Here is a 72,089-nt window from a genome sequence, read left to right on the forward strand (position 1 = left end):
TCTGTGTACACATGTAGGGACGGTACAGTACAATGTGAATCATGGTGCTGTGTGTCTGTGTACACATGTAGGGACGGTACAGGTCAATGTGAATCACGGTGCTGTGGGTCTGTGTACACATGTAGGGAGACCCCGTACTGTACAATGTGAATCACGGTGCTGTGGGTCTGGGTACACATGTAGGGACGGTACAGGTCAATGTGAATCACGGTGCTGTGTGTCTGTGTACACATGTCGGGACGGTACAGTACAATGTGAATCACGGTGCTGTGGGTCTGTGTGCACATGTATGGACGGTACAGTGCAATGTGAATCACGGTGCTGTGGGTCTGTATACACATGTAGGGACGGTACAGTACAATGTGAATCACGGCGCTGTGGGTCTGTGTACACATGTAGGGACGGTACAGTACATTGTGAATAACGGTGCTGCGGGTCTGTGTACACATGTAGGGACGGTACAGTACAATATGAACCACGGTGCTGTGGGTCTGTGTACACATGTAGGGACGATACAGTACAATGCGAATCACGGTGCTGTGGGTCTGTGGACACATGTAGGGACGGTACAGTACAATGTGAATCACGGTGCTGTGGGTCTGTGGACACATGCAGGGACGGTACAGTACAATGTGAATCACGGTGCTGTGGGTCTGTGGACACATGCAGGGACAGTACAGTACAATGTGAATCACGGCGCTGTGGGTCTGTGTACACATGTAGGGACGGTACAGTACAATGTGAATCACGGTGCTGTGGGTCAGTGTACACATGTAGGGACAGTACAGTACAATGTGAATCACGATGCTGTGGGTCTGGTACACATGTAGGGACAGTACAGTACAATGTGAATCGTGGTGCTGTGGGTCTGGGTACACATGTAGGGGCGGTACAGTACAATGTGAATCACGGTGCTGTGCGTCTGTGTACACATGTAGGGACGGTACAGGTCAATGTGAATCACGGTGCTGTGGGTCTGTGTACACATGTAGGGACGGTACAGTTCAATGTGATTAACGGTGCTGTGGGTCTGTGTACACATTTAGGGACGGTAGAGTACAATGTGAATCACGGTGCTGTGGGTCTGTGTACACGTGTAGGGATGGTACAGATCAATTTGAATCACGGTGCTGTGGGTCTGGGTACACATGTAGCGACGGTATAGTACAATGTGAATCACGGTGCTGTGTGTCTGTGTACACATGTAGGGACGTTACAGTACAATGTGAATCACGGTGCTGTGGGTCTGTGTACACATGTTGGGACGGTATAGTACAATGTGAATCACGGTTCTGTGGGTCTGGGTAAACATGTAGGGACGGTACAGGTCAATGTGAATCACGGTGCTGTGGGTCTGTGTACACATGTAGCGACGGTACAGTACAATGTGAATCACGGTGCTGTGGGTCTGGGTACACATCTAGGGACGGTACAGTACAATGTGAATCACGGTGCTGTTGGTCTGTGTACACATGTTGGGACGGTACAGGTCAATGTGAATCACGGTGCTGTGGGTCTGTGTACTCATGTAGGGACGGTACAGTACAATGTGAATCACGAATCTGTGGGTCTGTGTACACATGTAGGGACGGTACAGTACAATGTGAATCACAGTGCTGTGGGTCTGTGTACACATGTAGGGATGGTACAGTACAATGTGAATCACGGTGCTGTGGGTCTGGGTACACATGTAGGGACGTTACAGTACAATGTGAATCACGGCGCTGTGGGTCTGGGTACACATGTAGGGACGGTACAGTACAATGTGAATCACGGTGCTATGGGTCTGGGTACACATGTAGGGACGGTATAGTACAATGTGAATCACGGTGCTATGGGTCTGGGTACACATGTAGGGACGGTACAGTACAATGTGAATCACGGTGCTGTGGGTCTGTGTACACATGTAGGGACAGTACTGTACAATGTGAATCACGGTGCTGTCGGTCTGTGTACACTTGCAGGGACAGTACAGTACAATGTGAATCACGGTGCTGTGGATCTGTATACACACGTAGGGACAGTACAGTACAATGTGAATCACGGTGCTGTCGGTCTGGGTACACATGTAGAGACTGTACAGGTCAATGTGAATCACGGTGCTGTGGGTCTGTGTACACATGGAGGGGCAGTACAGTCCAATGTGAATCACGGTGCTGTGTGTCTGTGTACACATGTGGGTCAGTGTACACATGTAGGGACGGTACAGTACAATGTGAATCACGGTGCTCTGGGTCTGTGTACACATGGAGGGACAGTACAGGTCAATGTGAATCACGGCGCTATGGGTGTGGGTACACAGGTAGGGACAGTACAGTACAATGTGAATCATGGTGCTGTGTGTCTGTGTACACATGCAGGGACGGTACAGTACAGTGTGAAGCACGGTGCTGTGGGTCTGGGTACACATGTAGGGATGGTACAGTACAATGTGAATCACGGTGCTGTGGGTCTTTGTACACATGTAGGGACGGTACAGTACAATGTGTGTCACGGTGCTGTGGGTCTGTGTACACATGTAGGGACGGTACAGATCAATTTGAATCACGGTGCAATTGGTCTGTGTACACATGTAGGGGCAGTACAGTACAATGTAAATCACGGTGCTGTGGGTCTGTGTACGCATGTAGGGACGGTATAGTACAATGTAAATCACGGTGCTGTGGGTCTGTGTACACATGTAGGGACCGTATAGTACAATGTGAATCACGGTGCTGTGGGTCTGGGTACACATGTAGGGACGGTATAGTACAATGTGAATCACGGTGCAGTGGGTCTGGGTACTCATGTAGGGGCGGCACAGGTCAATGTGAATCACGGTGCTGTGGGTCTGTGTACACATGTAGGGACGGTATAGTACAATGTGAATCACGGTGCTGTTGGTCTGTTTACACATGTAGGGACGGTACAGTACAATTTGAATCACAGTGCTGTGGGTCTGTGTACACATGTAGGGACGGTACAGTACATTGTGAATCACGGTGCTGTGGGTCTGTGTACACATGTAGGGACGGTATAGTACAATGTGAATCACGGTGCTGTGGGTCTGTGTACACATGTAGGGACGGTACAGTACAATGTGAATCACGGTGCTGTTGGTCTGTTTACACATGTAGGGACGGTACAGTACAGTTTGAATCACAGTGCTGTGGGTCTGTGTACACATGTAGGGACGGTACAGTACATTGTGAATCACGGTGCTGTGGGTCTGTGTACACATGAAGGGACAGTACAGTACAATGTGAATCACGGTGCTGTCGGTCTGGGTACACATGTAGAGACGGTACAGTACAATGTGAATCACGAATCTGTGGGTCTGTGTACACATGTAGGGACGGTACAGTACAATGTGAATCACAGTGCTGTGGGTCTGTGTACACATGGAGGGACGGTACAGTACAATGTGAATCAAGTGCTGTGTGTCTGGGTACACATGTAGGGACGTTACAGTACAATGTTTATCTCGGCGCTGTGGGTCTGGGTACTCATGTAGGGACGGTACAGTACAATGTGAATCACGGTGCTATGGGTCTGTGTACACATGTAGGGACGGTACAGTACAATGTGAATCAAGTGCTGTGTGTCTGGGTACACATGTAGGGACGTTACAGTACAATGTTTATCTCGGCGCTGTGGGTCTGGGTACACATGTAGGGACGGTACAGTACAATGTGAATCACGGTGCTATGGGTCTGTGTACACATGTAGGGACGGTACAGTACAATGCGAATCACGGTGCTGTGGGTCTGTGTACACATGTAGGGACGGTACAGTACATTGTGAATCACGGTGCTGTGGGTCTGGGTACACATGTACGGCCGGTACAGTACAATGTGAAGCACGGTGCTGTGTGTCTGTGTACACATTTGGGTCAGTATACACATGTAGGGACGGTACAGTACAATGCGAATCACGGTTCTGTGGGTCTGTGTACACGTGTAGGGACGGTACAGTACAATGTGAATCACGGTGCTGTGGGTCTGGGTACACATGTAGGGACCGTACAGTACAATGTGAATCACGTTGCTGTCGGTCTGGGTACAAATGTAGGGACGGTACAGGTGAATGTGAATCACGGTGCTGTGGGTCTGTGTACACATGTAGGGACGGTACAGTTCAATGTGATTAACGGTGCTGTGGGTCTGTGTACACATTTAGGGACGGTAGAGTACAATGTGAATAACGGTGCTGTGGGTGTGTGTACACATGTAGGGATAGTACAGTACAATGTTAATCACGGTGCTGTGAGTCTGTGTACACATGTATGGACGGTTCAGTTCAATGTGAATCACGTTGCTGTGGGTCTGGGTACACATGTAAGGACGGTGCAGTACAATGTGAATCACGGTGCTGTGGGTCTGTGTACACATGTATGAGCGGTACAGTACAATGTAAATCACGGTGCTGTGGGACTGGGTGCACATGTAGGGACGGTACAGTTCAATGTGAATCACGGCGCTGTCGGTCTGGGTACACATGTAGGGACGGTACAGTACAATGTGAATCACGGTGCTGTGAGTCTGTGTACACATGTAGGGGCGGTACAGTACAATGTGAATAACGGTGCTGTGGGTCTGTGTACACATGAAGCGACGGTACAGTACAATGTGAATCACGGTTCTGTGGGTCTGTGTACACATGTAGGGACGTTACAGTACAATGTGAATCACGGTGTTGTGGGTCTGTGTACACATGTTGGGACGGTATAGTACAATGTGAATCACGGTTCTGTGGGTCTGGGTACACATGTAGGGACGGTACAGGTCAATGTGAATCACGGTGCTGTGGGTCTGTGTACACATGTAGCGACGGTACAGTACAATGTGAATCACGGTGCTGTGGGTCTGGGTACACATCTAGGGACGGTACAGTACAATGTGAATCACGGTGCTGTTGGTCTGTGTGCACATGTAGGGACAGTACAGTACAATGTGAATCACGGCGCTGTGGGTCTGGGTACACATGTAGAGACTGTACAGTACAATGTGAATCACGAATCTGTGGGTCTGTGTCCACATGTAGGGACGGTACAGTCCAATGTGAATCACAGTGCTGTGGGTCTGTGTACACATGTAGGGACGGTACAGTACAATGTGAATCACGGTGCTGTGGGTCTGGGTACACATGTAGGGACGGTACAGTACAATGTGAATCACGGTGCTGTCGGTCTGGGTACACATGTTGGGACGGTACAGTGCAATGTGAATCACGGTGCTATGGATCTGGGTACACATGTAGGGACGGTACAGTACAATGTGAATCACGGTGCTATGGGTCTGGGTACACATGTAGGGACGGTACAGTACAATGTGAATCACGGTACTGTGGGTCTGTGTAAACATGTAGGGACAGTACAGTACAATGTGAATCACGGTGGTGTCAGTCTGTGTACACTTGCAGGGACAGTACAGTACAATGTGAATCACGGTGCTGTGGGTCTGTGTACACATGTACGGACGGTACAGTACAATGTGAATCACGTTGCTGTGGGTCTGTGTACACATGTAGGGACAGTACAGTACAATGTGAATCACGGTGCTGTCGGCCTGTGTACACATGTAGAGACGGTACAGGTCAATGTGAATCACGGTGCTGTGGGTCTGTGTACACATGTAGGGGCAGTACAGTACAATGTGAATCACGGTGCTGTGTGTCTGTGTACACATGTGGGTCAGTGTACACATGTAGGGACGGTACAGTACAATCGGAATCACGGTGCTCTGGGTCTGGGTACACATGTAGGGACAGCACAGGACAATGTGAATCACGGCGCTATGGGTGTGGGTACACATGTAGGGACAGTACAGTACAATGTGAATCATGGTGCTGTGTGTCTGTGTACACATGCAGGGACAGTACTGTACAATGTGAATCACGGTGCTGTGGGTCTTTGTACACATGTAGGGACGGTACAGTACAATGTGTGTCACGGTGCTGTGGGTCTGTGTACACATGTAGGGACGGTACAGTACATTGTGAATAACGGTGCTGTGGGTCTGTGTACACATGTAGGGACGGTACAGTACAATATGAACCACGGTGCTGTGGGTCTGTGTACACATGTAGGGACGGTACAGTACAATGCGAATCACGGTGCTGTGGGTCTGTGGACACATGTAGGGACGGTACAGTACAATGTGAATCACGGTGCTTTGGGTCTGTGTACACATGCAGGGACGTTACAGTATAATGTGAATCACGGTGCTGTGTGTCTGTGTACACATGTGGGTCAGTGTACAGATGTAGGGACGGTACAGTCCAATGCGAATCACGGTGCTGTGGGTCTGTGTACACGTGTAGGGACGGTACAGGACAATGTGAATCACGGTGCTGTGGGTCTGGGTACACATGTAGGGACAGTACAGTACAATGTGAATCACGGTGCTGTGCGTCTGTGTACACATGTAGGGACGGTACAGGTCAATGTGAATCACGGTGCTGTGGGTCTGTGTACACATGTAGGGACGGTACAGTTCAATGTGATTCACGGTGCTGTGGGTCTGTGTACACGTGTAGGGATGGTACAGATCAATTTGAATCACGGTGCAATTGGTCTGTGTACACATGTAGGGACAGTACAGTACAATGTGAATCACGGTGCTGTGGGTCTGTGTCCGCATGTAGGGATGGTAAAGTACAATGTAAATCACGGTGCTGTGGGTCTGTGTACACATGTAGGGACCGTATAGTACAATGTGAATCACGGTGCTGTGGGTCTGTTTACACATGTAGGGACGGTATAGTACAATGTGAATCACGGTGCTGTGGGTCTGTGTACACATGTAGAGACGGTACAGTACAATGTGAATCACGGTGCTGTGGGTCTGTGTACACATGTAGGGACGGTATAGTACAATGTGAATCACGGTGCTGTGGGTCTGGGTACACATGTAGGGGCGGCACAGGTCAATGTGAATCACGGTGCTGTAAGTCTGTGTTCACATGTAGGGAAGGTATAGTACAATGTGAATCACGGTGCTGTGGGTCTGTGTACACATGTAGGGACGGTACAGTACAATGTGAATCACGGTGCTGTTGGTCTGTGTACACATGTAGGGACGGTAGTGTACAATTTGAATCACAGTGCTGTGGGTCTGTGTACACATGTAGGGACGGTACAGTAAAATGTGAATCACGGTGCTGTGGGTCTGTGTACACATGTAGGGACGGTACAGTACATTGTGAATCACGGTGCTGTGGGTCTGTGTACACATGAAGGGACAGTACAGTACAATGTGAATCACGGTGCTGTCGGTCTGGGTACACATGTAGAGACGGTACAGTACATTGTGAATCACGGTGCTGTGCGTCTGGGTACACATGTAGGGACGTTACAGTACAATGTTAATCTCGGCGCTGTGGGTCTGGGTACACATGTAGGGACGGTACAGTACAAAGTGAATCACGGTGCTTTGGGTCTGTGTACACATGTAGGGACGGTACAGTACAATGTGAAGCACGGTGCTGTGTGTCTGTGTACACATGTGGGTCAGTATACTCATGTAGGGACGGTACAGTACAATGCGAATCACGGTGCTGTGGGTCTGTGTACACGTGTAGGGACGGTACAGTACAATGTGAATCACGGTGCTGTGGGTCTGTGTACACATGTAGGGACGGTACAGTACAATGTGAATCACGGTGCTGTCGGTCTGGGTACACATGTAGGGACGGTACAGGTTAATGTGAATCACGGTGCTGTGTGTCTGGGTACACATGTAGGGATTGTACAGTACAATGTAATTAACGGTGCTGTGGGTCTGGGTACACATTTAGGGACGGTAGAGTACAATGTGAATCACGGCGCTGTGGGTCTGGGTACACATGTAGGGACGGTACAGTACAATGTGAATCACGGTGCTATGGGTCTGGGTACACATGTAGGGACGGTATAGTACAATGTGAATCACGGTGCTATGGGTCTGGGTACACATGTCGGGACGGTACAGTACAATGTGAATCACGGTGCTGTGGGTCTGTGTACACATGTAGGGACAGTACAGTACAATGTGAATCAGGGTGCTGTCGGTCTGTGTACACATGTAGAGACGTTACAGGTCAATGGGAATCACGGTGCTGTGGGTCTGTGTACACATGTAGGGGCAGTACAGTCCAATGTGAATCACGGTGCTGTGTGTCTGTGTTCACATGTGGGTCAGTGTACACATGTAGGGACGGTACAGTACAATGTGAATCACGGTGCTCTGGGTCTGTGTACACATGTAGGGACAGTACAGGTCAATGTGAATCACGGCGCTATGGGTGTGGGTACACAGGTAGGGACAGTACAGTATAATGTGAATCATGGTGCTGTGTGTCTGTGTACACATGCAGGGACGGTACAGTACAATGTGAAGCACGGTGCTGTGGGTCTGGGTACACATGTAGGGACAGTACTGTACAATGTGAATCACGGTGCTGTGGGTCTTTGTACACATGTAGGGACGGTACAGTACAATGTGTGTCACGGTGCTGTGGGTCTGTGTACACATGTAGGGACGGTACAGTACATTGTGAATAACGGTGCTGTGGGTCTGTGTACACATGTAGGGACGGTACAGTACAATATGAACCACGGTGCTGTGGGTCTGTGTACACATGTAGGGACGGTACAGTACAATGCGAATCACGGTGCTGTGGGTCTGTGGACACATGTAGGGACGGTACAGTACAATGTGAATCACGGTGCTTTGGGTCTGTGTACACATGCAGGGACGTTACAGTATAATGTGAATCACGGTGCTGTGTGTCTGTGTACACATGTGGGTCAGTGTACAGATGTAGGGACGGTACAGTCCAATGCGAATCACGGTGCTGTGGGTCTGTGTACACGTGTAGGGACGGTACAGGACAATGTGAATCACGGTGCTGTGGGTCTGGGTACACATGTAGGGACAGTACAGTACAATGTGAATCACGGTGCTGTGCGTCTGTGTACACATGTAGGGACGGTACAGGTCAATGTGAATCACGGTGCTGTGGGTCTGTGTACACATGTAGGGACGGTACAGTTCAATGTGATTCACGGTGCTGTGGGTCTGTGTACACGTGTAGGGATGGTACAGATCAATTTGAATCACGGTGCAATTGGTCTGTGTACACATGTAGGGACAGTACAGTACAATGTGAATCACGGTGCTGTGGGTCTGTGTCCGCATGTAGGGATGGTAAAGTACAATGTAAATCACGGTGCTGTGGGTCTGTGTACACATGTAGGGACCGTATAGTACAATGTGAATCACGGTGCTGTGGGTCTGTTTACACATGTAGGGACGGTATAGTACAATGTGAATCACGGTGCTGTGGGTCTGTGTACACATGTAGAGACGGTACAGTACAATGTGAATCACGGTGCTGTGGGTCTGTGTACACATGTAGGGACGGTATAGTACAATGTGAATCACGGTGCTGTGGGTCTGGGTACACATGTAGGGGCGGCACAGGTCAATGTGAATCACGGTGCTGTAAGTCTGTGTTCACATGTAGGGAAGGTATAGTACAATGTGAATCACGGTGCTGTGGGTCTGTGTACACATGTAGGGACGGTACAGTACAATGTGAATCACGGTGCTGTTGGTCTGTGTACACATGTAGGGACGGTAGTGTACAATTTGAATCACAGTGCTGTGGGTCTGTGTACACATGTAGGGACGTTACAGTAAAATGTGAATCACGGTGCTGTGGGTCTGTGTACACATGTAGGGACGGTACAGTACATTGTGAATCACGGTGCTGTGGGTCTGTGTACACATGAAGGGACAGTACAGTACAATGTGAATCACGGTGCTGTCGGTCTGGGTACACATGTAGAGACGGTACAGTACATTGTGAATCACGGTGCTGTGCGTCTGGGTACACATGTAGGGACGTTACAGTACAATGTTAATCTCGGCGCTGTGGGTCTGGGTACACATGTAGGGACGGTACAGTACAAAGTGAATCACGGTGCTTTGGGTCTGTGTACACATGTAGGGACGGTACAGTACAATGTGAAGCACGGTGCTGTGTGTCTGTGTACACATGTGGGTCAGTATACTCATGTAGGGACGGTACAGTACAATGCGAATCACGGTGCTGTGGGTCTGTGTACACGTGTAGGGACGGTACAGTACAATGTGAATCACGGTGCTGTGGGTCTGTGTACACATGTAGGGACGGTACAGTACAATGTGAATCACGGTGCTGTCGGTCTGGGTACACATGTAGGGACGGTACAGGTTAATGTGAATCACGGTGCTGTGTGTCTGTGTACACATGTAGGGATTGTACAGTACAATGTAATTAACGGTGCTGTGGGTCTGGGTACACATTTAGGGACGGTAGAGTACAATGTGAATCACGGCGCTGTGGGTCTGGGTACACATGTAGGGACGGTACAGTACAATGTGAATCACGGTGCTATGGGTCTGGGTACACATGTAGGGACGGTATAGTACAATGTGAATCACGGTGCTATGGGTCTGGGTACACATGTCGGGACGGTACAGTACAATGTGAATCACGGTGCTGTGGGTCTGTGTACACATGTAGGGACAGTACAGTACAATGTGAATCAGGGTGCTGTCGGTCTGTGTACACATGTAGAGACGTTACAGGTCAATGGGAATCACGGTGCTGTGGGTCTGTGTACACATGTAGGGGCAGTACAGTCCAATGTGAATCACGGTGCTGTGTGTCTGTGTTCACATGTGGGTCAGTGTACACATGTAGGGACGGTACAGTACAATGTGAATCACGGTGCTCTGGGTCTGTGTACACATGTAGGGACAGTACAGGTCAATGTGAATCACGGCGCTATGGGTGTGGGTACACAGGTAGGGACAGTACAGTATAATGTGAATCATGGTGCTGTGTGTCTGTGTACACATGCAGGGACGGTACAGTACAATGTGAAGCACGGTGCTGTGGGTCTGGGTACACATGTAGGGATGGTACAGTACAAAGTGAATCACGGTGCTGTGGGTCTTTGTACACATGTAGGGACGGTACAGTACAATGTGTGTCACGGTGCTGTGGGTTTGTGTACACATGTAGGGACGGTACAGATCAATTTGAATCACGGTGCAATTGGTCTGTGTACACATGTAGGGGCAGTACAGTACAATGTGAATCACGGTGCTGTGGGTCTGTGTACGCATGTAGGGACGGTAAAGTACAATGTAAATCACGGTGCTGTGGGTCTGTGTACACATGTAGGGACGGTAAAGTACAATGTGAATCACGGTGCTGTAAGTCTGTGTTCACATGTAGGGACGGTACAGTACAATGTGAATCACGGTGCTGTGAGTCTCTGTGCACATGTAGGGACGATACAGGACAATGTGATTCACGGTGCTGTGGGTCTGTGTACACATGAAGCGACGGTACAGTACAATGTGAATCACGGTTCTGTGGGTCTGTGTACACATGTAGGGACGTTACAGTACAATGTGAATCACGGTGCTGTGGGTCTGTGTACACATGTAGGGACGGTACAGTACAATGTGAATCACGGTGCTGTGGGTCTGGGTACACATGTAGGGACGGTACAGTACAATGTGAATCACGGTGCTGACGGTCTGGGTACACATGTTGGGACGGTACAGTGCAATGTGAATCACGGTGCTATGGATCTGGGTACACATGTAGGGACGGTACAGTACAATGTGAATCACGGTGCTATGGGTCTGGGTACACATGTAGGGACGGTACAGTACAATGTGAATCACGGTGCTGTGGGTCTGTGTACACATGTAGGGACAGTACAGTACAATGTGAATCACGGTGCTGTCAGTCTGTGTACACTTGCAGGGACAGTACAGTACAATGTGAATCACGGTGCTGTGGGTCTGTGTACACATGTAGGGACAGTACAGTACAATGTGAATCACGGTGCTGTCGGTCTGTGTACACATGTAGAGACGGTACAGGTCAATGTGAATCACGGTGCTGTGGGTCTGTATACACATGTAGGGACAGTACAGTCCAATGTGAATCACGGTGCTGTGTGTCTGTGTACACATGTGGGTCAGTGTACACATGTAGGGACGGTACAGTACAATCTAAATCACGGTGCTCCGGGTCTGGGTACACATGTAGGGACAGTACAGGTCAATGTGAATCACGGCGCTATGGGTGTGGGTACACATGTAGGGACAGTACAGTACAATGTGAATCATGGTGCTGTGTGTCTGTGTACACATGCAGGGACGGTACTGTACAATGTGAAGCACGGTGCTGTGGGTCTGGGTACACATGTAGGGATGGTACAGTACAATGTGAATCACGGTGCTGTGGGTCTTTGTACACATGTAGGGACTGTACAGTACAATGTGTGTCACGGTGCTGTGGGTCTGTGTACACATGTAGGGACGGTACAGTACAATGTGAATCACGGTGCTGTGTGTCTGTGTACACATGTGGGTCAGTGTACAGATGTAGGGACGGTACAGTCCAATGCGAATCACGGTGCTGTGGGTCTGTGTACACGTGTAGGGACGGTACAGTACAATGTGAATCACGGTGCTGTGGGTCTGGGTACACATGTAGGGACAGTACAGTTCAATGTGAATCACGGTGCTGTGCGTCTGTGTACACATGTAGGGACGGTACAGGTCAATGTGAATCACGGTGCTGTGGGTCTGTGTACACATGTAGGGACGGTACAGTTCAATGTGATTCACGGTGCTGTGGGTCTGTGTACACGTGTAGGGATGGTACAGATCAATTTGAATCACGGTGCAATTGGTCTGTGTACACATGTAGGGGCAGTACAGTACAATGTGAATCACGGTGCTGTGGGTCTGTGTCCGCATGTAGGGACGGTAAAGTACAATGTAAATCACGGTGCTGTGGGTCTGGGTACACATGTAGGGACCGTATAGTAAAATGTGAATCATGGTGCTGTGGGTCTGTTTACACATGTAGGGACGGTATAGTACAATGTGAATCACGGTGCTGTGGGTCTGTGTACACATGTAGAGACGGTACAGTACAATGTGAATCACGGTGCTGTGGGTCTGTGTACACATGTAGGGACGGTATAGTACAATGTGAATCACGGTGCTGTGGGTCTGGGTACACATGTAGGGGCGGCACAGGTCAATGTGAATCACGGTGCTGTAAGTCTGTGTTCACATGTAGGGAAGGTATAGTACAATGTGAATCACGGTGCTGTGGGTCTGTGTCCACATGTAGGGACGGTACAGTACAATGTGAATCACGGTGCTGTTGGTCTGTGTACACATGTAGGGACGGTACAGAACAATTTGAATCACAGTGCTGTGGGTCTGTGTACACATGTAGGGACGGTACAGTACAATGTGAATCACGGTGCTGTGGGTCAGTGTACACATGTAGAGACGGTACAGTACATTGTGAATCACGGTGCTGTGTGTCTGGGTACACATGTAGGGACGTTACAGTACAATGTTAATCTCGGCGCTGTGGGTCTGCGTACACATGTAGGGACGGTACAGTACAATGTGAATCACGGTGCTATGGGTCTGTGTACACATGTAGGGACGGTACAGTACAATGTGAATTACGGTGCTGTGTGTCTGTGTACACATGTGGGTCAGTGTACAGATGTAGGGACGGTACAGTCCAATGCGAATCACGGTGCTGTGGGTCTGTGTACACGTGTAGGGACGGTACAGTACAATGTGAATCATGGTGCTGTGGGTCTGGGTACACATGTAGGGACAGTACAGTACAATGTGAATCACGGTGCTGTGCGTCTGTGTACACATGTAGGGACGGTACAGGTCAATGTGAATCACGGTGCTGTGGGTCTGTGTACACATGTAGGGACGGTACAGTTCAATGTGATTCACGTTGCTGTGGGTCTGTGTACACGTGTAGGGATGGTACAGATCAATTTGAATCACGGTGCAATTGGTCTGTGTACACATGTAGGGGCAGTACAGTACAATATGAATCACGGTGCTGTGGGTCTGTGTCCGCATGTAGGGACGGTAAAGTACAATGTAAATCACGGTGCTGTGGGTCTGTGTACACATGTAGGGACCGTATAGTACAATGTGAATCACGGTGCTGTGGGTCTGTTTACACATGTAGGGACGGTATAGTACAATGTGAATCACGGTGCTGTGGGTCTGTGTACACATGTAGAGACGGTACAGTACAATGTGAATCACGGTGCTGTGGGTCTGTGTACACATGTAGGGACGGTATAGTACAATGTGAATCACGGTGCTGTGGGTCTGGGTACACATGTAGGGGCGGCACAGGTCAATGTGAATCACGGTGCTGTAAGTCTGTGTTCACATGTAGGGAAGGTATAGTACAATGTGAATCACGGTGCTGGGGGTCTGTGTACACATGTAGGGACGGTACAGTACAATGTGAATCACGGTGCTGTTGGTCTGTGTACACATGTAGGGACGGTACAGTACAATTTGAATCACAGTGCTGTGGGTCTGTGCACACATGTAGGGACGGTACAGTACAATGTGAATCACGGTGCTGTGGGTCTGTGTACACATGTAGGGACGGTACAGTACATTGTGAATCACGGTGCTGTGGGTCTGTGGACACATGAAGGGACAGTACAGTACAATGTGAATCACGGTGCTGTCGGTCTGGGTACACATGTAGAGACGGGACAGTACATTGTGAATCACGGTGCTGTGTGTCTGGGTACACATGTAGGGACGTTACAGTACAATGTTAATCTCGGCGCTGTGGGCCTGGGTACACATGTAGGGACGGTACAGTACAATGCGAATCACGGTGCTGTGGGTCTGTGGACACATGTGGGTCAGTATACTCATGTAGGGACGGTACAGTACAATGCGAATCACGGTGCTGTGGGTCTGTGTACACGTGTAGGGACGGTACAGTACAATGTGAATCACGGTGCTGTGGGTCTGTGTACACATGTAGGGACGGTACAGTACAATGTGAATCACGGTGCTGTCGGTCTGGGTACACATGTAGGGACGGTACAGGTTAATGTGAATCACGGTGCTGTGTGTCTGTGTATACATGTAGGGATGGTACAGTACAATGTAATTAACGGTGCTGTGTGTCTGGGTACACATTTAGGGACGGTAGAGTACAATGTGAATCACGGCGCTGTGGGTCTGGGTACACATGTAGGGACGGTACAGTACAATGTGAATCACGGTGCTATGGGTCTGGGTACACATGTAGGGACGGTACAGTACAATGTGAATCACGGTGCTGTGGGTCTGTGTACACATGTAGGGACAGTACAGTACAATGTGAATCAGGGTGCTGTCGGTCTGTGTACACATGTAGAGACGTTACAGGTCAATGTGAATCACGGTGCTGTGGGTCTGTGTACACATGTAGGGGCAGTACAGTCCAATGTGAATCACGGTGCTGTGTGTCTGTGTACACATGTGGGTCAGTGTACACATGTAGGGACGGTACAGTACAATGTGAATCACGGTGCTCTGGGTCTGTGTACACATGTAGGGACAGTACAGGTCAATGTGAATCACGGCGCTATGGGTGTGGGTACACAGGTAGGGACAGTACAGTACAAAGTGAATCATGGTGCTGTGTGTCTGTGTACACATGCAGGGTCGGTACAGTACAATGTGAAGCACGGTGCTGTGGGTCTGGATACACATGTAGGGATGGTACAGTACAATGTGAATCACGGTGCTGTGGGTCTTTGTACACATGTAGGGACGGTACAGTACAATGTGAATCACGGTGCTGTGGGTCTGTGTACACATGTAGGGACGGTACAGATCAATTTGAATCACGGTGCAATTGGTCTGTGTACACATGTAGGGGCAGTACAGTACAATGTGAATCACGGTGCTGTGTGTCTGTGTACGCATGTAGGGACGGTAAAGTACAATGTAAATCACGGTGCTGTGGGTCTGTGTACACATGTAGGGACCGTATAGTACAATGTGAATCACGGTGCTGTGGGTCTGTGTACACATGTAGGGACGGTACAGTACAATGTGAATCACGGTGCTGTGGGTCTGTGTACACATGTAGGGACGGTACAGTACAATGTGAATCACGGTGCTGTGGGTCTGTGTACACATGTAGGGACGGTACAGTACATTGTGAATCACGGTGCTGTGGGTCTGTGTACACATGAAGGGACAGTACAGTACAATGTGAATCAAGGTGCTGTCGGTCAGTGTACACATGTAGAGACGGTACAGTACATTGTGAATCACGGTGCTGTGTGTCTGGGTACACATGTAGGGACGTTACAGTACAATGTTAATCTCGGCGCTGTGTGTCTGCGTACACATGTAGGGACGGTACAGTACAATGTGAATCACGGTGCTATGGGTCTGTGTACACATGTAGGGACGGTACAGTACAATGTGAATTACGGTGCTGTGTGTCTGTGTACACATGTGGGTCAGTGTACAGATGTAGGGACGGTACAGTCCAATGCGAATCACGGTGCTGTGGGTCTGTGTACACGTGTAGGGACGGTACAGTACAATGTGAATCACGGTGCTGTGGGTCTGGGTACACATGTAGGGACAGTACAGTACAATGTGAATCACGGTGCTGTGCGTCTGTGTACACATGTAGGGACGGTACAGGTCAATGTGAATCACGGTGCTGTGGGTCTGTGTACACATGTAGGGACGGTACAGTTCAATGTGATTCACGGTGCTGTGGGTCTGTGTACACGTGTAGGGATGGTACAGATCAATTTGAATCACGGTGCAATTGGTCTGTGTACACATGTAGGGGCAGTACAGTACAATGTGAATCACGGTGCTGTGGGTCTGTGTCCGCATGTAGGGACGGTAAAGTACAATGTAAATCACGGTGCTGTGGGTCTGTGTACACATGTAGGGACCGTATAGTACAATGTGAATCACGGTGCTGTGGGTCTGTTTACACATGTAGGGACGGTATAGTACAATGTGAATCACGGTGCTGTGGGTCTGTGTACACATGTAGAGACGGTACAGTACAATGTGAATCACGGTGCTGTGGGTCTGTGTACACATGTAGGGACGGTATAGTACAATGTGAATCACGGTGCTGTGGGTCTGGGTACACATGTAGGGGCGGCACAGGTCAATGTGAATCACGGTGCTGTAAGTCTGTGTTCACATGTAGGGAAGGTATAGTACAATGTGAATCACGGTGCTGGGGGTCTGTGTACACATGTAGGGACGGTACAGTACAATGTGAATCACGGTGCTGTTGGTCTGTGTACACATGTAGGGACGGTACAGTACAATGTGAATCACGGTGCTGTGGGTCTGTGTACACATGTAGGGACGGTACAGTACATTGTGAATCACGGTGCTGTGTGTCTGGGTACACATGTAGGGACGTTACAGTACAATGTTAATCTCGGCGCTGTGGGCCTGGGTACACATGTAGGGACGGTACAGAACAATGCGAATCACGGTGCTGTGGGTCTGTGGACACATGTATGGACGGTACAGTACAATGTGAAGCACGGTGCTGTGGGTCTGTGTACACATGTAGGGACGGTACAGTACAATGCGAATCACGGTGCTGTGGGTCTGTGTACACGTGTAGGGACGGTACAGTACAATGTGAATCACGGTGCTGTGGGTCTGTGTACACATGTAGGGACGGTACAGTACAATGTGAATCACGGTGCTGTCGGTCTGGGTACACATGTAGGGACGGTACAGGTTAATGTGAATCACGGTGCTGTGTGTCTGTGTACACATGTAGGGATGGTACAGTACAATGTAATTAACGGTGCTGTGTGTCTGGGTACACATTTAGGGACGGTAGAGTACAATGTGAATCACGGCGCTGTGGGTCTGGGTACACATGTAGGGACGGTACAGTACAATGTGAATCACGGTGCTGTGGGTCTGGGTACACATGTAGGGACAGTACAGTACAATGTGAATCACGGTGCTGTGCGTCTGTGTACACATGTAGGGACGGTACAGGTCAATGTGAATCACGGTGCTGTGGGTCTGTGTACACATGTAGGGACGGTACAGTTCAATGTGATTCACGGTGCTGTGGGTCTGTGTACACGTGTAGGGATGGTACAGATCAATTTGAATCACGGTGCAATTGGTCTGTGTACACATGTAGGGGCAGTACAGTACAATGTGAATCACGGTGCTGTGGGTCTGTGTCCGCATGTAGGGACGGTAAAGTACAATGTAAATCACGGTGCTGTGGGTCTGTGTACACATGTAGGGACCGTATAGTACAATGTGAATCACGGTGCTGTGGGTCTGTTTACACATGTAGGGACGGTATAGTACAATGTGAATCACGGTGCTGTGGGTCTGTGTACACATGTAGAGACGGTACAGTACAATGTGAATCACGGTGCTGTGGGTCTGTGTACACATGTAGGGACGGTATAGTACAATGTGAATCACGGTGCTGTGGGTCTGGGTACACATGTAGGGACGGTACAGTACAATGTGAATCACGGTGCTGTTGGTCTGTGTACACATGTAGGGACGGTACAGTACAATTTGAATCACAGTGCTGTGGGTCTGTGTACACATGTAGGGACGGTACAGTACAATGTGAATCACGGTGCTGTGGGTCTGTGTACACATGTAGGGACGGTACAGTACATTGTGAATCACGGTGCTGTCGGTCTGGGTACACATGTAGAGACGGTACAGTACATTGTGAATCACGGTGCTGTGTGTCTGGGTACACATGTAGGGACGTTACAGTACAATGTTAATCTCGGCGCTGTGGGCCTGGGTACACATGTAGGGACGGTACAGTACAATGCGAATCACAGTGCTGTGGGTCTGTGGACACATGTGGGTCAGTATACTCATGTAGGGACGGTACAGTACAATGCGAATCACGGTGCTGTGGGTCTGTGTACACGTGTAGGGACGGTACAGTACAATGTGAATCACGGTGCTGTGGGTCTGTGTACACATGTAGGGACGGTACAGTACAATGTGAATCACGGTGCTGTCGGTCTGGGTACACATGTAGGGACGGTACAGGTTAATGTGAATCACGGTGCTGTGTGTCTGTGTACACATGTAGGGATGGTACAGTACAATGTAATTAACGGTGCTGTGGGTCTGGGTACACATTTAGGGACGGTAGAGTACAATGTGAATCACGGCGCTGTGGGTCTGGGTACACATGTAGGGACGGTACAGTACAATGTGAATCACGGTGCTATGGGTCTGGGTACACATGTAGGGACGGTACAGTACAATGTGAATCACGGTGCTGTGGGTCTGTGTACACATGTAGGGACAGTACAGTACAATGTGAATCAGGGTGCTGTCGGTCTGTGTACACATGTAGAGCCGTTACAGGTCAATGTGAATCACGGTGCTGTGGGTCTGTGTACACATGTAGGGGCAGTACAGTCCAATGTGAATCACGGTGCTGTGTGTCTGTGTACACATGTGGGTCAGTGTACACATGTAGGGACGGTACAGTACAATGTGAATCACGGTGCTCTGGGTCTGTGTACACATGTAGGGACAGTACAGGTCAATGTGAATCACGGCGCTATGGGTGTGGGTACACAGGTAGGGACAGTACAGTACAAAGTGAATCATGGTGCTGTGTGTCTGTGTACACATGCAGGGTCGGTACAGTACAATGTGAAGCACGGTGCTGTGGGTCTGGGTACACATGTAGGGATGGTACAGTACAATGTGAATCACGGTGCTGTGGGTCTTTGTACACATGTAGGGACGGTACAGTACAATGTGAATCACGGTGCTGTGGGTCTGTGTACACATGTAGGGACGGTACAGATCAATTTGAATCACGGTGCAATTGGTCTGTGTACACATGTAGGGGCAGTACAGTACAATGTGAATCACGGTGCTGTGTGTCTGTGTACGCATGTAGGGACGGTAAAGTACAATGTAAATCACGGTGCTGTGGGTCTGTGTACACATGTAGGGACCGTATAGTACAATGTGAATCACGGTGCTGTGGGTCTGTGTACACATGTAGGGACGGTACAGTACAATGTGAATCACGGTGCTGTTGGTCGGTGTACACATTTAGGGACGGTACAGTACAATTTGAATCACAGTGCTGTGGGTCTGTGTACACATTATGGACGGTACAGTACAATGTGAATCACGGTGCTGTGGGTCTGTGTACACATGAAGGGACAGTACAGTACAATGTGAATCACGGTGCTGTCGGTCTGGGTACACATGTAGAGACGGTACAGTACAATGTGAATCACGAATCTGTGGGTCTGTGTACACATGGAGGGACGGTACAGTACAATGTGAATCACAGTGCTGTGGGTCTGTGTACACATGGAGGGACGGTACAGTACAATGTGAATCAAGTGCTGTGTGTCTGGGTACACATGTAGGGACTTTACAGTACAATGTTTATCTCGTCGCTGTGGGTCTGGGTACACATGTAGGGACGGTACAGTACAATGTGAATCACGGTGCTATGGGTCTGTGTACACATGTAGGGACGGTACAGTACAATGTGTATCACGGTGCTGTGGGTCTGTGTACACATGTATGGACGGTACAGTACAATGTGAGTCACGGTGCTGTGGGTCTGTGTACACATGTAGGGACGTTACAGTACAATGTGAAGCACGGTGCTGTGTGTCTGTGTACACATGTGGGTCAGTATACACATGTAGGGACGGTACAGTACAATGCGAATCACGGTGCTGTGGGTCTGTGTACACGTGTAGGGACGGTACAGTACAATGTGAATCACGGTGCTGTGGATCTGGGTACACATGTAGGGACGGTACAGTACAATGTGAAGCACGGTGCTGTCGGTCTGTGTACACATGTAGGGACGGTACAGGTCAATGTGAATCACGGTGCTGTGGGTCTGTGTGCACATGTAGGGACGGTACAGTTCAATGTGATTAACTGTGCTGTGGGTCTGTGTACACATTTAGGGACGGTAGAGTACAATGTGAATAACGGTGCTGTGGGTGTGTGTACACATGTAGGGACAGTAAAGTACAATGTGAATCACGGTGCTGTGAGTCTGTGTACACATTTAGGGACGGTACAGTGCAATGTGAATCACGGTGCTATGGATCTGGGTACACATGTAGGGACGGTACAGTACAATGTGAATCACGGTGCTATGGGTCTCGGTACACATGTAGGGACGGTACAGTACAATGTGAATCACGGTGCTGTGGGTCTGTGTACACATGTAGGGACAGTACAGTACAATGTGAATCACGGTGCTGTCGGTCTGTGTACACTTGCAGGGACAGTACAGTACAATGTGAATCACGGTGCTGTGGGTATGTGTACACATGTATGGACGGTACAGTACAATGTGAATCACGTTGCTGTGGGTCTGTGAACACATGTAGGGACAGTACAGTACAATGTGAATCACGGTGCTGTCGGTCTGTGTACACATGTAGAGACGGTACAGGTCAATGTGAATCACGGTGCTGTGGGTCTGTGTACACATGTAGGGACAATACAGTACAATGTGAATCACGGTGCTGTGTGTCTGTGTACACATGTGGGTCAGTGTACAGATGTAGGTACGGTACAGTACAATCTGAATCACGGTGCTCTGGGTCTGTGTACACATGTAGGGACAGTACAGGTCAATGTGAATCACGGCGCTATGGGTGTGGGTACACATGTAGGAACAGTACAGTACAATGTGAATCATGGTGCTGTGTGTCTGTTTACACATGCAGGGACGGTACTGTACAATGTGTGTCAAGGTGCTGTGGGTCTGTGTACACATGTAGGGACGGTACAGTACATTGTGAATAACGGTGCTGTGGGTCTGTGTACACATGTAGGGACGGTACAGTACAATATGAACCACGGTGCTGTGGGTCTGTGTACACATGTAGGGACGGTACAGTACAATGCGAATCACGGTGCTGTGGGTCTGTGGACACATGTAGGGACGGTACAGTACAATGTGAATCACGGTGCTGTGGGTCTGTGTACACATGCAGGGACGTTACAGTACAATGTGAATCACGGTGCTGTGGGTCTGTGTACACATGTGGGTCAGTGTACACGTGTAGGGACGGTACAGTACAATGTGAATCACGGTGCTGTGGGTCTGGGTACACATGTAGGGACAGTACAGTACAATGTGAATCACGGTGCTGTGCGTTTGTGTACACATGTAGGGACGGTACAGGTCAATGTGAATCACGGTGCTGTGGGTCTGTGTACACATGTAGGGACGGTACAGTTCAATGTGATTCACGTTGCTGTGGGTCTGTGTACACGTGTAGGGATGGTACAGATCAATTTGAATCACGGTGCAATTGGTCTGTGTACACATGTAGGGGCAGTACAGTACAATGTGAATCACGGTGCTGTGGGTCTGTGTCCGCATGTAGGGACGGTAAAGTACAATGTAAATCACGGTGCTGTGGGTCTGTGTACACATGTAGGGACCGTATAGTACAATGTGAATCACGGTGCTGTGGGTCTGTTTACACATGTAGGGATGGTATAGTACAATGTGAATCACGGTGCTGTGGGTCTGTGTACACATGTAGAGACGGTACAGTACAATGTGAATCACGGTGCTGTGGGTCTGTGTACACATGTAGGAACGGTATAGTACAATGTGAATCACGGTGCTGTGGGTCTGGGTACACATGTAGGGGCGGCACAGGTCAGTGTGAATCACGGTGCTGTAAGTCTGTGTTCACGTGAAGGGAAGGTATAGTACAATGTGAATCACGGTGCTGTGGGTCTGTGTACACATGTAGGGGCAGTACAGTACAATGTGAATCACGGTGCTTTTGGTCTGTGTACACATGTAGGGACGGTACAGTACAATTTGAATCACAGTGCTGTGAGTCTGTGTACACATGTAGGGACGGTACAGTACAATGTGAATCACGGTGCTGTGGGTCTGTGTACACATGTAGGGACGGTACAGTACATTGTGAATCACGGTGCTGTGGGTCTGTGTACACATGAAGGGACTGTACAGTACAATGTGAATCACGGTGCTGTCGGTCTGGGTACACATGGAGAGACGGTACAGTACAATGTGAATCACGAATCTGTGGGTCTGTGTACATATGTAGGGACGGTACAGTACAATGTGAATCACAGTGCTGTGGGTCTGTGTACACATGTAGGGACGGTACAGTACATTGTGAATCACGGTGCTGTGTGTCTGCGTACACATTTAGGGACGTTACAGGACAATGTTAATCTCGGCGCTGTGGGTCTGGGTACACATATAGGGACGGTACAGTACAATGCGAATCACGGTGCTGTGGGTCTGTGTACACATGTAGGGACGGTACAGTACAATGTGAATCACGGTGCTGTGGGACTGTGTACACATGTAGGGACGTTACAGTACAATGTGAAGCACGGTGCTGTGTGTCTGTGTACACATGTGGGTCAGTATACACATGTAGGGACGGTACAGTACAATGCGAATCACGGTGCTGTGGGTCTGTGTACACGTGTAGGGACGGTACAGTACAATGTGAATCACGGTGCTGTGGGTCTGTGTACACATGTAGGGACGGTACTGGACAATGTGAATCACGGTGCTGTGCGTCTGTGTACACATGTAGGGACGGTACAGTACAATGCGAATCACGGTGCTGTGGGTCTGTGTACACGTGTAGGGACGGTACAGTACAATGTGAATCACGGTGCTGTCGGTCTGGGTACACATGTAGGGACGGTACAGGTCAATGTGAATCACGGTGCTGTGGGTCTGTGTACACATGTAGGGACGGTACAGTTCAATGTGATTAACGGTGCTGTGGGTCTGGGTACACATTTAGGGACGGTAGAGTACAATGAGAATAACGGTGCTGTGGGAGTGTGTACACATGTAGGGACATTACAGTACAATGTGAATCACGGTGCTGTGAGTCTGTGTACACATTTAGGGACAGTAGAGTACAATGTGAATAACGGTGCTGTGGGTGTGTGTACACATGTAGGGACGGTACAGTACAATGTGAATCACGGTGCTGTTGGTCTGTGTACACATGTAGGGACGGTACAGTACAATTTGAATCACAGTGCTGTGGGTCTGTGTACACATGTAGGGACGGTACAGTACAATGTGAATCACGGTGCTGTGGGTCTGTGTACACATGAAGGGACAGTACAGTACAATGTGAATCACGGTGCTGTCGGTCTGGGTACACATGTAGAGACGGTACAGTACATTGTGAATCACGAATCTGTGGGTCTGTGTACACATGTAGGGACGGTACAGTACAATGTGAATCACAGTGCTGTGGGTCTGTGTACACATGTAGGGACGGTACAGTACAATCTGAATCACGGTGCTCTGGGTCTGTGTACACATGTAGGGACAGTACAGGTCAATGTGAATCACGGCGCTATGGGTGTGGGTACACATGTAGGAACAGTACAGTACAATGTGAATCATGGTGCTGTGTGTCTGTGTACACATGCAGGGACGGTACTGTACAATGTGAAGCACGGTGCTGTGGGTCTGGGTACACATGTACGGCCGGTACAGTACAATGTGAATCACGGTGCTCTGGGTCTTTGTACACATGTAGGGACGGTACAGTACAATGTGTGTCACGGTGCTGTGGGTCTGTGTACACATGTAGGGACGGTACAGTGCATTGTGAATAACGGTGCTGTGGGTCTGTGTACACATGTAGGGACGGTACAGTACAATATGAACCACGGTGCTGTGGGTCTGTGTACACATGTAGGGACGGTACAGTACAATGCGAATCACGGTGCTGTGGGTCTGTGGACACATGTAGGGACGGTACAGTACAATGTGAATCACGGTGCTGTGGGTCTGTGTACACATGCAGGGACGTTACAGTACAATGTGAATCACGGTGCTGTGTGTCTGTGTACACATGTGGGTCAGTGTACAGATGTAGGGACGGTACAGTCCAATGCGAATCACGGTGCTGTGGGTCTGTGTACACGTGTAGGGACGGTACAGTACAATGTGAATCACGGTGCTGTGGGTCTGGGTACACATGTAGGGACAGTACAGTACAATGTGAATCACGGTGCTGTGCGTTTGTGTACACATGTAGGGACGGTACAGGTCAATGTGAATCACGGTGCTGTGGGTCTGTGTACACATGTAGGGACGGTACAGTTCAATGTGATTCACGTTGCTGTGGGTCTGTGTACACGTGTAGGGATGGTACAGATCAATTTGAATCACGGTGCAATTGGTCTGTGTACACATGTAGGGGCAGTACAGTACAATGTGAATCACGGTGCTGTGGGTCTGTGTCCGCATGTAGGGACAGTAAAGCACAATGTAAATCACGGTGCTGTGGGTCTGTGTACACATGTAGGGACCGTATAGTACAATGTGAATCACGGTGCTGTGGGTCTGTTTACACATGTAGGGACGGTATAGTACAATGTGAATCACGGTGCTGTGGGTCTGTGTACACATGTAGAGACGGTACAGTACAATGTGAATCACGGTGCTGTGGGTCTGTGTACACATGTAGGAACGGTATAGTACAATGTGAATCACGGTGCTGTGGGTCTGGGTACACATGTAGGGGCGGCACAGGTCAATGTGAATCACGGTGCAGTAAGTCTGTGTTCACATGTAGGGAAGGTATAGTACAATGTGAATCACGGTGCTGTGGGTCTGTGTACACATGTAGGGACGGTACAGTACAATGTGAATCACGGTGCTGTTGGTCTGTGTACACATGTAGGGACGGTACAGTACAATTTGAATCACAGTGCTGTGGGTCTGTGTACACATGTAGGGACGGTACAGTACAATGTGAATCACAGTGCTGTGGGTCTGTGTACACATGTAGGGACGGTACAGTACATTGTGAATCACGGTGCTGTGTGTCTGGGTACACATGTAGGGACGTTACAGTACAATGTTAATCTCGGCGCTGTGGGTCTGGGTACACATATAGGGACGGTACAGTACAATGCGAATCACGGTGCTGTGGGTCTGTGTACACATGTAGGGACGGTACAGTACAATGTGAATCACGGTGCTGTGGGACTGTGTACACATGTAGGGACGTTACAGTACAATGTGAAGCACGGTGCTGTGTGTCTGTGTACACATGTGGGTCAGTATACACATGTAGGGACGGTACAGTACAATGCGAATCACGGTGCTGTGGGTCTGTGTACACGTGTAGGGACGGTACAGTACAATGTGAATCACGGTGCTGTGGGTCTGTGTACACATGTAGGGACGGTACAGGACAATGTGAATCATGGTGCTGTGGGTCTGTGTACACATGTAGGGACGGTACAGTACAATGCGAATCACGGTGCTGTGGGGCTGTGTACACGTGTAGGGACGGTACAGTACAATGTGAATCACGGTGCTATCGGTCTGGGTACACATGTAGGGACGGTACAGGTCAATGTGAATCACGGTGCTGTGGGTCTGTGTACACATGTAGGGACGGTACAGTTCAATGTGATTAACGGTGCTGTGGGTCTGGGTACACATTTAGGGACGGTAGAGTACAATGTGAATAACGGTGCTGTGGGAGTGTGTACACATGTAGGGACATTACAGTACAATGTGAATCACGGTGCTGTGAGTCTGTGTACACATTTAGGGACAGTAGAGTACAATGTGAATAACGGTGCTGTGGGTGTGTGTACACATGTAGGGACGGTACAGTACAATGTGAATCACGGTGCTGTTGGTCTGTGTACACATGTAGGGACGGTACAGTACAATTTGAATCACAGTGCTGTGGGTCTGTGTACACATGTAGGGACGGTACAGTACAATGTGAATCACGGTGCTGTGGGTCTGTGTACACATGAAGGGACAGTACAGTACAATGTGAATCACGGTGCTGTCGGTCTGGGTACACATGTAGAGACGGTACAGTACATTGTGAATCACGAATCTGTGGGTCTGTGTACACATGTAGGGACGGTACAGTACAATGTGAATCACAGTGCTGTGGGTCTGTGTACACATGGAGGGACGGTACAGTACAATGTGAATCAAGTGCTGTGTGTCTGTGTACACATGTGGGTCAGTGTACAGATGTAGGGACGGTACAGTACAATCTGAATCACGGTGCTCTGGGTCTGTGTACACATGTAGGGACAGTACAGGTCAATGTGAATCACGGCGCTATGGGTGTGGGTACACATGTAGGAACAGTACAGTACAATGTGAATCATGGTGCTGTGTGTCTGTGTACACATGCAGGGACGGTACTGTACAATGTGAAGCACGGTGCTGTGGGTCTGGGTACACATGTAGGGATGGTACAGTACAATGTGAATCACGGTGCTCTGGGTCTTTGTACACATGTAGGGACGGTACAGTACAATGTGTGTCACGGTGCTGTGGGTCTGTGTACACATGTAGGGACGGTACAGTACATTGTGAATAACGGTGCTGTGGGTCTGTGTACACATGTAGGGACGGTACAGTACAATATGAACCACGGTGCTGTGGGTCTGTGTACACATGTAGGGACGGAACAGCACAATGCGAATCACGGTGCTGTGGGTCTGTGTACACATGTAGGGACGGTGCAGTACAATGTGAATCACGGTGCTGTGGGTCTGTGTACACATGTAGGGACGGTACAGTACAATGTGAATCACGGTGCTGTGGGTCTGTGGACACATGTAGGGACGGTACAGTACAATGTGAATCACGGTGCTGTGGGTCTGTGTACACATGCAGGGACGTTACAGTACAATGTGAATCACGGTGCTGTGTGTCTGTGTACACATGTGGGTCAGTGTACAGATGTAGGGACGGTACAGTCCAATGCGAATCACGGTGCTGTGGGTCTGTGTACACGTGTAGGGACGGTACAGTACAATGTGAATCACGGTGCTGTGGGTCTGGGTACACATGTAGGGACAGTACAGTACAATGTGAATCACGGTGCTGTGCGTCTGTGTACACATGTAGGGACGGTACAGGTCAATGTGAATCACGGTGCTGTGGGTCTGTGTACACATGTAGGGACGGTACAGTTCAATGTGATTCACGTTGCTGTGGGTCTGTGTACACGTGTAGGGATGGTACAGATCAATTTGAATCACGGTGCAATTGGTCTGTGTACACATGTAGGGGCAGTACAGTACAATGTGAATCACGGTGCTGTGGGTCTGTGTCCGCATGTAGGGACAGTAAAGCACAATGTAAATCACGGTGCTGTGGGTCTGTGTACACATGTAGGGACCGTATAGTACAATGTGAATCACGGTGCTGTGGGTCTGTTTACACATGTAGGGACGGTATAGTACAATGTGAATCACGGTGCTGTGGGTCTGTGTACACATGTAGAGACGGTACAGTACAATGTGAATCACGGTGCTGTGGGTCTGTGTACACATGTAGGAACGGTATAGTACAATGTGAATCACGGTGCTGTGGGTCTGGGTACACATGTAGGGGCGGCACAGGTCAATGTGAATCACGGTGCAGTAAGTCTGTGTTCACATGTAGGGAAGGTATAGTACAATGTGAATCACGGTGCTGTGGGTCTGTGTACACATGTAGGGACGGTACAGTACAATGTGAATCACGGTGCTGTTGGTCTGTGTACACATGTAGGGACGGTACAGTACAATTTGAATCACAGTGCTGTGGGTCTGTGTACACATGTAGGGACGGTACAGTACAATGTGAATCACGGTGCTGTGGGTCTGTGTACACATGTAGGGACGGTACAGTACATTGTGAATCACGGTGCTGTGGGTCTGTGTACACATGAAGGGACAGTACAGTACAATGTGAATCACGGTGCTGTCGGTCTGGGTACACATGTAGAGACGGTACAGTACAATGTGAATCACGAATCTGTGGGTCTGTGTACATATGTAGGGACGGTACAGTACAATGTGAATCACAGTGCTGTGGGTCTGTGTACACATGTAGGGACGGTACAGTACATTGTGAATCACGAATCTGTGGGTCTGTGTACATATGTAGGGACGGTACAGTACAATGTGAATCACAGTGCTGTGGGTCTGTGTACACATGTAGGGACGGTACAGTACATTGTGAATCACGGTGCTGTGGGTCTGGGTACACATGTAGAGACGGTACAGTACAATGTGAATCACGGTGCTGTGGGTCTGGGTACACATGTAGAGACGGTACAGTACAATGTGAATCACGGTGCTGTGTGTCTGTGTACATATGTAGGGATGGTACAGTACAATGTGAATCACAGTGCTGTGGGTCTGTGTACACATGTAGGGACGGTACAGTACATTGTGAATCACGAATCTGTGGGTCTGTGTACATATGTAGGGACGTTACAGTACCATGTGAAGCACGGTGCTGTGTGTCTGTGTACACATTTGGGTCAGTATACACATGTATGGACGGTACAGTACAATGTGAATCACGGTGCTGTGGGTCTGTGTACACATGTAGGGACGTTACAGTACAATGTGAAGCACGGTGCTGTGTGTCTGTGTACACATTTGGGTCAGTATACACATGTAGGGACGGTACAGTACAATGCGAATCACGGTGCTGTGGGTCTGTGTACACGTGTAGGGACGGTACAGTACAATGTGAATCACGGTGCTGTGGGTCTGTGTACACATTTAGGGACAGTACAGTACAATGCGAATCACGGTGCTATGGGTCTGTGTACACGTGTAGGGACGGTACAGTACAATGTGAATCACGGTGCTGTGGGTCTGGGTACACATGTAGGGACGGTACAGTACAATGTGAATCACGGTGCTGTCGGTCTGGGTACACATGTAGGGACGGTACAGGTCAATGTGAATCACGGTGCTGTGGGTCTGTGTACACATGTAGGGACGGTACAGTTCAATGTGATTAACGGTGCTGTTGGTCTGTGTACACATTTAGGGACGGTAGAGTACAATGTGAATAACGATGCTGTGGGTGTGTGTACACATGTAGGGACAGTACAGTACAATGTGAATCACGGTGCTGTGAGTCTGTGTACACATGTATGGACGGTTCAGTACAATGTGAATCACGTTGCTGTGGGTCTGGGTACACATGTAAGGACGGTACAGTACAACGTGAATCACGGTGCTGTGAGTCTGTGTACACGTGTAGGGACGGTACAGTACAATGTGAATCACGGTGCTGTGGGTCTGTGTACACATGTAGGGACGGTACAGTACAATGTGAATCACGGTGCTGTCGGTCTGGGTACACATGTAGGGACGGTACAGGTCAATGTGAATCACGGTGCTGTGGGTCTGTGTACACATGTAGGGACGGTACAGTTCAATGTGATTAACGGTGCTGTGGGTCTGGGTACACATTTAGGGACGGTAGAGTACAATGTGAATAACGGTGCTGTGGGAGTGTGTACACATGTAGGAACAGTACAGTACAATGTGAATCACGGTGCTGTGAGTCTGTGTACACATTTAGGGACAGTAGAGTACAATGTGAATAACGGTGCTGTGGGTGTGTGTACACATGTAGGAACGGTACAGTACAATGTGAATCACGGTGCTGTTGGTCTGTGTACACATGTAGGGACGGTACAGTACAATGTGAATCACGGTGCTGTCGGTCTGGGTACACATGTAGAGACGGTACAGTACAATGTGAATCACGAATCTGTGGGTCTGTGTACACATGTAGGGACGGTACAGTACAATGTGAATCACAGTGCTGTGGGTCAGTGTACTCATGGAGGGACGGTACAGTACAATATGAATCAAGTGCTGTGTGTCTGTGTACACATGTGGGTCAGTGTACAGATGTAGGGACGGTACAGTACAATCTGAATCACGGTGCTCTGGGTCTGTGTACACATGTAGGGACAGTACAGGTCAATGTGAATCACGGCGCTATGGGTGTGGGTACACATGTAGGAACAGTACAGTACAATGTGAATCATGGTGCTGTGTGTCTGTGTACACATGCAGGGACGGTACTGTACAATGTGAAGCACGGTGCTGTGGGTCTGGGTACACATGTAGGGATGGTACAGTACAATGTGAATCACGGTGCTGTGGGTCTTTGTACACATGTAGGGACGGTACAGTACAATGTGTGTCACGGTGCTGTGGGTCTGTGTACACATGTAGGGACGGTACAGTACATTGTGAATAACGGTGCTGTGGGTCTGTGTACACATGTAGGGACGGTACAGTACAATATGAACCACGGTGCTGTGGGTCTGTGTACACATGTAGGGACGGTACAGTACAATGCGAATCACGGTGCTGTGGGTCTGTGTACACATGTAGGGACAGTACAGTACAATGTGAATCACGGTGCTGTGTGTCTGTGTACACATTTGGGTCAGTATACACATGTAGGGACGGTACAGTACAATGCGAATCACGGTGCTGTGGGTCTGTGTACACGTGTAGGGACGGTACAGTACAATGTGAATCACGGTGCTGTGGGTCTGGGTACACATGTAGGGACGGTACAGTACAATGTGAATCACGGTGCTGTCGGTCTGGGTACACATGTAGGGACGGTACAGGTCAATGTGAATCACGGTGCTGTGGGTCTGTGTACACATGTAGGGACGGTACAGTTCAATGTGATTAACGGTGCTGTTGGTCTGTGTACACATTTAGGGACGGTAGAGTACAATGTGAATAACGGTGCTGTGGGTGTGTGTACTCATGTAGGGACAGTACAGTACAATGTGAATCACGGTGCTGTCAGTCTGTGTACACATGTATGGACGGTTCAGTACAATGTGATTCACGTTGCTGTGGGTCTGGGTACACATGTAAGGACGGTACAGTACAACGTGAATCACGGTGCTGTGAGTCTGTGTACACGTGTAGGGACGGTACAGTACAATGTGAATCACGGTGCTGTGGGTCTGTGTACACATGTAGGGACGGTACAGTACAATGTGAATCACGGTGCTGTCGGTCTGGGTACACATGTAGGGACGGTACAGGTCAATGTGAATCACGGTGCTGTGGGTCTGTGTACACATGTAGGGACGGTACAGTTCAATGTGATTAACGGTGCTGTGGGTCTGGGTACACATTTAGGGACGGTAGAGTACAATGTGAATCACGGTGCTGTGGGAGTGTGTACACATGTAGGAACAGTACAGTACAATGTGAATCACGGTGCTGTGAGTCTGTGTACACATTTAGGGACAGTAGAGTACAATGTGAATAACGGTGCTGTGGGTGTGTGTACACATGTAGGAACGGTACAGTACAATGTGAATCACGGTGCTGTTGGTCTGTGTACACATGTAGGGACGGTACAGTACAATGTGAATCACGGTGCTGTCGGTCTGGGTACACATGTAGAGACGGTACAGTACAATGTGAATCACGAATCTGTGGGTCTGTGTACACATGTAGGGACGGTACAGTACAATGTGAATCACAGTGCTGTGGGTCAGTGTACACATGGAGGGACGGTACAGTACAATATGAATCAAGTGCTGTGTGTCTGTGTACACATGTGGGTCAGTGTACAGATGTAGGGACGGTACAGTACAATCTGAATCACGGTGCTCTGGGTCTGTGTACACATGTAGGGACAGTACAGGTCAATGTGAATCACGGCGCTATGGGTGTGGGTACACATGTAGGAACAGCACAGTACAATGTGAATCATGGTGCTGTGTGTCTGTGTACACATGCAGGGACGGTACTGTACAATGTGAAGCACGGTGCTGTGGGTCTGGGTACACATGTAGGGATGGTACAGTACAATGTGAATCACGGTGCTGTGGGTCTTTGTACACATGTAGGGACGGTACAGTACAATGTGTGTCACGGTGCTGTGGGTCTGTGTACACATGCAGGGACGTTACAGTACAATGTGAATCACGGTGCTGTGTGTCTGTGTACACATGTGGGTCAGTGTACAGATGTAGGGACGGTACAGTCCAATGCGAATCACGGTGCTGTGGGTCTGTGTACACGTGTAGGGACGGTCCAGTACAATATGAACCACGGTGCTGTGGGTCTGTGTACACATGTAGGGACGGTACAGTACAATGCGAATCACGGTGCTGTGGGTCTGTGGACACATGTAGGGACGGTACAGTACAATATGAACCACGGTGCTGTGGGTCTGTGTACACATGTAGGGACGGTACAGCACAATGCGAATCACGGTGCTGTGGGTCTGTGGACACATGTAGGGACGGTACAGTACAATGTGAATCACGGTGCTGTGGGTCTGTGTACACATGCAGGGACGTTACAGTACAATGTGAATCACGGTGCTGTGTGTCTGTGTACACATGTGGGTCAGTGTACAGATGTAGGGACGGTACAGTCCAATGCGAATCACGGTGCTGTGGGTCTGTGTACACGTGTAGGGACGGTACAGTACAATGTGAATCACGGTGCTGTGGGTCTGGGTACACATGTAGGGACAGTACAGTACAATGTGAATCACGGTGCTGTGCGTCTGTGTACACATGTAGGGACGGTACAGGTCAATGTGAATCACGGTGCTGTGTGTCTGTGTACACATGTGGGTCAGTGTACAGATGTAGGGACGGTACAGTCCAATGCGAATCACGGTGCTGTGGGTCTGTGTACACGTGTAGGGACGGTACAGTACAATGTGAATCACGGTGCTGTGGGTCTGGGTACACATGTAGGGACTGTACAGTACAATGTGAATCACGGTGCTGTGCGTCTGTGTACACATGTAGGGACGGTACAGGTCAATGTGAATCACGGTGCTGTGGGTCTGTGTACACATGTAGGGACGGTACAGTTCAATGTGATTCACGTTGCTGTGGGTCTGTGTACACGTGTAGGGATGGTACAGATCAATTTGAATCACGGTGCAATTGGTCTGTGTACACATGTAGGGGCAGTACAGTACAATGTGAATCACGGTGCAGTGGGTCTGTGTCCGCATGTAGGGACGGTAAAGTACAATGTAAATCACGGTGCTGTGGGTCTGTGTACAGATGTAGGGACCGTATAGTACAATGTGAATCACGGTGCTGTGGGTCTGTTTACACATGTAGGGACGGTATAGAACAATGTGAATCACGGTGCTGTGGGTCTGTGTACACATGTAGAGACGGTACAGTACAATGTGAATCACGGTGCTGTGGGTCTGTGTACACATGTAGGGACGGTATAGTACAATGTGAATCACGGTGCTGTGGGTCTGGGTACACATGTAGGGGCGGCACAGGTCAATGTGAATCACGGTGCTGTAAGTCTGTGTTCACATGTAGGGAAGGTATAGTACAATGTGAATCACGGTGCTGTGGGTCTGTGTACACATGTAGGGACGGTACAGTACAATGTGAATCACGGTGCTGTTGGTCTGTGTACACATGTAGGGACGGTACAGTACAATTTGAATCACAGTGCTGTGGGTCTGTGTACACATGTAGGGACGGTACAGTACAATGTGAATCACGGTGCTGTGGGTCTGTGTACACATGTAGGGACGGTACAACACATTGTGAATCACGGTGCTGTGGGTCTGTGTACACATGAAGGGACAGTACAGTACAATGTGAATCACGGTGCTGTCGGTCTGGGTACACATGTAGAGACGGTACAGTACAATGTGAATCACGAATCTGTGGGTCTGTGTACATATGTAGGGACGGTACAGTACAATGTGAATCACAGTGCTGTGGGTCTGTGTACACATGTAGGGACGGTACAGTACATTGTGAATCACGGTGCTGTGTGTCTGGGTACACATGTAGGGACGTTACAGTACAATGTTAATCTCGGCGCTGTGGGTCTGGGTACACATATAGGGACGGTACAGTACAATGTGAATCACGGTGCTGTGGGTCTGTGTACACATGTAGGGACGTTACAGTACAATGTGAAGCACGGTGCTGTGTGTCTGTGTACACATGTGGGTCAGTATACACATGTAGGGACGGTACAGTACAATGCGAATCACGGTGCTGTGGGTCTGTGTACACGTGTAGGGACGGTACAGTACAATGTGAATCACAGTGCTGTGGGTCTGTGTACACATGTAGGGACGGTACAGTACAATGTGAATCATGGTGCTGTCGGTCTGGGTACACATGTAGGGACGGTACAGGTCAATGTGAATCACGGTGCTGTGGGTCTGTGTACACATGTAGGGACGGTACAGTTCAATGTGATTAACGGTGCTGTGGGTCTGGGTACACATTTAGGGACGGTAGAGTACAATGTGAATACCGGTGCTGTGGGTGTGTGTACACATGTAGGGACAGTACAGTACAATGTGAATCACGGTGCTGTGAGTCTGTGTACACATTTAGGGACAGCAGAGTACAATGTGAATAACGGTGCTGTGGGTGTGTGTACACATGTAGGGACGGTACAGTACAATGTGAATCACGGTGCTGTTGGTCTGTGTACACATGTAGGGGCGGTACAGTACAATGTGAATCACGAATCTGTGGGTCTGTGTACACATGTAGGGACGGTACAGTACAATGTGAATCACAGTGCTGTGGGTTTGTGTACACATGGAGGGACGGTACAGTACAATGTGAATCAAGTGCTGTGTGTCTGGGTACGCATGTAGGGACGTTACAGTACAATGTTTATCTCGGCGCTGTGGGTCTGGGTACACATGTAGGGACGGTACAGTACAATGTGAATCACGGTGCTATGGGTCTGTGTACACATGTAGGGACGGTACAGTACAATGCGAATCACGGTTCTGTGGGTCTGTGGACACATGTAGGGACGGTACAGTACAATGTGAAGCACGGTGCTGTGTGTCTGTGTACACATTTGGGTCAGTATACACATGTAGGGACGGTACAGTACAATGCGAATCACGGTGCTGTGGGTCTGTGTACACGTGTAGGGACGGTACAGTACAATGTGAATCACGGTGCTGTGGGTCTGGGTACACATGTAGGGACGGTACAGTACAATGTGAATCACGGTGCTGTCGGTCTGGGTACACATGTAGGGACGGTACAGGTCAATGTGAATCACGGTGCTGTGGGTCTGTGTACACATGTAGGGACGGTACAGTTCAATGTGATTAACGGTGCTGTTGGTCTGTGTACACATTTAGGGACGGTAGAGTACAATGTGAATAACGGTGCTGTGGGTGTGTGTACACATGTAGGGACAGTACAGTACAATGTGAATCACGGTGCTGTGAGTCTGTGTACACATGTATGGACGGTTCAGTACAATGTGAATCACGTTGCTGTGGGTCTGGGTACACATGTAAGGACGGTACAGTACAACGTGAATCACGGTGCTGTGAGTCTGTGTACAAATGTAGGGACGGTACAGTACAATGTGAATCACGGTGCTGTGGGTCTGTGTACACATGTATGAGCGGTACAGTACAATGTGAATCACGGTGCTGTGGGACTGGGTGCACATGTAGGGACGGTACAGTTCAATGTGAATCACGGCGCTGTCGGTCTGGGTACACATGTAGGGACGGTACAGTACAATGTGAATCACGGTGCTGTGGGTCTGTGTACACATGTAGGGACAGTACAGTACAATGTGAATCACGGTGCTGTCGGTCTGTGTACACTTGCAGGGACACTACAGTACAATGTGAATCACGGTGCTGTGGGTCTGTGTACACATGTAGGGACGGTACATTACAATGTGAATCACGTTGCTGTGGGTCTGTGTACACACGTAGGGACAGTACAGTACAATGTGAATCACGGTGCTGTCGGTCTGTGTACACATGTAGAGACGGTACAGGTCAATGTGAATCACGGTGCTGTGGGTCTGTGTACACATGTAGGGACAGTACAGTACAATGTGAATCACGGCGCTGTGTGTCTGTGTACACGTGTGGGTCAGTGTACACATGTAGGGACGGTACAGTACCATCTGAATCACGGTGCTCTGGGTCTGTGTACACATGTAGGGACAGTACAGGTCAATGTGATTCACGGCGCTATGGGTGTGGGTACACATGTAGGGACAGTACAGTACAATGTGAATCATGGTGCTGTGTGTCTGTGTACACATGCAGGGACGGTACTGTACAATGTGAAGCACGGTGCTGTGGGTCTGGGTACACATGTAGGGATGGTACAGTACAATGTGAATCACGGTGCTGTGGGTCTTTGTACACATGTAGGGACGGTACAGTACAATGTGTGTCACGGTGCTGTGGGTCTGTGTACACATGTAGGGACGGTACAGTACATTGTGAGTAACGGTGCTGTGGGTCTGTGTACACATGTAGGGACAGTACAGTACAATATGAACCACGGTGCTGTGGGTCTGTGTGCACATGTAGTGACGGTACAGTACAATATGAACCACGGTGCTGTGGGTCTGTGTGCACATGTAGGGACGGTACAGTACAATGCGAATCACGGTGCTGTGGGTCTGTGGACACATGTAGGGACGGTACAGTACAACGTGAATGACGGTGCTGTGGGTCTGTGTACACATGTAGGGACGGTACTGTACAATGTGAATCACGGTGCTGTGTGTCTGTGTACACATGTGGGTCAGTGTACAGATGTAGGGACGGTACAGTCCAATGCGAATCACGGTGCTGTGGGTCTGTGTACACGTGTAGGGACGGTACAGTACAATGTGAATCACGGTGCTGTGGGTCTGGGTACACATGTAGGGACAGTACAGTACAATGTGAATCACGGTGCTGTGCGTCTGTGTACACATGTAGGGACGGTACAGGTCAATGTGAATCACGGTGCTGTGGGTCTGTGTACACATGTAGGGACGGTACAGTTCAATGTGATTCACGGTGCTGTGGGTCTGTGTACACGTGTAGGGATGGTACAGATCAATTTGAATCACGGTGCAATTGGTCAGTGTACACATGTAGGGGCAGTACAGTACAATGTGAATCACGGTGCTGTGGGTCTGTGTCCGCATGTAGGGACGGTAAAGTACAATGTAAATCACGGTGCTGTGGGCCTCTGTACACATGTAGGGACCGTATAGTACAATGTGAATCACGGTGCTGTTGGTCTGTTTACACATGTAGGGACGGTATAGTACAATGTGAATCACGGTGCTGTGGGTCTGTGTACACATGTAGAGACGGTACAGTACAATGTGAATCACGGTGCTGTGGGTCTGTGTACACATGTAGGGACGGTATAGTACAATGTGAATCACGGTGCTGTGGGTCTGGGTACACATGTAGGGGCGGCACAGGTCAATGTGAATCACGGTGCTGTAAGTCTGTGTTCACATGTAGGGAAGGTATAGTACAATGTGAATCACGGTGCTGTGGGTCTGTGTACACATGTAGGGACGGTACAGTACAATGTGAATCACGGTGCTGCTGGTCTGTGTTCACATGTAGGGACGGTACAGTACAATTTGAATCACAGTGCTGTGGGTCTGTGTACACATGTAGGGACGGTACAGTACAATGTGAATCACGGTGCTGTGGGTCTGTGTACACATGTAGGGACGGTACAGTACATTGTGAATCACGGTGCTGTGGGTCTGTGTACACATGAAGGGACAGTACAGTACAATGTGAATCACGGTGCTGTCGGTCTGGGTTCACATGTAGAGACGGTACAGTACAATGTGAATCACGAATCTGTGGGTCTGTGTACATATGTAGGGACGGTACAGTACAATGTGAATCACAGTGCTGTGGGTCTGTGTACACATGTAGGGACGGTACAGTACATTGTGAATCACGGTGCTGTGTGTCTGGGTACACATGTAGGGACGTTACAGTACAATGTTAATCTCGGCGCTGTGGGTCTGGGTACACATGTAGGGACGGTACAGTACAATGTGAATCACGGTGCTATGGGTCTGTGTACACATGTAGGGACGATACAGTACAATGCGAATCACGGTGCTGTGGGTCTGTGTACACATGTAGGGACGTTACAGTACAATGTGAATCACGGTGCTGTGTGTCTGTGTACACATGTGGGTCAGTATACACATGTAGGCACGGTACAGTTCAATGCGAATCACGGTGCTGTGGGTCTGTGTACACGTGTAGGGACGGTACAGTACAATGTGAATCACGGTGCTGTGGGTCAGTGTACACATGTAGGGACGGTACAGTACAATGTGAATCACGGTGCTGTCGGTCTGGGTACACATGCAGGGACGGTACAGGTCAATGTGAATCACGGTGCTGTGGGTCTGTGTACACATGTAGGGACGGTACAGTTCAATGTGATTAACGGTGCTGTGGGTCTGGGTACACATTTAGGGACGGTAGAGTACAATGTGAATAACGGTGCTGTGGGTGTGTGTACACATGTAGGGACAGTACAGTACAATGTGAATCACGGTGCTGTGAGTCTGTGTACACATTTAGGGACAGTAGAGTACAATGTGAATATCGGTGCTGTGGGTGTGTGTACACATGTAGGGACGGTACAGTACAATGTGAATCACGGTGCTGTGGGTCTGTGTACACATGTATGGACGGTTCAGTACAATGTGAATCACGGTGCTGTGGGACTGGGTGCACATGTAGGGACGGTACAGTTCAATGTGAATCACGGCGCTGTGGGTCTGTGTACACATGTAGGGACGGTACAATACATTGTGAATAACGGAGCTGTGGGTCTGTGTACACATGTAGGGACGGTACAGTACAATATGAACCACGGTGCTGTGGGTCTGTGTACACATGTAGGGACGGTACAGTCTAATGTGAATCACGGTGCTGTGGGTCTGTGTACACATGTAGGGACGGTACAGTACATTGTGAATCACGGTGCTGTGGGTCTGTGTACACATGAAGGGACAGTACAGTACAATGTGAATCACGGTGCTGTGGGTCTGTGTACACATGTAGGGACGGTACAGTACAATGTGAATCACGAATCTGAGGGTCTGTGTACATATGTAGGGACGGTACAGTACAATGTGAATCACAGTGCTGTGGGTCTGTGTACACATGTAGGGACGGTACAGTACAATGTTAATCTCGGCGCTGTGGGTCTGGGTACACATGTAGGGACGGTACAGTACAATGTGAATCACGGTGCTATGGGTCTGTGTACACATGTAGGGACGATACAGTACAATGCGAGTCACGGTGCTGTGTGTCTGTGTACACATGTGGGTCAGTATACACATGTAGGGACGGTACAGTACAATGCGAATCACTGTGCTGTGGGTCTGTGTACACGTGTAGGGACGGTACAGTACAATGTGAATCACGGTGCTGTGAGTCTGTGTACAAATGTAGGGACGGTACAGTACAATGTGAATCACGGTGCTGTGGGTCTGTGTACACATGTACGGCCGGTACAGTACAATGTGAATCACGGTGCTGTGGGACTGGGTGCACATGTAGGGACGGTACAGTTCAATATGAATCACGGCGCTGTGGGTCTGTGTACACATGTAGGGACGGTACAATACATTGTGAGTAACGGTGCTGTGGGTCTGTGTACACATGTAGGGACGGTACAGTACAATATGAACCACGGTGCTGTGGGTCTGTGTACACATGTAGGGACGGTACAGTACAATGTGAATCACGGTGCTGTGGGTCTGTGTACACATGTAGGGACGGTACAGTACATTGTGAATCACGGTGCTGTGGGTCTGTGTACACATGAAGGGACAGTACAGTACAATGTGAATCACGGTGCTGTCGGTCTGGGTACACATGTAGAGACGGTACAGTACAATGTGAATCACGAATCTGTGGGTCTGTGTACACATGTAAGGACGGTACAGTACAATGTGAATCACAGTGCTGTGGGTCTGTGTACACATGTAGGGACGGTACAGTACATTGTGAATCACGGTGCTGTGTGTCTGGGTACACATGTAGGGACGTTACAGTACAATGTTAATCTCGGCGCTGTGGGTCTGGGTACACATGTAGGGACTGTACAGTACAATGTGAATCACGGTGCTGTGGGCCTGTGTACACATGTATGGACGGTACAGTACAATGTGAATCACGGTGCTGTGGGTCTGTGTACACATGTAGGGACGGTACAGTACAATGTGAATCACGGTGCTGTCGGTCTGGGTACACGTGTAGGGACGGTACAGTACAATGTGAATCACGGTGCTGTCGTTCTGGGTACACATGTGGGTCAGTATACACATGTAGGGACGGTACAGTACAATGCGAATCACGGTGCTGTGGGTCTGTGTACACGTGTAGGGACGGTACAGTACAATGTGAATCACGGTGCTGTCGGTCTGGGTACACACGTAGGGACGGTACGGGTCAATGTGAATCACGGTGCTGTGGGTCTGTGTACACATGTAGGGATGGTACAGTTCAATGTGATTAACGATGCTGTGGGTCTGGGTACACATTTAGGGACGGTAGAGTACAATGTGAATAACGGTGCTGTGGGTGTGTGTACACATGTAGGGACGGTACAGTACAATGTGAATCACGGTGCTGTGAGTCTGTGTACACATTTAGGGACAGTAGAGTACAATGTGAATATCGGTGCTGTGGGTGTGTGTACACATGTAGGGACGGTACAGTACAATGTGAATCACGGTGCTGTGGGTCTGTGTACACATGTATGGACGGTTCAGTACAATGTGAATCACGTTGCTGTGGGTCTGGGTACACATGTAAGGACGGTACAGTACAACGTGAATTACGGTGCTGTGAGTCTGTGTACAAATGTAGGGACGGTACAGTACAATGTGAATCACTGTGCTGTGGGTCTGTGTACACATGTATGAGCGGTACAGTACAATGTGAATCACGGTGCTGTGGGACTGGGTGCACATGTAGGGACGGTACAGTTCAATGTGAATCACGGCGCTGTGGGTCTGTGTACGCATGTAGGGACGGTACAATACATTGTGAATAACGGTGCTGTGGGTCTGTGTACACATGTAGGGACGGTACAGTACAATATGAACCACGGTGCTGTGGGTCTGTGTACACATGTAGGGACGGTACAGTTCAATGCGAATCACGGTGCTGTGGGTCTGTGGACACATGTAGGGACGGTACAGTACAATGTGAATCACGGTGCTGTGGGTCTGTGTACACATGAAGGGACGTTACAGTACAATGTGAATCACGGTGCTGTGTGTCTGTGTACACATGTGGGTCAGTGTACAGATGTAGGGACGGTACAGTCCAATGCGAATCACGGTGCTGTGGGTCTGTGTACACGTGTAGGGACGGTACAGTACAATGTGAATCACGGTGCTGTGGGTCTGGGTACACATGTAGGGACAGTACAGTACAATGTGAATCACGGTGCTGTGCGTCTGTGTACACATGTAGGGACGGTACAGGTCAATGTGAATCACGGTGCTGTGGGTCTGTGTACACATGTAGGGACGGTACAGTTCAATGTGATTCACGGTGCTGTGGGTCTGTGTACACGTGTAGGGATGGTACAGATCAATTTAAATCACGGTGCAATTGGTCTGTGTACACATGTAGGGGCAGTACAGTACAATGTGAATCACGGTGCTGTGGGTCTGTGTCCGCATGTAGGGACGGTAAAGTACAATGTAAATCACGGTGCTGTCGGTCTGTGTACACATGTAGGGACCGTATAGTACAATGTGAATCATGGTGCTGTGGGTCTGTTTAGACATGTAGGGACGGTATAGTACAATGTGGATCACGGTGCTGTGGGTCTGTGTACACATGAAGAGACGGTACAGTACAATGTGAATCACGGTGCTGTGGGTCTGTGTACACATGTAGGGACGGTATAGTACAATGTGAATCACGGTGCTGTGGGTCTGGGTACACATGTAGGGGCTGCACAGGTCAATGTGAATCACGGTGCAGTAAGTCTGTGTTCACATGTAGGGAAGGTATAGTACATTGTGAATCACGGTGCTGTGGGTCTGTGTACACATGTAGGGACGGTACAGTACAATGTGAATCACGGTGCTGTTGGTCTGTGTACACATGTAGGGACGGTACAGTACAATTTGAATCACAGTGCTGTGGGTCTGTGTACACATGTAGGGACGGTACAGTACAATGTGAATCACGGTGCTGTGGGTCTGTGTACACATGTAGGGACGGTACAGTACATTGTGAATCACGGTGCTGTGGGTCTGTGTACACATGAAGGGACATTACAGTACAATGATAATCACGGTGCTGTCGGTCTGGGTACACATGTAGAGACGGTACAGTACAATGTGAATCACGAATCTGTGGGTCTGTGTACATATGTAGGGACGGTACAGTACAATGTGAATTACAGTGCTGTTGGTCTGTGTACACATGTAGGGACGGTACAGTACATTGTGAATCACGGTGCTGTGTGTCTGGGTACACATGTAGGGACGTTACAGTACAATGTTAATCTCGGCGCTGTGGGTCTGGGTACACATGTAGGGACGGTACAGTACAATGTGAATCACGGTGCTATGGGTCTGTGTACACATGTAGGGACGGTACAGTACAATGTGAATCACGGTGCTGTGGGTCTGTGTACACATGTAGGGACGTTACAGTACAATGTGAAGCACGGTGCTGTGTGTCTGTGTACACATGTGGGTCAGTATACACATGTAGGGACGGTACAGTACAATGCGAATCACGGTGCTGTGGGTCTGTGTACACGTGTAGGGACGGTACAGTCCAATGTGAATCACGGTGCTGTGGGTCTGTGTACACATGTAGGGACGGTACAGTACAATGTGAATCACGGTGCTGTCGGTCTGGGTACACATGTAGGGACGGTACGGGTCAATGTGAATCACGGTGCTGTGGGTCTGTGTACACATGTAGGGATGGTACAGTTCAATGTGATTAACGATGCTGTGGGTCTGGGTACACATTTAGGGACGGTAGAGTACAATGTGAATAACGGTGCTGTGGGTGTGTGTACACATGTAGGGACGGTACAGTACAATGTGAATCACGGTGCTGTGAGTCTGTGTACACATTTAGGGACAGTAGAGTACAATGTGAATATCGGTGCTGTGGGTGTGTGTACACATGTAGGGACGGTACAGTACAATGTGAATCACGGTGCTGTGGGTCTGTGTACACATGTATGGACGGTTCAGTACAATGTGAATCACGTTGCTGTGGGTCTGGGTACACATGTAAGGACGGTACAGTACAACGTGAATCACGGTGCTGTGAGTCTGTGTACAAATGTAGGGACGGTACAGTACAATGTGAATCACGGTGCTGTGGGTCTGTGTACACATGTATGAGCGGTACAGTACAATGTGAATCACGGTGCTGTGGGACTGGTTGCACATGTAGGGACGGTACAGTTCAATGTGAATCACGGCGCTGTGGGTCTGTGTACACATGTAGGGACGGTACAATACATTGTGAATAACGGTGCTGTGGGTCTGTGTACACATGTAGGGACGGTACAGTACAATATGAACCACGGTGCTGTGGGTCTGTGTACACATGTAGCGACGGTACAGTACAATGCGAATCACGGTGCTGTGGGTCTGTGGACACATGTAGGGACGGTACAGTACAATGTGAATCACGGTGCTGTGGGTCTGTGTACACATGAGGGGACGTTACAGTACAATGTGAATCACGGTGCTGTGTGTCTGTGTACACATGTGGGTCAGTGTACAGATGTAGGGACGGTACAGTCCAATGCGAATCACGGTGCTGTGGGTCTGTGTACACGTGTAGGGACGGTACAGTACAATGTGAATCACGGTGCTGTGGGTCTGGGTACACATGTAGGGACAGTACAGTACAATGTGAATCACGGTGCTGTGCGTCTGTGTACACATGTAGGGACGGTACAGGTCAATGTGAATCACGGTGCTGTGGGTCTGTGTACACATGTAGGGACGGTACAGTTCAATGTGATTCACGGTGCTGTGGGTCTGTGTACACATGTGGGGACGTTACAGTACAATGTGAAGCACGGTGCTGTGTGTCTGTGTACACATGTGGGTCTGGGTACACATGTAGGGGCAGTACAGTACAATGTGAATCACGGTGCTGTGGGTCTGTGTCCGCATGTAGGGACGGTAAAGTACAATGTAAATCACGGTGCTGTGGGTCTGTGTACACATGTAGGGACCGTATAGTACAATGTGAATCATGGTGCTGTGGGTCTGTTTACACATGTAGGGACGGTATAGTACAATGTGGATCACGGTGCTGTGGGTCTGTGTACACATGTAGAGACGGTACAGTACAATGTGAATCACGGTGCTGTGGGTCTGTGTACACATGTAGGGACGGTATAGTACAATGTGAATCACGGTGCTGTGGGTCTGGGTACACATGTAGGGGCGGCACAGGTCAATGTGAATCACGGTGCAGTAAGTCTGTGTTCACATGTAGGGAAGGTATAGTACATTGTGAATCACGGTGCTGTGGGTCTGTGTACACATGTAGGGACGGTACAGTACAATGTGAATCACGGTGCTGTTGGTCTGTGTACACATGTAGGGACGGTACAGTACAATTTGAATCACAGTGCTGTGGGTCTGTGTACACATGTAGGGACGGTACAGTACAATGTGAATCACGGTGCTGTGGGTCTGTGTACACATGTAGGGACGGTACAGTACATTGTGAATCACGGTGCTGTGGGTCTGTGTACACATGAAGGGACAGTACAGTACAATGTGAATCACGGTGCTGTCGGTCTGGGTACACATGTAGAGACGGTACAGTACAATGTGAATCACGAATCTGTGGGTCTGTGTACATATGTAGGGACGGTACAGTACAATGTGAATTACAGTGCTGTTGGTCTGTGTACACATGTAGGGACGGTACAGTACATTGTGAATCACGGTGCTGTGTGTCTGGGTACACATGTAGGGACGTTACAGTACAATGTTAATCTCGGCGCTGTGGGTCTGGGTACACATGTAGGGACGGTACAGTACAATGTGAATCACGGTGCTATGGGTCTGTGTACACATGTAGGGACGGTACAGTACAATGCGAATCACGGTGCTGTGGGTCTGTGGACACATGTAGGGACGGTACAGTACAATGTGAATCACGGTGCTATGGGTCTGTGTACACATGCAGGGACGGTACAGTACAATGCGAATCACGGTGCTGTGGGTCTGTGGACACATGTAGGGACGGTACAGTACAATGTGAATCACGGTGCTGTGGGTCTGTGTACACATGTAGGGACGTTACAGTACAATGTGAAGCACGGTGCTGTGTGTCTGTGTACACATGTGGGTCTGGGTACACATGTAGGGACGGTACAGTACAATGTGAATCACGGTGCTATGGGTCTGTGTACACATGTAGGGACGGTACAGTACAATGTGAATCACGGTGCTGTGGGTCTGTGTACACATGTAGGGACGTTACAGTACAATGTGAAGCACGGTGCTGTGTGTCTGTGTACACATGTGGGTCAGTATACACATGTAGGGACGGTACAGTACAATGCGAATCACGGTGCTGTGGGTCTGTGTACACGTGTAGGGACGGTACAGTCCAATGTGAATCACGGTGCTGTCGGTCTGTGTACACATTTAGTGACGGTAGAGTACAATGTGAATAACGGTGCTGTGGGTGTGTGTACACATGTAGGGACAGTACAGTACAATGTGAATCACGGTGCTGTGAGTCTGTGTACACATTTAGGGACGGTAGAGTACAATGTGAATAACGGTGCTGTGGGTGTGTGTACACATGTAGGGACGGTACAGTACAATGTGAATAACGGTGCTGTGGGTCTGTGTACACATGTATGGACGGTTCAGTACAATGTGAATCACGTTGCTGTGGGTCTGGGTACACATGTAAGGACGGTACAGTGCAACGTGAATCACGGTGCTGTGAGTCTGTGTACAAATGTAGGGACGGTACAGTACAATGTGAATCACGGTGCTGTGGGTCTGTGTACACATGTACGGCCGGTACAGTACAATGTGAATCACGGTGCTGTGGGACTGGGTGCACATGTAGGGACGGTACAGTTCAATGTGAATCACGGCGCTGTCGGTCTGGGTACACATGTAGGGACGGTACAGTACAATGTGAATCACGGTGCTGTGGGTCTGGGTACACATGTAGGAACAGTACAGTACAATGTGAATCACGGTGCTATGGGTCTGTGTACACATGTAGGGACGATACAGTACAATGTGAATCACCGTGCTGTGGGTCTGTGTACACATGTAGGAACGTTACAGTACAATGTGAAGCACGGTGCTGTGTGTCTGTGTACACATGTGGGTCAGTATACACATGTAGGGACGGTACAGTACAATGCGAATCACGGTGCTGTGGGTCTGTGTACACATGTAGGGACGGTACAGTACAATATGAACCACGGTGCTGTGGGTCTGTGTACACATGTAGGGACGGTACAGTACAATGTGAATCACGGTGCTGTGGGTCTGTGTACACATGTAGGGACGGTACAGTACATTGTGAATCACGGTGCTGTGGGTCTGTGTACACATGTAGGGACGGTACAGTACATTGTGAATCACGGTGCTGTGGGTCTGTGTACACATGAAGGGAAAGTACAGTACAATGTGAATCACGGTGCTGTGGGTCTGTGTACACATGTAGGGACGGTACAGTACAATGTGAATCACGAATCTGTGGGTCTGTGTACATATGTAGGGACGGTACAGTACAATGTGAATCACAGTGCTGTGGGTCTGTGTACACATGTAGGGACGGTACAGTACAATGTTAATCTCGGCGCTGTGTGTCTGGGTACACATGTAGGGACGGTACAGTACAATGTGAATCACGGTGCTATGGGTCTGTGTACACATGTAGGGACGATACAGTACAATGCGAATCACGGTGCTGTGGGTCTGTGGACACATGTAGGGACGGTACAGTACAATGTGAATCACGGTGCTGTGTGTCTGTGTACACATGTAGTGACGGTACAGTACAATGTGAAGCACGGTGCTGTGTGTCTGTGTACACATGTGGGTCAGTATACACATGTAGGGACGGTACAGTACAATGCGAATCACGGTGCTGTGGGTCTGTGTACACGTGTAGGGACGGTACAGTACAATGTGAATCACGGTGCTGTGAGTCTGTGTACAAATGTAGGGACGGTACAGTACAATGTGAATCACGGTGCTGTGGGTCTGTGTACACATGTACGGCCGGTACAGTACAATGTGAATCACGGTGCTGTGGGACTGGGTGCACATGTAGGGACGGTACAGTTCAATATGAATCACGGCGCTGTGGGTCTGTGTACACATGTAGGGACGGTACAATACATTGTGAGTAACGGTGCTGTGGGTCTGTGTACACATGTAGGGACGGTACAGTACAATATGAACCACGGTGCTGTGGGTCTGTGTACACATGTAGGGACGGTACAGTACAATGTGAATCACGGTGCTGTGGGTCTGTGTACACATGTAGGGACGGTACAGTACATTGTGAATCACGGTGCTGTGGGTCTGTGTACACATGAAGGGACAGAACAGTACAATGTGAATCACGGTGCTGTCGGTCTGGGTACACATGTAGAGACGGTACAGTACAATGTGAATCACGAATCTGTGGGTCTGTGTACATATGTAAGGACGGTACAGTACAATGTGAATCACAGTGCTGTGGGTCTGTGTACACATGTAGGGACGGTACAGTACAATGTGAATCACGGTGCTGTGTGTCTGTGTACACATGTGGGTCAGTGTACAGATGTAGGGACGGTACAGTCCAATGCGAATCACGGTGCTGTGGGTCTGTGTACACGTGTAGGGACGGTACAGTACAATGTGAATCACGGTGCTGTGGGTCTGGGTACACATGTAGGGACAGTACAGTACAATGTGAATCACGGTGCTGTGCGTCTGTGTACACATGTAGGGACGGTACAGGTCAATGTGAATCACGGTGCTGTGGGTCTGTGTACACATGTAGGGACGGTACAGTTCAATGTGATTCACGGTGCTGTGGGTCTGTGTACACGTGTAGGGATGGTACAGATCAATTTAAGTCACGGTGCAATTGGTCTGTGTACACATGTAGGGGCAGTACAGTACAATGTGAATCATGGTGCTGTGGGTCTGTGTCCGCATGTAGGGACGGTAAAGTACAATGTAAATCACGGTGCTGTGGGTCTGTGTACACATGTAGGGACCGTATAGTACAATGTGAATCATGGTGCTGTGGGTCTGTTTACACATGTAGGGACGGTATAGTACAATGTGGATCACGGTGCTGTGGGTCTGTGTACACATGTAGAGACGGTACAGTACAATGTGAATCACGGTGCTGTGGGTCTGTGTACACATGTAGGGACGGTATAGTACAATGTGAATCACGGTGCTGTGGGTCTGGGTACACATGTAGGGGCGGCACAGGTCAATGTGAATCACGGTGCAGTAAGTCTGTGTTCACATGTAGGGAAGGTATAGTACAATGTGAATCACGGTGCTGTTGGTCTGTGTACACATGTAGGGACGGTACAGTACAATTTGAATCACAGTGCTGTGGGTCTGTGTACACATGTAGGGACAGTACAGTACATTGTGAATCACGGTGCTGTGGGTCTGTGTACACATGTAGGGACGGTACAGTACAATGTGAATCACGGTGCTGTTGGTCTGTGTACACATGTAGGGACGGTACAGTACAATTTGAATCACAGTGCTGTGGGTCTGTGTACACATGTAGGGACGGTACAGTACAATGTGAATCACGGTGCTGTGGGTCTGTGTACACATGTAGGGACGGTACAGTACATTGTGAATCACGGTGCTGTGGGTCTGTGTACACATGAAGGGACAGTACAGTACAATGTGAATCACGGTGCTGTCGGTCTGGGTACACATGTAGAGACGGTACAGTACAATGTGAATCACGAATCTGTGGGTCTGTGTACATATGTAGGGACGGTACAGTACTATGTGAATTACAGTGCTGTTGGTCTGTGTACACATGTAGGGACGGTACAGTACATTGTGAATCACGGTGCTGTGTGTCTGGGTACACATGTAGGGACGTTACAGTACAATGTTAATCTCGGCGCTGTGGGTCTGGGTACACATGTAGGGACGGTACAGTACAATGTGAATCACGGTGCTATGGGTCTGTGTACACATGTAGGGACGGTACAGTACAATGTGAATCACGGTGCTGTGGGTCTGTGTACACATGTAGGGACGTTACAGTACAATGTGAAGCACGGTGCTGTGTGTCTGTGTACACATGTGGGTCAGTATACACATGTAGGGACGGTACAGTACAATGCGAATCACGGTGCTGTGGATCTGTGTACACGTGTAGGGACGGTACCGTCCAATGTGAATCACGGTGCTGTGGGTCTGTGTACACATGTAGGGACGTTACAGTACAATGTGAAGCACGGTGCTGTGTGTCTGTGTACACATGTGGGTCAGTATACACATGTAGGGACGGTACAGGTCAATGTGAATCACGGTGCTGTCGGTCTGTGTACACATTTAGTGACGGTAGAGTACAATGTGAATAACGGTGCTGTGGGTGTGTGTACACATGTAGGGACAGTACAGTACAATGTGAATCACGGTGCTGTGAGTCTGTGTACACATTTAGGGACGGTAGAGTACAATGTGAATAACGGTGCTGTGGGTGTGTGTACACATGTAGGGACGGTACAGTACAATGTGAATAACGGTGCTGTGGGTCTGTGTACACATGTATGGACGGTTCAGTACAATGTGAATCACGTTGCTGTGGGTCTGGGTACACATGTAAGGACGGTACAGTACAACGTGAATCACGGTGCTGTGAGTCTGTGTACAAATGTAGGGACGGTACAGTACAATGTGAATCACGGTGCTGTGGGTCTGTGTACACATGTACGGCCGGTACAGTACAATGTGAATCACGGTGCTGTGGGACTGGGTGCACATGTAGGGACGGTACAGTTCAATGTGAATCACGGCGCTGTCGGTCTGGGTACACATGTAGGGACGGTACAGTACAATGTGAATCACGGTGCTGTGAGTCTGTGTGCACATGTAGGGACGGTACAGTACAATGTGATTCACGGTGCTGTGGGTCTGTGTACACATGTTGGGACTGTACAGTATAATGTGAATCACGGTGCTGTGGGTCTTGGTACAAATGTAGGGACGGTACAGTTCAATGTGAATCACGGCGCTGTGGGTCTGGGTACACATGTAGGGACGGTACAGGACAATGTGATTCACGGTGCTGTGGCTCTGGGTACACATATAGGGACGGTACAGTACAATGTGAATCACGGTGTTGTGGGTCTGTGTACACATGTAGGGATTGTACTGTACAATGTGAATCACGGTGCTGTGGGTCTGTGTACACATCTAAGGACAGTACAGTACAATGTGAATCACGGTGCTGTGCGTCTGGGTACACATGTAGGGACGGTACAGTACAATGTGAATCACAGTGCTGTGGGTCTGTGCACACATGTAGGGATGATATAGTACAATGTGAATCACGGTGCTGTTGGTCTGTGTACACATGTAGGGACAGTACAGTACAATGTGAATCACAGTGCTGTGGGTCTGTGTATACATGTAGGGATGGTATAGTACAATGTGAATCACGGTGCTGTGGGTCTGTGTACACATGTACGGCCGGTACAGTACAATGTGAATCACGGTGCTGTGGGACTGGGTGCACATGTAGGGACGGTACAGTTCAATATGAATCACGGCGCTGTGGGTCTGTGTACACATGTAGGGACGGTACAATACATTGTGAGTAACGGTGCTGTGGGTCTGTGTACACATGTAGGGACGGTACAGTACAATATGAACCACGGTGCTGTGGGTCTGTGTACACATGTAGGGACGGTACAGTACAATGTGAATCACGGTGCTGTGGGTCTGTGTACACATGTAGGGACGGTACAGTACATTGTGAATCACGGTGCTGTGGGTCTGTGTACACATGAAGGGACAGAACAGTACAATGTGAATCACGGTGCTGTCGGTCTGGGTACACATGTAGAGACGGTACAGTACAATGTGAATCACGAATCTGTGGGTCTGTGTACATATGTAAGGACGGTACAGTACAATGTGAATCACAGTGCTGTGGGTCTGTGTACACATGTAGGGACGGTACAGTACAATGTGAATCACGGTGCTGTGTGTCTGTGTACACATGTGGGTCAGTGTACAGATGTAGGGACGGTACAGTCCAATGCGAATCACGGTGCTGTGGGTCTGTGTACACGTGTAGGGACGGTACAGTACAATGTGAATCACGGTGCTGTGGGTCTGGGTACACATGTAGGGACAGTACAGTACAATGTGAATCACGGTGCTGTGCGTCTGTGTACACATGTAGGGACGGTACAGGTCAATGTGAATCACGGTGCTGTGGGTCTGTGTACACATGTAGGGACGGTACAGTTCAATGTGATTCACGGTGCTGTGGGTCTGTGTACACGTGTAGGGATGGTACAGATCAATTTAAGTCACGGTGCAATTGGTCTGTGTACACATGTAGGGGCAGTACAGTACAATGTGAATCATGGTGCTGTGGGTCTGTGTCCGCATGTAGGGACGGTAAAGTACAATGTAAATCACGGTGCTGTGGGTCTGTGTACACATGTAGGGACCGTATAGTACAATGTGAATCATGGTGCTGTGGGTCTGTTTACACATGTAGGGACGGTATAGTACAATGTGGATCACGGTGCTGTGGGTCTGTGTACACATGTAGAGACGGTACAGTACAATGTGAATCACGGTGCTGTGGGTCTGTGTACACATGTAGGGACGGTATAGTACAATGTGAATCACGGTGCTGTGGGTCTGGGTACACATGTAGGGGCGGCACAGGTCAATGTGAATCACGGTGCAGTAAGTCTGTGTTCACATGTAGGGAAGGTATAGTACAATGTGAATCACGGTGCTGTTGGTCTGTGTACACATGTAGGGACGGTACAGTACAATTTGAATCACAGTGCTGTGGGTCTGTGTACACATGTAGGGACAGTACAGTACATTGTGAATCACGGTGCTGTGGGTCTGTGTACACATGTAGGGACGGTACAGTACAATGTGAATCACGGTGCTGTTGGTCTGTGTACACATGTAGGGACGGTACAGTACAATTTGAATCACAGTGCTGTGGGTCTGTGTACACATGTAGGGACGGTACAGTACAATGTGAATCACGGTGCTGTGGGTCTGTGTACACATGTAGGGACGGTACAGTACATTGTGAATCACGGTGCTGTGGGTCTGTGTACACATGAAGGGACAGTACAGTACAATGTGAATCACGGTGCTGTCGGTCTGGGTACACATGTAGAGACGGTACAGTACAATGTGAATCACGAATCTGTGGGTCTGTGTACATATGTAGGGACGGTACAGTACTATGTGAATTACAGTGCTGTTGGTCTGTGTACACATGTAGGGACGGTACAGTACATTGTGAATCACGGTGCTGTGTGTCTGGGTACACATGTAGGGACGTTACAGTACAATGTTAATCTCGGCGCTGTGGGTCTGGGTACACATGTAGGGACGGTACAGTACAATGTGAATCACGGTGCTATGGGTCTGTGTACACATGTAGGGACGGTACAGTACAATGTGAATCACGGTGCTGTGGGTCTGTGTACACATGTAGGGACGTTACAGTACAATGTGAAGCACGGTGCTGTGTGTCTGTGTACACATGTGGGTCAGTATACACATGTAGGGACGGTACAGTACAATGCGAATCACGGTGCTGTGGATCTGTGTACACGTGTAGGGACGGTACCGTCCAATGTGAATCACGGTGCTGTGGGTCTGTGTACACATGTAGGGACGTTACAGTACAATGTGAAGCACGGTGCTGTGTGTCTGTGTACACATGTGGGTCAGTATACACATGTAGGGAAGGTACAGGTCAATGTGAATCACGGTGCTGTCGGTCTGTGTACACATTTAGTGACGGTAGAGTACAATGTGAATAACGGTGCTGTGGGTGTGTGTACACATGTAGGGACAGTACAGTACAATGTGAATCACGGTGCTGTGAGTCTGTGTACACATTTAGGGACGGTAGAGTACAATGTGAATAACGGTGCTGTGGGTGTGTGTACACATGTAGGGACGGTACAGTACAATGTGAATAACGGTGCTGTGGGTCTGTGTACACATGTATGGACGGTTCAGTACAATGTGAATCACGTTGCTGTGGGTCTGGGTACACATGTAAGGACGGTACAGTACAACGTGAATCACGGTGCTGTGAGTCTGTGTACAAATGTAGGGACGGTACAGTACAATGTGAATCACGGTGCTGTGGGTCTGTGTACACATGTACGGCCGGTACAGTACAATGTGAATCACGGTGCTGTGGGACTGGGTGCACATGTAGGGACGGTACAGTTCAATGTGAATCACGGCGCTGTCGGTCTGGGTACACATGTAGGGACGGTACAGTACAATGTGAATCACGGTGCTGTGAGTCTGTGTGCACATGTAGGGACGGTACAGTACAATGTGATTCACGGTGCTGTGGGTCTGTGTACACATGTTGGGACTGTACAGTATAATGTGAATCACGGTGCTGTGGGTCTTGGTACACATGTAGGGACGGTACAGTTCAATGTGAATCACGGCGCTGTGGGTCTGGGTACACATGTAGGGACGGTACAGGACAATGTGATTCACGGTGCTGTGGCTCTGGGTACACATATAGGGACGGTACAGTACAATGTGAATCACGGTGTTGTGGGTCTGTGTACACATGTAGGGATTGTACTGTACAATGTGAATCACGGTGCTGTGGGTCTGTGTACACATCTAAGGACAGTACAGTACAATGTGAATCACGGTGCTGTGCGTCTGGGTACACATGTAGGGACGGTACAGTACAATGTGAATCACAGTGCTGTGGGTCTGTGCACACATGTAGGGATGATATAGTACAATGTGAATCACGGTGCTGTTGGTCTGTGTACACATGTAGGGACAGTACAGTACAATGTGAATCACAGTGCTGTGGGTCTGTGTATACATGTAGGGATGGTATAGTACAATGTGAATCACGGTGCTGTGGGTCTGTGTACACATGTAGGGATGGTACAGGTCAATGTGAATCACGGTGCTGTGGGTCTTGGTACACATGTAGGGACGGTACAGGTCAATGTGAATCACGGTGCTGTGGGTCTGGGTACACATGTAGGAACAGTACAGTACAATGTGAATCACGGTGCTGTCGGTCTGGGTACACATGTAGGGGCGGCACAGGTCAATGTGAATCACGGTGCTGTGGGTCTGTGTACACATGTAGGGATGGTATAGTACAATGTGAATCACGGTGCTATGGGTCTGTGTACACATGTAGGGACGATACAGTACAATGTGAATCACGGTGCTGTGGGTCTGTGTACACATGTAGGAACAGTACAGTACAATGTGAATCACGGTGCTATGGGTCTGTGTACACATGTAGGGACGATACAGTACAGTGCGAATCACGGTGCTGTGGGTCTGTGTACACATGTAGGAACAGTACAGTACAATGTGAATCACCGTGCTGTGGGTCTGTGTACACATGTAGGGACGTTACAGTACAATGTGAAGCACGGTGCTGTGTGTCTGTGTACACATGTGGGTCAGTATACACATGTAGGGACGGTACAGTACAATGCGAATCACGGTGCTGTGGGTCTGTGTACACGTGTAGGGACGGTACAGTACAATGTGAATCACGGTGCTGTGGGTCTGTGTACACATGTAGGGACGGTACAGTACAATGTGAATCACGGTGCTGTCGGTCTGGGTACACATGTAGGGACGGTACAGGTCAATGTGAATCACGGTGCTGTGGGTCTGTGTACACATGTAGGGATGGTACAGTTCAATGTGATTAACGGTGCTGTGGGTCTGGGTACACATTTAGGGACGGTAGAGTACAATGTGAATAACGGTGCTGTGGGTGTGTGTACACATGTAGGGACAGTACAGTACAATGTGAATCACGGTGCTGTGAGTCTGTGTACACATTTAGGGACAGTAGAGTACAATGTGAATATCGGTGCTGTGGGAGTGTGTACACATGTAGGGACGGTACAGTACAATGTGAATCACGGTGCTGTGGGTCTGTGTACACATGTATGGACGGTTCAGTACAATGTGAATCACGTTGCTGTGGGTCTGGGTACACATGTAAGGACGGTACAGTACAACGTGAATCACGGTGCTGTGAGTCTGTGTACAAATGTAGGGACGGTACAGTACAATGTGAATCACGGTGCTGTGGGTCTGTGTACACATGTACGGCCGGTACAGTACAATGTGAATCACGGTGCTGTGGGACTGGGTGCACATGTAGGGACGGTACAGTTCAATGTGAATCACGGCGCTGTGGGTCTGTGTACACATGTAGGGACGGTACAATACATTGTGAATAACGGTGCTGTGGGTCTGTGTACACATGTAGGGACGGTACAGTACAATATGAACCACGGTGCTGTGGGTCTGTGTACACATGTAGGGACGGTACAGTACAATGCGAATCACGGTGCTGTGGGTCTGTGGACACATGTAGGGACGGTACAGTACAATGTGAATCACGGTGCTGTGGGTCTGTGTACACATGCAGGGACGTTACAGTACAATGTGAATCACGGTGCTGTGTGTCTGTGTACACATGTGGGTCAGTGTACAGATGTAGGGACGGTACAGTCCAATGCGAATCACGGTGCTGTGGGTCTGTGTACACGTGTAGGGACGGTACAGTACAATGTGAATCACGGTGCTGTGGGTCTGGGTACACATGTAGGGACAGTACAGTACAATGTGAATCACGGTGCTGTGCGTCTGTGAACACATGTAGGGACGGTACAGGTCAATGTGAATCACGGTGCTGTGGGTCTGTGTACACATGTGGGGACAGTACAGTTCAATGTGATTCACGGTGCTGTGGGTCTGTGTACACGTGTAGGGATGGTACAGATCAATTTAAATCACGGTGCAATTGGTCTGTGTACACATGTAGGGGCAGTACAGTACAATGTGAATCACGGTGCTGTGGGTCTGTGTCCGCATGTAGGGACGGTAAAGTACAATGTAAATCACGGTGCTGTGGGTCTGTGTACACATGTAGGGACCGTATAGTACAATGTGAATCATGGTGCTGTGGGTCTGTTTACACATGTAGGGACGGTATAGTACAATGTGAATCACGGTGCTGTGGATCTGTGTACACATGTAGAGACGGTACAGTACAATGTGAATCACGGTGCTGTGGGTCTGTGTACACATGTAGGGACGGTATAGTACAATGTGAATCACGGTGCTGTGGGTCTGGGTACACATGTAGGGGCGGCACAGGTCAATGTGAATCACGGTGCTGTAAGTCTGTGTTCACATGTAGGGAAGGTATAGTACATTGTGAATCACGGTGCTGTGGGTCTGTGTACACATGTAGGGACGGTACAGTACAATATGAATCACGGTGCTGTTGGTCTGTGTACACATGTAGGGACGGTACAGTACAATTTGAATCACGGTGCTGTGGGTCTGTGTACACATGTAGGGACAGTACAGTACAATGTGAATCACGGTGCTGTGGGTCTGTGTACACATGTAGGGACGGTACAGTACAATGTGAATCACGGTGCTGTTGGTCTGTGTACACATGTAGGGACGGTACAGTACAATTTGAATCATAGTGCTGTGGGTCTGTGTACACATGTAGGGACGGTACAGTACAATGTGAATCACGGTGCTGTGGGTCTGTGTACACATGTAGGGACGGTACAGTACATTGTGAATCACGGTGCTGTGGGTCTGTGTACACATGAAGGGACAGTACAGTACAATGTGAATCACGGTGCTGTCGGTCTGGGTACACATGTAGAGACGGTACAGTACAATGTGAATCACGAATCTGTGGGTCTGTGTACATATGTAGGGACGGTACAGTACAATGTGAATTACAGTGCTGTTGGTCTGTGTACACATGTAGGGACGGTACAGTACATTGTGAATCACGGTGCTGTGTGTCTGGGTACACATGTAGGGACGTTACAGTACAATGTTAATCTCGGCGCTGTGGGTCTGGGTACACATGTAGGGACGGTACAGTACAATGTGAATCACGGTGCTATGGGTCTGTGTACACATGTAGGGACGGTACAGTACAATGCGAATCACGGTGCTGTGGGTCTGTGGACACATGTAGGGACGGTACAGTACAATGTGAATAACGGTGCTGTGGGTGTGTGTACACATGTAGGGACGGTACAGTACAATGTGAATAACGGTGCTGTGGGTCTGTGTACACATGTATGGACGGTTCAGTACAATGTGAATCACGTTGCTGTGGGTCTGGGTACACATGTAAGGACGGTACAGTACAACGTGAATCACGGTGCTGTGAGTCTGTGTACAAATGTAGGGACGGTACAGTACAATGTGAATCACGGTGCTGTGGGTCTGTGTACACATGTACGGCCGGTACAGTACAATGTGAATCACGGTGCTGTGGGACTGGGTGCACATGTAGGGACGGTACAGTTCAATGTGAATCACGGCGCTGTGGGTCTGTGTACACATGTAGGGACGGTACAATACATTGTGAATAACGGTGCTGTGGGTCTGTGTACACATGTAGGGACGGTACAGTACAATATGAACCACGGTGCTGTGGGTCTGTGTACACATGTAGGGACGGTACAGTACAATGCGAATCACGGTGCTGTGGGTCTGTGGACACATGTAGGGACGGTACAGTACAATGTGAATCACGGTGCTGTGGGTCTGTGTACACATGCAGGGACGTTACAGTACAATGTGAATCACGGTGCTGTGTGTCTGTGTACACATGTGGGTCAGTGTACAGATGTAGGGACGGTACAGTCCAATGCGAATCACGGTGCTGTGGGTCTGTGTACACGTGTAGGGACGGTACAGTACAATGTGAATCACGGTGCTGTGGGTCTGGGTACACATGTAGGGACAGTACAGTACAATGTGAATCACGGTGCTGTGCGTCTGTGAACACATGTAGGGACGGTACAGGTCAATGTGAATCACGGTGCTGTGGGTCTGTGTACACATGTGGGGACAGTACAGTTCAATGTGATTCACGGTGCTGTGGGTCTGTGTACACGTGTAGGGATGGTACAGATCAATTTAAATCACGGTGCAATTGGTCTGTGTACACATGTAGGGGCAGTACAGTACAATGTGAATCACGGTGCTGTGGGTCTGTGTCCGCATGTAGGGACGGTAAAGTACAATGTAAATCACGGTGCTGTGGGTCTGTGTACACATGTCGGGACCGTATAGTACAATGTGAATCATGGTGCTGTGGGTCTGTTTACACATGTAGGGACGGTATAGTACAATGTGAATCACGGTGCTGTGGATCTGTGTACACATGTAGAGACGGTACAGTACAATGTGAATCACGGTGCTGTGGGTCTGTGTACACATGTAGGGACGGTATAGTACAATGTGAATCACGGTGCTGTGGGTCTGGGTACACATGTAGGGGCGGCACAGGTCAATGTGAATCACGGTGCTGTAAGTCTGTGTTCACATGTAGGGAAGGTATAGTACATTGTGAATCACGGTGCTGTGGGTCTGTGTACACATGTAGGGACGGTACAGTACAATGTGAATCACGGTGCTGTTGGTCTGTGTACACATGTAGGGACGGTACAGTACAATTTGAATCACGGTGCTGTGGGTCTGTGTACACATGTAGGGACAGTACAGTACAATGTGAATCACGGTGCTGTGGGTCTGTGTACACATGTAGGGACGGTACAGTACAATGTGAATCACGGTGCTGTTGGTCTGTGTACACATGTAGGGACGGTACAGTACAATTTGAATCATAGTGCTGTGGGTCTGTGTACACATGTAGGGACGGTACAGTACAATGTGAATCACGGTGCTGTGGGTCTGTGTACACATGTAGGGACGGTACAGTACATTGTGAATCACGGTGCTGTGGGTCTGTGTACACATGAAGGGACAGTACAGTACAATGTGAATCACGGTGCTGTCGGTCTGGGTACACATGTAGAGACGGTACAGTACAATGTGAATCACGAATCTGTGGGTCTGTGTACATATGTAGGGACGGTACAGTACAATGTGAATTACAGTGCTGTTGGTCTGTGTACACATGTAGGGACGGTACAGTACATTGTGAATCACGGTGCTGTGTGTCTGGGTACACATGTAGGGACGTTACAGTACAATGTTAATCTCGGCGCTGTGGGTCTGGGTACACATGTAGGGACGGTACAGTACAATGTGAATCACGGTGCTATGGGTCTGTGTACACATGTAGGGACGGTACAGTACAATGCGAATCACGGTGCTGTGGGTCTGTGGACACATGTAGGGACGGTACAGTACAATGTGAATAACGGTGCTGTGGGTGTGTGTACACATGTAGGGACGGTACAGTACAATGTGAATAACGGTGCTGTGGGTCTGTGTACACATGTATGGACGGTTCAGTACAATGTGAATCACGTTGCTGTGGGTCTGGGTACACATGTAAGGACGGTACAGTACAACGTGAATCACGGTGCTGTGAGTCTGTGTACAAATGTAGGGACGGTACAGTACAATGTGAATCACGGTGCTGTGGGTCTGTGTACACATGTACGGCCGGTACAGTACAATGTGAATCACGGTGCTGTGGGACTGGGTGCACATGTAGGGACGGTACAGTTCAATGTGAATCACGGCGCTGTCGGTCTGGGTACACATGTAGGGACGGTACAGTACAATGTGAATCACGGTGCTGTGAGTCTGTGTGCACATGTAGGGACGGTACAGTACAATGTGATTCACGGTGCTGTGGGTCTGTGTACACATGTTGGGACTGTACAGTATAATGTGAATCACGGTGCTGTGGGTCTTGGTACACATGTAGGGACGGTACAGTTCAATGTGAATCACGGCGCTGTGGGTCTGGGTACACATGTAGGGACGGTACAGGACAATGTGATTCACGGTGCTGTGGCTCTGGGTACACATATAGGGACGGTACAGTACAATGTGAATCACGGTGTTGTGGGTCTGTGTACACATGTAGGGATTGTACTGTACAATGTGAATCACGGTGCTGTGGGTCTGTGTACACATCTAAGGACAGTACAGTACAATGTGAATCACGGTGCTGTGCGTCTGGGTACACATGTAGGGACGGTACAGTACAATGTGAATCACAGTGCTGTGGGTCTGTGCACACATGTAGGGATGATATAGTACAATGTGAATCACGGTGCTGTTGGTCTGTGTACACATGTAGGGACAGTACAGTACAATGTGAATCACAGTGCTGTGGGTCTGTGTATACATGTAGGGATGGTATAGTACAATGTGAATCACGGTGCTGTGGGTCTGTGTACACATGTAGGGATGGTACAGGTCAATGTGAATCACGGTGCTGTGGGTCTTGGTACACATGTAGGGACGGTACAGGTCAATGTGAATCACGGTGCTGTGGGTCTGGGTACACATGTAGGAACAGTACAGTACAATGTGAATCACGGTGCTGTCGGTCTGGGTACACATGTAGGGGCGGCACAGGTCAATGTGAATCACGGTGCTGTGGGTCTGTGTACACATGTAGGGATGGTATAGTACAATGTGAATCACGGTGCTATGGGTCTGTGTACACATGTAGGGACGATACAGTACAATGTGAATCACGGTGCTGTGGGTCTGTGTACACATGTAGGAACAGTACAGTACAATGTGAATCACGGTGCTATGGGTCTGTGTACACATGTAGGGACGATACAGTACAGTGCGAATCACGGTGCTGTGGGTCTGTGTACACATGTAGGAACAGTACAGTACAATGTGAATCACCGTGCTGTGGGTCTGTGTACACATGTAGGGACGTTACAGTACAATGTGAAGCACGGTGCTGTGTGTCTGTGTACACATGTGGGTCAGTATACACATGTAGGGACGGTACAGTACAATGCGAATCACGGTGCTGTGGGTCTGTGTACACGTGTAGGGACGGTACAGTACAATGTGAATCACGGTGCTGTGGGTCTGTGTACACATGTAGGGACGGTACAGTACAATGTGAATCACGGTGCTGTCGGTCTGGGTACACATGTAGGGACGGTACAGGTCAATGTGAATCACGGTGCTGTGGGTCTGTGTACACATGTAGGGATGGTACAGTTCAATGTGATTAACGGTGCTGTGGGTCTGGGTACACATTTAGGGACGGTAGAGTACAATGTGAATAACGGTGCTGTGGGTGTGTGTACACATGTAGGGACAGTACAGTACAATGTGAATCACGGTGCTGTGAGTCTGTGTACACATTTAGGGACAGTAGAGTACAATGTGAATATCGGTGCTGTGGGAGTGTGTACACATGTAGGGACGGTACAGTACAATGTGAATCACGGTGCTGTGGGTCTGTGTACACATGTATGGACGGTTCAGTACAATGTGAATCACGTTGCTGTGGGTCTGGGTACACATGTAAGGACGGTACAGTACAACGTGAATCACGGTGCTGTGAGTCTGTGTACAAATGTAGGGACGGTACAGTACAATGTGAATCACGGTGCTGTGGGTCTGTGTACACATGTACGGCCGGTACAGTACAATGTGAATCACGGTGCTGTGGGACTGGGTGCACATGTAGGGACGGTACAGTTCAATGTGAATCACGGCGCTGTGGGTCTGTGTACACATGTAGGGACGGTACAATACATTGTGAATAACGGTGCTGTGGGTCTGTGTACACATGTAGGGACGGTACAGTACAATATGAACCACGGTGCTGTGGGTCTGTGTACACATGTAGGGACGGTACAGTACAATGCGAATCACGGTGCTGTGGGTCTGTGGACACATGTAGGGACGGTACAGTACAATGTGAATCACGGTGCTGTGGGTCTGTGTACACATGCAGGGACGTTACAGTACAATGTGAATCACGGTGCTGTGTGTCTGTGTACACATGTGGGTCAGTGTACAGATGTAGGGACGGTACAGTCCAATGCGAATCACGGTGCTGTGGGTCTGTGTACACGTGTAGGGACGGTACAGTACAATGTGAATCACGGTGCTGTGGGTCTGGGTACACATGTAGGGACAGTACAGTACAATGTGAATCACGGTGCTGTGCGTCTGTGAACACATGTAGGGACGGTACAGGTCAATGTGAATCACGGTGCTGTGGGTCTGTGTACACATGTGGGGACAGTACAGTTCAATGTGATTCACGGTGCTGTGGGTCTGTGTACACGTGTAGGGATGGTACAGATCAATTTAAATCACGGTGCAATTGGTCTGTGTACACATGTAGGGGCAGTACAGTACAATGTGAATCACGGTGCTGTGGGTCTGTGTCCGCATGTAGGGACGGTAAAGTACAATGTAAATCACGGTGCTGTGGGTCTGTGTACACATGTAGGGACCGTATAGTACAATGTGAATCATGGTGCTGTGGGTCTGTTTACACATGTAGGGACGGTATAGTACAATGTGAATCACGGTGCTGTGGATCTGTGTACACATGTAGAGACGGTACAGTACAATGTGAATCACGGTGCTGTGGGTCTGTGTACACATGTAGGGACGGTATAGTACAATGTGAATCACGGTGCTGTGGGTCTGGGTACACATGTAGGGGCGGCACAGGTCAATGTGAATCACGGTGCTGTAAGTCTGTGTTCACATGTAGGGAAGGTATAGTACATTGTGAATCACGGTGCTGTGGGTCTGTGTACACATGTAGGGACGGTACAGTACAATGTGAATCACGGTGCTGTTGGTCTGTGTACACATGTAGGGACGGTACAGTACAATTTGAATCACGGTGCTGTGGGTCTGTGTACACATGTAGGGACAGTACAGTACAATGTGAATCACGGTGCTGTGGGTCTGTGTACACATGTAGGGACGGTACAGTACAATGTGAATCACGGTGCTGTTGGTCTGTGTACACATGTAGGGACGGTACAGTACAATTTGAATCATAGTGCTGTGGGTCTGTGTACACATGTAGGGACGGTACAGTACAATGTGAATCACGGTGCTGTGGGTCTGTGTACACATGTAGGGACGGTACAGTACATTGTGAATCACGGTGCTGTGGGTCTGTGTACACATGAAGGGACAGTACAGTACAATGTGAATCACGGTGCTGTCGGTCTGGGTACACATGTAGAGACGGTACAGTACAATGTGAATCACGAATCTGTGGGTCTGTGTACATATGTAGGGACGGTACAGTACAATGTGAATTACAGTGCTGTTGGTCTGTGTACACATGTAGGGACGGTACAGTACATTGTGAATCACGGTGCTGTGTGTCTGGGTACACATGTAGGGACGTTACAGTACAATGTTAATCTCGGCGCTGTGGGTCTGGGTACACATGTAGGGACGGTACAGTACAATGTGAATCACGGTGCTATGGGTCTGTGTACACATGTAGGGACGGTACAGTACAATGCGAATCACGGTGCTGTGGGTCTGTGGACACATGTAGGGACGGTACAGTACAATGTGAATCACGGTGCTATGGGTCTGTGTACACATGTAGGGACGGTACAGTACAATGCGAATCACGGTGCTGTGGGTCTGTGGACACATGTAGGGACGGTACAGTACAATGTGAATCACGGTGCTGTGGGTCTGTGTACACATGTAGGGACGTTACAGTACAATGTGAAGCACGGTGCTGTGTGTCTGTGTACACATGTGGGTCTGGGTACACATGTAGGGACGGTACAGTACAATGTGAATCACGGTGCTATGGGTCTGTGTACACATGTAGGGACGGTACAGTACAATGTGAATCACGGTGCTGTGGGTCTGTGTACACATGTAGGGACGTTACAGTACAATGTGAAGCACGGTGCTGTGTGTCTGTGTACACATGTGGGTCAGTATACACATGTAGGGACGGTACAGTACAATGCGAATCACGGTGCTGTGGGTCTGTGTACACGTGTAGGGACGGTACAGTCCAATGTGAATCACGGTGCTGTGGGTCTGTGTACACATGTAGGGACGGTACAGGTCAATGTGAATCACGGTGCTGTCGGTCTGTGTACACATTTAGTGACGGTAGAGTACAATGTGAATAACGGTGCTGTGGGTGTGTGTACACATGTAGGGACAGTACAGTACAATGTGAATCACGGTGCTGTGAGTCTGTGTACACATTTAGGGACGGTAGAGTACAATGTGAATAACGGTGCTGTGGGTGTGTGTACACATGTAGGGACGGTACAGTACAATGTGAATAACGGTGCTGTGGGTCTGTGTACACATGTATGGACGGTTCAGTACAATGTGAATCACGTTGCTGTGGGTCTGGGTACACATGTAAGGACGGTACAGTACAACGTGAATCACGGTGCTGTGAGTCTGTGTACAAATGTAGGGACGGTACAGTACAATGTGAATCACGGTGCTGTGGGTCTGTGTACACATGTACGGCCGGTACAGTACAATGTGAATCACGGTGCTGTGGGACTGGGTGCACATGTAGGGACGGTACAGTTCAATGTGAATCACGGCGCTGTCGGTCTGGGTACACATGTAGGGACGGTACAGTACAATGTGAATCACGGTGCTGTGAGTCTGTGTGCACATGTAGGGACGGTACAGTACAATGTGATTCACGGTGCTGTGGGTCTGTGTACACATGTTGGGACTGTACAGTATAATGTGAATCACGGTGCTGTGGGTCTTGGTACACATGTAGGGACGGTACAGTTCAATGTGAATCACGGCGCTGTGGGTCTGGGTACACATGTAGGGACGGTACAGGACAATGTGATTCACGGTGCTGTGGCTCTGGGTACACATATAGGGACGGTACAGTACAATGTGAATCACGGTGTTGTGGGTCTGTGTACACATGTAGGGATTGTACTGTACAATGTGAATCACGGTGCTGTGGGTCTGTGTACACATCTAAGGACAGTACAGTACAATGTGAATCACGGTGCTGTGCGTCTGGGTACACATGTAGGGACGGTACAGTACAATGTGAATCACAGTGCTGTGGGTCTGTGCACACATGTAGGGATGATATAGTACAATGTGAATCACGGTGCTGTTGGTCTGTGTACACATGTAGGGACAGTACAGTACAATGTGAATCACAGTGCTGTGGGTCTGTGTATACATGTAGGGATGGTATAGTACAATGTGAATCACGGTGCTGTGGGTCTGTGTACACATGTAGGGATGGTACAGGTCAATGTGAATCACGGTGCTGTGGGTCTTGGTACACATGTAGGGACGGTACAGGTCAATGTGAATCACGGTGCTGTGGGTCTGGGTACACATGTAGGAACAGTACAGTACAATGTGAATCACGGTGCTGTCGGTCTGGGTACACATGTAGGGGCGGCACAGGTCAATGTGAATCACGGTGCTGTGGGTCTGTGTACACATGTAGGGACGGTACAGTACAATGTGAAGCACGGTGCTGTGGGTCTGTGTACACATGTAGGGACGGTACAGTACAATGTGAAGCACGGTGCTGTGTGTCTGTGTACACATGTGGGTCAGTATACACATGTAGGGACGGTACAGTACAATGCGAATCACGGTGCTGTGGGTCTGTGTACACGTGTAGGGACGGTACAGTACAATGTGAATCACGGTGCTGTGGGTCTGTGTACACATGTAGGGACGGTACAGTACAATGTGAATCACGGTGCTGTCGGTCTGGGTACACATGTAGGGACGGTACAGGTCAATGTGAATCACGGTGCTGTGGGTCTGTGTACACATGTAGGGATGGTACAGTTCAATGTGATTAACGGTGCTGTGGGTCTGGGTACACATTTAGGGACGGTAGAGTACAATGTGAATAACGGTGCTGTGGGTGTGTGTACACATGTAGGGACAGTACAGTACAATGTGAATCACGGTGCTGTGAGTCTGTGTACACATTTAGGGACAGTAGAGTACAATGTGAATATCGGTGCTGTGGGAGTGTGTACACATGTAGGGACGGTACAGTACAATGTGAATCACGGTGCTGTGGGTCTGTGTACACATGTATGGACGGTTCAGTACAATGTGAATCACGTTGCTGTGGGTCTGGGTACACATGTAAGGACGGTACAGTACAACGTGAATCACGGTGCTGTGAGTCTGTGTACAAATGTAGGGACGGTACAGTACAATGTGAATCACGGTGCTGTGGGTCTGTGTACACATGTACGGCCGGTACAGTACAATGTGAATCACGGTGCTGTGGGACTGGGTGCACATGTAGGGACGGTACAGTTCAATGTGAATCACGGCGCTGTGGGTCTGTGTACACATGTAGGGACGGTACAATACATTGTGAATAACGGTGCTGTGGGTCTGTGTACACATGTAGGGACGGTACAGTACAATATGAACCACGGTGCTGTGGGTCTGTGTACACATGTAGGGACGGTACAGTACAATGCGAATCACGGTGCTGTGGGTCTGTGGACACATGTAGGGACGGTACAGTACAATGTGAATCACGGTGCTGTGGGTCTGTGTACACATGCAGGGACGTTACAGTACAATGTGAATCACGGTGCTGTGTGTCTGTGTACACATGTGGGTCAGTGTACAGATGTAGGGACGGTACAGTCCAATGCGAATCACGGTGCTGTGGGTCTGTGTACACGTGTAGGGACGGTACAGTACAATGTGAATCACGGTGCTGTGGGTCTGGGTACACATGTAGGGACAGTACAGTACAATGTGAATCACGGTGCTGTGCGTCTGTGAACACATGTAGGGACGGTACAGGTCAATGTGAATCACGGTGCTGTGGGTCTGTGTACACATGTGGGGACGGTACAGTTCAATGTGATTCACGGTGCTGTGGGTCTGTGTACACGTGTAGGGATGGTACAGATCAATTTAAATCACGGTGCAATTGGTCTGTGTACACATGTAGGGGCAGTACAGTACAATGTGAATCACGGTGCTGTGGGTCTGTGTCCGCATGTAGGGACGGTAAAGTACAATGTAAATCACGGTGCTGTGGGTCTGTGTACACATGTAGGGACCGTATAGTACAATGTGAATCATGGTGCTGTGGGTCTGTTTACACATGTAGGGACGGTATAGTACAATGTGAATCACGGTGCTGTGGGTCTGTGTACACATGTAGAGACGGTACAGTACAATGTGAATCACGGTGCTGTGGGTCTGTGTACACATGTAGGGACGGTATAGTACAATGTGAATCACGGTGCTGTGGGTCTGGGTACACATGTAGGGGCGGCACAGGTCAATGTGAATCACGGTGCTGTAAGTCTGTGTTCACATGTAGGGAAGGTATAGTACATTGTGAATCACGGTGCTGTGGGTCTGTGTACACATGTAGGGACGGTACAGTACAATGTGAATCACGGTGCTGTTGGTCTGTGTACACATGTAGGGACGGTACAGTACAATTTGAATCACAGTGCTGTGGGTCTGTGTACACATGTAGGGACGGTACAGTACAATGTGAATCACGGTGCTGTGGGTCTGTGTACACATGTAGGGACGGTACAGTACATTGTGAATCACGGTGCTGTGGGTCTGTGTACACATGAAGGGACAGTACAGTACAATGTGAATCACGGTGCTGTCGGTCTGGGTACACATGTAGAGACGGTACAGTACAATGTGAATCACGAATCTGTGGGTCTGTGTACATATGTAGGGACGGTACAGTACAATGTGAATTACAGTGCTGTTGGTCTGTGTACACATGTAGGGACGGTACAGTACATTGTGAATCACGGTGCTGTGTGTCTGGGTACACATGTAGGGACGTTACAGTACAATGTTAATCTCGGCGCTGTGGGTCTGGGTACACATGTAGGGACGGTACAGTACAATGTGAATCACGGTGCTATGGGTCTGTGTACACATGTAGGGACGGTACAGTACAATGCGAATCACGGTGCTGTGGGTCTGTGGACACATGTAGGGACGGTACAGTACAATGTGAATCACGGTGCTATGGGTCTGTGTACACATGTAGGGACGGTACAGTACAATGCGAATCACGGTGCTGTGGGTCTGTGGACACATGTAGGGACGGTACAGTACAATGTGAATCACGGTGCTGTGGGTCTGTGTACACATGTAGGGACGTTACAGTACAATGTGAAGCACGGTGCTGTGGGTGTGTGTCCACATGTAGGGACGGTACAGTACAATGTGAATAACGGTGCTGTGGGTCTGTGTACACATGTATGGACGGTTCAGTACAATGTGAATCACGTTGCTGTGGGTCTGGGTACACATGTAAGGACGGTACAGTACAACGTGAATCACGGTGCTGTGAGTCTGTGTACAAATGTAGGGACGGTACAGTACAATGTGAATCACGGTGCTGTGGGTCTGTGTACACATGTACGGCCGGTACAGTACAATGTGAATCACGGTGCTGTGGGACTGGGTGCACATGTAGGGACGGTACAGTTCAATGTGAATCACGGCGCTGTCGGTCTGGGTACACATGTAGGGACGGTACAGTACAATGTGAATCACGGTGCTGTGAGTCTGTGTGCACATGTAGGGACGGTACAGTACAATGTGATTCACGGTGCTGTGGGTCTGTGTACACATGTTGGGACTGTACAGTATAATGTGAATCACGGTGCTGTGGGTCTTGGTACACATGTAGGGACGGTACAGTTCAATGTGAATCACGGCGCTGTGGGTCTGTGTACACATGTAGGGACGTTACAGTACAATGTGAAGCACGGTGCTGTGTGTCTGTGTACACATGTGGGTCAGTATACACATGTAGGGACGGTACAGTACAATGCGAATCACGGTGCTGTGGGTCTGTGTACACGTGTAGGGACGGTACAGTACAATGTGAATCACGGTGCTGTGGGTCTGTGTACACATGTAGGGAAGTTACAGTACAATGTGAAGCACGGTGCTGTGTGTCTGTGTACACATGTGTGTCAGTATACACATGTCGGGACGGTACAGTACAATGCGAATCACGGTGCTGTGGGTCTGTGTACACGTGTAGGGACGGTACAGTACAATGTGAATCACGGTGCTGTGGGTCTGTGTACACATGTAGGGACGGTACAGTACAATGTGAATCACGGTGCTGTCGGTCTGGGTACACATGTAGGGACGGTACAGGTCAATGTGAATCACGGTGCTGTGGGTCTGTGTACACATGTAGGGATGGTACAGTTCAATGTGATTAACGGTGCTGTGGGTCTGGGTACACATTTAGGGACGGTAGAGTACAATGTGAATAACGGTGCTGTGGGTGTGTGTACACATGTAGGGACAGTACAGTACAATGTGAATCACGGTGCTGTGAGTCTGTGTACACATTTAGGGACAGTAGAGTACAATGTGAATTTCGGTGCTGTGGGTGTGTGTACACATGTAGGGACGGTACAGTACAATGTGAATCACGGTGCTGTGGGTCTGTGTACACATGTATGGACGGTTCAGTACAATGTGAATCACGTTGCTGTGGGTCTGGGTACACATGTAAGGACGGTACAGTACAACGTGAATCACGGTGCTGTGAGTCTGTGTACAAATGTAGGGACGGTACAGTACAATGTGAATCACGTTGCTGTGGGTCTGTGTACACATGTACGGCCGGTACAGTACAATGTGAATCACGGTGCTGTGGGACTGGGTGCACATGTAGGGACGGTACAGTTCAATGTGAATCACGGCGCTGTGGGTCTGTGTACACATGTAGGGACGGTACAATACATTGTGAATAACGGTGCTGTGGGTCTGTGTACACATGTAGGGACGGTACAGTACAATATGAACCACGGTGCTGTGGGTCTGTGTACACATGTAGGGACGGTACAGTACAATGCGAATCACGGTGCTGTGGGTCTGTGGACACATGTAGGGACGGTACAGTACAATGTGAATCACGGTGCTGTGGGTCTGTGTACACATGCAGGGACGTTACAGTACAATGTGAATCACGGTGCTGTGTGTCTGTGTACACATGTGGGTCAGTGTACAGATGTAGGGACGGTACAGTCCAATGCGAATCACGGTGCTGTGGGTCTGTGTACACGTGTAGGGACGGTACAGTACAATGTGAATCACGGTGCTGTGGGTCTGGGTACACATGTAGGGACAGTACAGTACAATGTGAATCACGGTGCTGTGCGTCTGTGTACACATGTAGGGACGGTACAGGTCAATGTGAATCACGGTGCTGTGGGTCTGTGTACACATGTGGGGACGGTACAGTTCAATGTGATTCACGGTGCTGTGGGTCTGTGTACACGTGTAGGGATGGTACAGATCAATTTAAATCACGGTGCAATTGGTCTGTGTACACATGTAGGGGCAGTACAGTACAATGTGAATCACGGTGCTGTGGGTCTGTGTCCGCATGTAGGGACGGTAAAGTACAATGTAAATCACGGTGCTGTGGGTCTGTGTACACATGTAGGGACCGTATAGTACAATGTGAATCATGGTGCTGTGGGTCTGTTTACACATGTAGGGACGGTATAGTACAATGTGGATCACGGTGCTGTGCGTCTGGGTACACATGTAGGGGCGGCACAGGTCAATGTGAATCACGGTGCTGTAAGTCTGTGTTCACATGTAGGGAAGGTATAGTACATTGTGAGTCACGGTCCTGTGGGTCTGTGTACACATGTAGGGACGGTACAGTACAATGTGAATCACGGTGCTGTTGGTCTGTGTACACATGTAGGGACGGTACAGTACAATTTGAATCACAGTGCTGTGGGTCTGTGTACACATGTAGGGACGGTACAGTACAATGTGAATCACGGTGCTGTGGGTCTGTGTACACATGTAGGGACGGTACAGTACATTGTGAATCACGGTGCTGTGGGTCTGTGTACACATGAATGGACAGTACAGTACAATGTGAATCACGGTGCTGTCGGTCTGGGTACACATGTAGAGACGGTACAGTACAATGTGAATCACGAATCTGTGGGTCTGTGTACATATGTAGGGACAGTACAGTACAATGTGAATTACAGTGCTGTTGGTCTGTGTACACATGTAGGGACGGTACAGTACATTGTGAATCACGGTGCTGTGTGTCTGGGTACACATGTAGGGACGTTACAGTACAATGTTAATCTCGGCGCTGTGGGTCTGGGTACACATGTAGGGACGGTACAGTACAATGCGAATCACGGTGCTGTGGGTCTGTGGACACATGTAGGGACGGTACAGTACAATGTGAATCACGGTGCTGTGGGTCTGTGTACACATGTAGGGACGGTACAGTACAATGTGAATCACGGTGCTGTGTGTCTGTGTACACATGTGGGTCAGTATACACATGTAGGGACGGTACAGTACAATGCGAATCACGGTGCTGTGGGTCTGTGTACACGTGTAGGGACGGTACAGTCCAATGTGAAT

Source organism: Chiloscyllium punctatum, chromosome 51 (assembly GCF_047496795.1).
Source record: "Chiloscyllium punctatum isolate Juve2018m chromosome 51, sChiPun1.3, whole genome shotgun sequence".
NCBI lineage: Eukaryota > Metazoa > Chordata > Chondrichthyes > Orectolobiformes > Hemiscylliidae > Chiloscyllium > Chiloscyllium punctatum.